This window comes from Aedes albopictus, chromosome 3, assembly GCF_035046485.1.
Source record: "Aedes albopictus strain Foshan chromosome 3, AalbF5, whole genome shotgun sequence".
Classification (NCBI taxonomy): Eukaryota; Metazoa; Arthropoda; class Insecta; order Diptera; family Culicidae; genus Aedes; species Aedes albopictus.
Genome location: NC_085138.1, coordinates 121,921,182 through 121,993,270, shown reverse-complemented (window position 1 = coordinate 121,993,270; position 72,089 = coordinate 121,921,182).

Here is a 72,089-nt window from a genome sequence, read left to right as displayed (position 1 = left end):
ATAGCGGTCCAAAGTCCAAGATAATGGCCCAGTATTCAAGTTAGTGCCTATTTTATAAGATTTTTAATTCTTGCATTATGGGCATATTTTGTATGAAAATATGTCCAGAATTCAAAATTTGTAATCAGAAAACCCAAGCTGTGTGCTGTTTCACAAGGTCTGAAATATGACTATAGTTTGAATGGGGAAGAATGCCGGTCTTCGTCCAAAGCTGGTAACCAGAAAATCATAAACGACATGCCAAAATTCAATACGGCGACCATTTTATGTAATTTTAGGTGCAGAGTCCAAAAATGAATACCAGAACATCCAAGATGGTGTCTCAATGTTCAAGATGGCGCTTAGTTTAGTTGGGGTAGATATCCGGAGTCATAAAATGATGACCGGAAAATCTAAAATGACGTTTCAAAATTTTGCGGCTTCATGACACTTGTTTGGTTTGAGTTTTTGATCGTTGTCTTATATTTTCTGAATATTTGATGTTATGCTAATATAAAATGTATCCATATTGAGTAGATTTAGCAAGCACTTTTCATTTTGTATTTATGTCAATGTCATCAACATGTCGCTCGAGTTTTGTTGAAAGGATATTTTAAAGCACGAGAAAGGCACCATCACCGCTAGGTGGATTAATTAGGGTTTTTTTTTCAATAAGTAAAAAAAAACAATTTAAAAATTCTTTCTCAACGTTTATTTGGCATGTCATATGTAGGCAAGTTACAGTAAAAAATTCAGCTCAATCGGATCATTGATAACGGAGAATGAGATATGTGAAGTGAGCGACTTTGCTTAAAAATAGAACAAAAATCGATTTCAAATCATCAACCTTGTATGGAAAGTCGAAAAAATTTTCGCTCTACTGTATTTTTTTTCCTTCGCGTTTTTGAACTCAGGGCATGATTCTACATCAAAAATGATCATCAGCTTACCGAGTTCAAAAATGCTGTAAACTAGTGTTATCACCGCCAGCAACCTCGCTCTCAGTAATAAATTTGATTGCTCATGCTACTACTTGCTTCTGAAGCATGTTAGCCGATGAAGGCTTATAGTTACCGCTCTGAGTTGAAAAGCGCCGGTCAAAGAGGAACAAATGTTGCTTCGTTTTGGGGAAAACGCTTCATTTTTCAAGCACTGCAACACACATAACCAACAGATTGTTTCAAAGCACCAATTGGTCGACAGATTTGTAACCCACCACAAGAACCATCCAGGTTCTGCAAAATAGTTGCATAAAGCTGTACTGGGATCGAGAGATCATTACGGATGTCCTCATTCGCGCCAACAGGCCCGATATTGAGGTTTACGACAAAAGGATGAAGCGGGTAGCCCTAATCGAAATTGCTGTACCATTGGACCATAATGTCCAGTAGAACGTTTACTCCTGCAAGATAACAAAGTGGCAAGCTTCAGATCTGTGCGGTCTATCTAATGCTATCCCAGATTATCTTCCGTCATCTTGCTCTCAAAATGGAAGAGTACACTCATTGCACAATTATGGGTCACTCAAGGAACAACCATTTCATAATAAGAATCGTTTTTCATGCAAAAATAACACTTTCATTATTTTTATTTTATATTCTCTTCATTGAAACCCCTTTTTATTGTTTTAAATAAAAATCTGCTTGTAAAATTCACTTTAAGCGGTGAAAATTACTAAAATGTTGGTGAATAATGAAAACCACAATAATGGGTCAAAATTGGCTGTGTAACAATTATGGGTCAATTTGTTGCGGGTCACCTAAGAGAAATCGGCTCAAAAATAATGTTTTGTCTATTTTTTTTCAATGAATGATCACTTATTCTCGATAGATCAACTATAGTAGAATCCAAAACTGGTCTCAAACCTCTTAACGAAGCGTGTTTTCACGATTTGGAATCAATTTTTCAAAATTGGGACAAAATCTTCAAAACAACTACCGATAAACGCCTAAAAGTATGCAATGCCCATGTACGCAGAACTGTCAAAATTATGCTGCACAAAAAGTGACCCATAATTGTGTGATTTTCGGTGTTCCTTGGCACAATAATGAGTCACTTAAATTTTGCCTGAAATAAGCTTTAATTAGCTGCAGTCACATGAATTTCTACATTTAGAACGTAAATTATACCTTTGTTCTGGTGACAATACCATTTCGCACTTGAAAATCACTAAATCTCGCTTTTACAGAGCTTACGAAAGAATCGCACGCACTGTCCGATATTCACAATCGAAGCGTTACTTTGACAGCTAGTTTTGCGCCGAACAAAAAATATTGAAAATATGCATGTTTTGATGAATAAACCCGTGTGCGATACGTATAGTAACACAAAACAAATCAACTTATGTGCGAAAAATAATAATAGCTTACAAAAACTTGCAATTAATTAGTATTTATCTATTAAAGTGGAAAGTGACTAATAATTGTGTGTGACCCATAATTGTGCAATGAGTGTACGTGGGAAGTTATCAAGCCGGTTTCATCGACAGTCAGTCGTCAGCGGACCAGATCTTCACTGTACGGCGAATTCTCGAGAAATGCAGCAAATATCAGGCCCCAGCGAATCACTTATTAACCGACTTCAGAGTGGCATATGACCGCACAGGAAGATCAAGGATGAAATTTGTGTTCCTGAGAAGCCGACAGGATTGATCAAGGCAACGACGGACGGTGTGCCAAATTTCGTAAGGGTTTCATGTGAACTATCTAGTTTATTCAAACCTCGCCGTGCCTACACTGTTTTTCGTATGTACTCTGTTTCTGCTTTTATGTTGCTGTTCTTCATCTTTACTACTCCGCTTCTGTTATTCTTTTCAAACATTTCTGCCTCCACTTTTCTACTTTGTCTGTTTTTCTTCCAATGTTCTGCTTTTGTTCTTCTGATTTCATATGCCTCAAATATTGAGAGTACAAATCGACACTGATTATTCATTTGGGCCTAACTGACATTTTCGAGTTCTCTTCATCGATCCTCTCTTTATGTTATCACAGAATGAGTATAGAATTTTCCAAAGATTTTTTGGTTGAAATGCAAAGAAGACGACTACTGCATAGACCTAAATATCCCACACACTCCGATATTAAAATTTAATTCAAATGATAAAAGTGCATTTCACCCCACACTCCCATAAGAACGGCTGCCCGGGTGGTTGAATTTTAATTTACGCCAATATCAATGCCCATCGCAACTAACGCGCAAAATTTCGGCAGCTAGAAAAATCGCACCATACATTACTGACCTGGTTTTATGAATCATCGCTCATGTGACGACGGACGGATGGTCGGCCGGGGCAACGATCGCGCAACGATACGTTGTTCATGATCGTACACGTTGGGTCCGGTCGGTGTGATGCAATTTCAATTACGCTTGGGACAACGATGGGTAATGAACCCGAAAGAATGATTGGCGGCATACGGCGCCGGACTTGTTTTGCACTCGATTTGTTTTGACTTCGAGTAAACTGAAAGAAAAGAATGTGGGGGTATAATTTCAACCAACATCCGCGGCCGGGACTCGGCTAGGGTTCACTGTGCCCAAGTAAGGTACACTTCAATAACAAAGTGGGTGCTTTGTTTTGGAGAATTTGGTGCCAAATTCCAAAGACGATGAGGATGATGATGGTGACGATGATGATGATGGGGAGAATGATAATGACGTCGATGGTGGGGTTCAATTCTTTCACACACCCAAGCCTTGTATACGCTCAAGTGAGGCGGGGCTAGAAGATGTAGGCCTTGGTGTAAAGATTCTCAGTAGGTTTTGTGCGAACACGCCCAAGTCAGGCGTGGTTAGGAGATTTAAGTTTTTCGTTGGCATTAATATTCTTGGTAGGGCTTGGGATACGCCCAAGATAGAAGAGTCGTGATGTTTTCAAGAAGAGAAGGATTTTAATCACGATGAGGACAAGTAGGATAGGTAGAGGTCTAGGTTTTGGACTTATTAGTATTTTCATTTGGTAGGGTTTTGGATACGCCCAAGTTGGTTCGGGCATTGTTAGGAATTATCATGACATCTTCGGCAAGACGAGAATGATCGTAGGAATTTTAGACACGCCCAAGCTGGTTCGGGTATTGCTAGGAAATTTAGGCTATAAATACGGAGGCTTTGGCTTCAGTCGGGGCCAGTAGTCGGGGAGTTCGGTGACAACGTTAACGCAGGCAGCACATCGGATAAGTCTTGAGCTCCCATGTGGGACACCTCTAGATACTGTCCTAAGGCTGTAGGTAGGACTTAGTAGTGGTCAAGAAGAAGCTAGAAGTGTCTAGATTGTTAAGCTTAAGTAGTTCGGTGAAGAAATACAGAAAATGTTAAGGTGATATAAGAAAAAAGTGAATCGTTGTAATATAAGATAAGTGATGTTTTGTGATACTTCAATATAGTTAATTAAAAGATTTTGTCGGACTGTAATGAAATGAAAGATATCACATTCCGTGTAGTGTTAAATGCAGCCCCTGGACGGTACAGGGCGCTTCACTACATCTTGCTATAGAAACAAAAAGAATAATGATTTTGTTTGTTTTGATCAAATTATTAGCGAAAGAAAGAGTCGACGAAGAGAAATTGATCAAGTCAGTTAGGCCCTTATGAAAAACCATTGTCGAAATTTACTTTTTCATTCAAGCTTTTTTTTGAAAATTGCAAAAATGTTCCTTCACATCCAGAAAACATTCTCACACAAGAATCAACCTGCCAAAGCCTCCATTCTTATCATCGAAAAGCGGCACAAGTGGTAATAAATCATCGAAGCCACACGCGGCCAACCAAGCCATTCCCTACATGTGAGCGCGCGTGGGTGTCGTCGATGATAGGCTCGAATGCATGTTGTTCTTGGCTGGTGGTACACCCCGCATGGGTCCAGATGTAAACAGGTCATTATTGCATTTTCTCCGACTTTTTCCACCGAACGTAGGTATCACCGAGCAGTTCCGACTCCGAGTGGCCTTGCCTGTAGGAAGATAGCTCTTTTACACGCGTCATTACTTTTATGAGTGCAGGTATTTACTGTATGTCTTCCGAGCCGGGCGCGACCGGCATAACGATCATGGCAACATGCCATGCGCTCCACGCAGCAGTGTGCAACACTTAAAGGACGTGAGCGTTGTAAGCTTAACTCGCTTGGGCCCACCTGTGTATCGCCATCCATGGTGTGGATGCGCGTCATATTGGTCTCCTAGGACGAACCGTGATAGTATGATATATGGCATGTGAGGTAAAACGAACATGTAACGCACCAGTAGCCTCATCTAAAGGTTGGGGACATTGCGAGCCATTCACAAGGCGCTTTTGGTGGTATTGTACCGTGAACTCCAGACATATTTTTCATTTTTTTTCTGCCTGCTTTCTAACTGAGTTTTCTATGATGATTCTTATAGACCGAGAATTTCTTTGCAATAATTATCATTTCGCTTCTCATAGTACTAAACAAGTTAGGATAATCTTGCAATCGATTTTGACTTGCAACGATAAATCATCTAGGAAAATGTGATCAAAAGAATCCTTGTTTTACCTTCCTTTGAATCATTCCGGACGAAAAAGTCAACTATTTATCAAAGTCGACGCCGATCACCATCGTTCATTTAGTTGGACACCCCTTAAATCACAATGTCATCAACTTCAGCCCTTTCCTGGAATCTCGCAACACGTGCTGATCCGACGAAATGCCCCGAGTTGAGACCCACGTTCAAGACGTCAACCGCTGCGCTGCCTCTGTCTGGTCGTCCGTCCATGTCCACGCGGTTGATTCGTTCCATTGCACGACACATTTCGCAACAAAATGCATGGACCGCTGCTGAAACCAACTCGATCGGCGACTGGGACGAGATTTCCTCGGTAAGACAAAAGGAATTCAGTCAGCAATTTTACAGTCAATTTACATTGCGTACATACCCTGGTTGATGCGGCGTGGTTGCCAGCCGGCTAACCGACGACGACGACGACGACGACGATACGGTGAAGAGCCTAGCTAGATAAAATACATGTTCAGATCATTAGAAACAGATACCTCTAGCACAGTTGATCCGAGAGCTTTTGCCACATTCGGAGGTTAACCTCGCCACAGCCTCATCAAACTGGTGACTGGATGGAAGACACAGTGGTTGAAAGTTGGGAAAACAATATAAGGTGAACCTCAAAACTTCAGTTTTAGAGTAGTCATGCTATTACAGCTATGGAACACCTTGTCTAACTCATCGTTGGTTTATTATCGACTAATTTCCCTCCTATCTAAACCACTGCGACTGAGTGGAAAACTGTTGCCATCACTCTGGTTGGTTGGCTGGCGGTTGTTGGCTGCTGCAGTTCCGTTTGATAGACGGCCAAGCACCACCACACCGTGCTCCATCGGTTATAATTTATTGCTATTTATTTCAACTAATGACATAATATAGAAAATGAAATATGGCAAACGTCTGCGTACAAAAGCTCGCATCGCATCGCACGTATGTTCAGTGTAAAGGTACGTCTAGGTACACTGACTGGGGCAGCCGAAGCGAATGCGTTTACCTGTGTGCTCCAGACCAGCAGCAGCCAGCAGCAGAGGTGAGCAAAAGCGACAAATGTGGTTATCCAAGCCGCACCAAATGTAGGCTTTCGGAGACAAATCTACGGACGGACGACGGACGACCCACCACCCGACCCAACCCAGGGGGAAACCGAAAGAGCAGCCAGCTTTGCAGTATTCGGGTTTTCGGTATCGCACCGATGCCGATGGTTAACCAGCGACAGTGCTGTGTGTGGTTGCTGCAGAGCTTCCAGTTGGTTAGATTTTTGGTATTTTAGTGGGGAATTCTTGATGCCGTGCTGCACAATGTTGATGTTGGACTGCAGTACTATTTTTTGCTAGTGTATACTTGAACACATTCGTCAATTTTGGACGTATCATTTTTTCGAACTACAGGCTTTTAGATTTTTTTTTTTTTCATATTTCAAATGCCTTTTTACCATTCTTAGGCTGTAGGGGGAACTACATATTGTAACATTTTTACGTCCTTGTACACAACAGAAACACGTTCATTGAGTAACATAACAATGTGGACCCTTAAAAGGAATTCCAAAAGAAACCTTTGCATGAATTCCTGAAGCAGCCATTGAACTAACTCCGGTTCAATCTTTGGAGACATTCTCGGAGGAACCTTCAAGGAATCCTGATTGGAGAAATTCCTGATTTTTTTTTCAAATATTTCTTAAAAAAGATTTTTGGAAATAAGAGACGAACCAGCAGGCTGAAAGTCTCTATAATAAAGACAAAAAATAATTGGAAATATATTTGATAAAAAACTTTAATAATCCTTGAAAGTAATTTCGTAATCAATTTTTGGAGAAATTCCAGAATTATAAGTATTCTGCAACATTAACGGAGCAATTCCAGAAAAACAACAATCCCTGGGAAAATGCTTAAAGGGACCTTAAAGGGAAGAGTTTCCTAAGAAATTATTGGCAAAGTTTCTGAAAAAAAACTTTGAATAAACTAGTATAGAGAGAGATTCGAAAATGGCCTACGCCTCATCGATTTCGCCGCCTCCAAGAACATGGCCATTCGTAGCACCTTCTTCCAGCACAGCCTCCCGTATCGTTACACCTGGAGATCACCACAACAAACGGAATCGCAAATCGACCACGTTCTGATTGATGGACGGCACTTCTCCGACATTATCGACGTCAGGACCTATCGTGGCGCTAATATCGACTCCGATCACTACCTGGTGATGGTTAAACTGCGCCCAAAACTCTCCGTTATTAACAACGTACATTACCGGCGGCCGCCCCGGTACGATCTAGAGCGACTGAAGCAACCGAATGTCGCCACCGCATACGCGCAGAATCTCGAGGCAGCGTTGCCGGACGAGGGTGTGCTCGATGTGGCCCCTCTAGAGGACTGCTGGAGTACAATCAAAGCAGCCATCAACAACGCAGCTGAGAGCACTATCGGGTACGTAGAACGGAGTCGACGAAACGATTGGTTCGACGAGGAGTGCAGAGCGGTTCTGGAGGAGAAGGATGCAGCGCGGGCGGTAATGCTGCAGCATGGAACCCGACAGAATGTGGAGCGATACAGACAGAAGCGGAAGCAGCAGACCCGTCTCTTCCGGGAGAAAAAGCGCCGCCTGGAAGAAGCGGAGTGCGAGGAAATGGAACTGCTGTGCCGTTCACAGGAAACACGCAAGTTCTACCAGAAGCTCAACGCATCCCGCAAAGGCTACGTGCCGCAAGCCGAAATCTGCAGGGATAAGGACGGGAGCCTCCTGACGGACAAACGTGAGGTGATCGAAAGGTGGAAGCAGCACTTCGACGAGCACCTGAATGGCGAAGAGAATGTAGGCACTGAGGACCAAGGCAGCGGAGGAAATGACTATGTTGGTGCAGCAGAGGACGGGAACGAACCAACTCCCACGCTGAAGGAAGTTAAGGATGCCATCCACCAGCTCAAAAACAACAAAGCGGCTGGTAAGGACGGTATCGCAGCGGAACTCATCAAGATGGGCCCGGAAAAGTTGGCCACCTGTCTGCACCAGTTAGTAGTCAAGATCTGGGAAACCGAACAGCTACCGGAGGAGTGGAAGGAAGGGATAATCTGTCCCATCCACAAGAAAGGCGACAAGTTAATGTGTGAGAACTTTCGAGCGATCACCATTTTGAATGCCGCCTACAAAGTGCTATCCCAGATCATCTTCCGTCGTCTTTCACCTAAAGTAAATGAGTTCGTGGGAAGTTACCAAGCCGGTTTCATCGACGGCCGGTCGACAACGGACCAGATCTTCACCGTACGGCAAATCCTCCAGAAATGCCGTGAATACCAGGTCCCAACGCATCACCTGTTCATCGACTTCAAAGCGGCATACGACAGTATCGACCGCACAGAGCTATGGAAAATTATGGACGAGAACAGCTTTCCCGGGAAGCTGACTAGACTGATAAGAGCAACGATGGACGGTGTGCAGAACAGCGTAAGGATTTCGGGTGAACTATCCAGTTCATTTGAATCTCGACGGGGACTACGACAAGGTGATGGACTTTCCTGCCTACTATTCAACATCGCCCTGGAAGGTGTTATGCGACGAGCCGGGCTCAACAGCCGGGGTACGATCTTCACGAAATCCAGCCAATTTGTATGTTTTGCGGATGACATGGATATTATTGCTAGGACATTTGGAACGGTGGCAGAACAGTACACCCGCCTGAAACGTGAAGCAGCAAAGGTCGGACTGGTGGTGAATGCGGCTAAGACAAAGTACATGCTGGTAGGTGGGACTGAGCGAGACAGGACAAGCCTTGGCAGCAATGTTACGATAGACGGGGATACTTTCGAGGTGGTAGAAGAATTCGTCTACCTCGGTTCCTTGCTAACGGCTGACAATAACGTGAGCCGTGAAATACGAAGGCGCATCATCAGTGGAAGTCGTGCCTATTATGGGCTCCAGAAGAAACTGCGGTCAGGCTTGTAAACATTCGACACTTTTCACTACCTTCGTTTCGTTGCTGCGGTCGGGTGTCAGCTTGCTTTGTTTCATTCGAGCGCGACCGCTACCTCTTACACACAACACGAGCGGCAGAACGAAGATCAATAAACAAAAAAGTGGATCAAATCAACGTCGTCTGACACGATGACATTTGTCTAGTGCCAGCTTTTCGCAAGATTTCAGCCAATTTTGATTAAGATTGGTATAATATTAGTTTATTCGTGTGTGATAAATCGATTACGACACATACATTCATCCAAAACAGCTCTCTTTATGGGAAAGACAGGAATAAGAAAAACCGAACTATCTCCCGAAGACGCAATCGTGGTTAAGCGCATTCATTCGACATTTTTGTTCCGTACAGTAGTTTGATCGCTTGTGTTGTGAATGTTGGAGACAAAGGCAGCCGAATATCGACGAAAAGGTGTCAAAGACTATGATCGCTAACAAGACTGACTGCGGTCAAAAAAGATTCACCCCCGCACCAAATGTACCATGTACAAGACGTTAATAAGACCGGTGGTTCTCTACGGACACGAGACATGGACGATGCTCGAGGAGGACCTGCAAGCACTCGGAGTTTTCGAGCGACGGGTGCTAAGGACGATCTTTGGCGGCGTGCAGAAGAACGGTGTGTGGCGGAGAAGGATGAACCACGAGCTCGCTGCACTCTACGGCGAACCCAGCATCCAGAAAGTGGCTAAAGCTGGACGGATACGGTGGGCAGGGCATGTTGCAAGAATGCCGGACAACAACCCTGCAAAGTTGGTGTTTGCTAACCATCCGGTTGGTACAAGAAGGCGTGGAGCGCAGAGAGCACGATGGGCGGACCAGGTGGAGCGTGATCTGGCGAGCGTTGGGCGTGACCGACGTTGGAGAGCTGCAGCTGCAAATCGAGTATTATGGCGGCAAATTGTTGATTCAGTATTATCATGAATTTGATGTTAACTAAATAAATGAATGAGAGAGAGATTCATGGAAGTATTTCTGAAGCAAGAATTTGGAAAATTTTAGAAACAACCTTTTAAAGATTCTCTTTTAATGAAGCCCCATGAGTTATTACAATATTTACTGAACGAATCATTCATGAAGTTTCTGAGTTAATTATTGAAGCACTTTCTGAACGAATTGGATAAATTTTAGGATAAATCTTTGGAGAAATTCATTAAGTATTCTTTGAAGAAATTCTTGAAGAAATTCTCATAAGTTTCCGAAAAAATGATAGATGGGATTGCGGAATGAATATTTGGGGTAATTCTCGATAGAACACGGGTTGAAGGAATTTTTGAAGGAATCATTGGAGAAATTCCTGAAATAATCCTTGGAGAAATTTCGGAAGGAATTGTTGCAGAAACTCCTGCTGCAATCCTACTGAATGATTTTTAGAAGAAATACTTGGAAACACGGTAAAGGCTGGGTATGCTGCGCAATTCAGATCCCATTATGATCCACTAGCCTCGGCCCAGAAACTCCTATCCCTACCTCCTCGCGGTACCGGCCGGAAACTATGAGCAACCTTAGGGAAGATCGGGTAACCAACCCCGGTGTGAACTTTGGTCGTATGCTGACAGGGAAGGGGGCGTTTGCTTCAGCAAACCTGAGCGTCTGTTCTCCAGGAGGAGCGGCTCACAACAGCGTCTGATTCTCATGTTAGGGGCGGCTGATCTACGTCCGAGTGCCAGGGAAGGACTCTAAGCTCAACTGTGCACTACGGTCCTCCGGAAAGTAGGGTGTTGGTGTCAGGCCCTACGAGCCAGCCGTAAAAAAAACCATTGTAACGGAAAATCAGCAACAGATTAATAAGAACCGAGACCAACGGCAACGACCCCAGCGAACAAAAAGAACTTGCGATTGGAAACTTGGTACGTGGAACTGCCGATCTCTCAACTTCATTGGGAGCACCCGCATACTCGCCGATCTACTGAAAGACCGCGGGTCCGGCATCCCATCGTAGCGCTGCAGGAGGTGTGTTGCACTGGATCCATGGTGCGAACGTTAAGAGGTAATCATATCATCTACCAGAGCTGCGGTAACAAACGCGAGCTGGGAACAGATTTCATCGTGATGAGTGATATGCAGAGGCGCGTGATCGGTTGATGGCCGATTGACGAAAGAATGTACAGGTTGAGGATCAAGGACATATTCTTCATAGGAGATTTGAACGCTCAGGTAGGCCAGGAGGAGGAATTCAGACCGACGATTCAGCGGCCATCAGCAGACGAACGAAAACGGCCTATGACTCATTGATATCGCCGCCTCCAAAAATATGGCCTTACGTAGCACCTTTTTCCAACACAGCCTCCCTTATCGTTACACCTAGAGAGCAGACGGAATCTCAAATCGACGTTCTGATTGACGGACGGCACTTCTCCGACATTATCGACGTCAGGACCTACCGTGGCGCCAACATCGACTCCGACCACTATCTGGTGATGGTCAAACTGCGCCCAAAACTCTCCGCCATCAACAATGTACGGTACCGGCGGCTGCCACGGTACAACCTTGAGTGACTGAAACAATCGGATGTCGCCTTAGCATACGCGCAGAATTTCGAGGCTGCGTTGCCAGACGAGGGCGAGTTCGATAAGGCCTCTCTAGAGGACTGCTGGAGAACAGTGAAAGCAGCCATCAACGACGCAGCCGAGAGCACCATCGGGTACGTGGAACAGAATCGTGAGTTCGTGGGAAGTTATCAAGCCGGCTTCATCGACGGCCGGTCGACAATGGACCAGATCTTTACCGTACGGCAAATCCTTCAGAAATGCCGCGAATACCAGGTCCCAACGCATCACCTGTTCATCGCCGTCAAAGCGGCATACGACAGTATCGACCTCGCAGAGCTATGGAGAATCATGGACGAAAACGGCTTTCCTGGGAAGCTGACTAGACTGATTAAAGCAACGATGGACGGTGTGCAAAACTGCGTAAGGGTTTCGGGTGAACTATCCAGTTCATTCGAATCTCGCCGGGGACTGCGACAAGGTGACGGTCGGGCCTACTACGGGCTCCAGAAGAAACTGCGGTCGAGAAAGATTCACCCACGCACCAAATGCACCATGTACAAAACGCTAATAAGACCGGTGGTCCTCTACGGACACGAGACATGGACCATGGACAATCTTCGGCGGTGTGCTGGAGAACGGTGTGTGGCGGAGAAAGATGAACCACGAGCTCGCTGCACTTTACGGTGAACCCAGCATCCAGGACAGGGCAGGGCATGTTGCAAGAATGCCGGTCAACAACCCTGCAAAGCTGGTGTTTGCAACTGATCCGGTTGGCACAAGAAGGCGTGGAGCGCAGAGAGCACGATGGGTGGACCAGGTGGAGCGTGACCTTGCGAGCATTGGGCGCGACCGAGGATGGAGAGCGGCAGCCACAAACCGAGTATTGTGGCGTACTATTGTTGATTATAAAAAAATCCATAAAGCTACTGTTGAAGAAATTCTGGGAGAAAATCCTGAAGGATTTAAGAGTTAAGCGGTTCCCAGACGTATTTCGGGGCATTCCAGGGGGTTTCAGGAGCGGTCCAGAGGTTTTCAAAAGCTTTTAGATGTTCCAGAGGGTAATATAGTCCATTGGGTGTTTCAGAGGTTTCCAATAGTGTTCCAGAATCTTCCCAAGGCATTTCAGGGTGTTTCAGACCGTATCAGGAACGTTGTAGGGGTTTTCAAGGAGCTGCAGGGGCTCTCATGGGTGTTTCATGGTGCCCAAGAGCATTCCAGGGGGGCATCCATAAATCACGTGGTCATGTTAGGTGGGGGGGGGGGTTCGGGCATCGACCATGGTCCATACAAATGTAAATTTTTGTACATTTTTGTAAATGAAGCACTTTGGAGCTTCAGGGTGTTTCAGACGCAATCCAGGGGATTTTAGAAGCCTTCTAGACGTTGTCCAGGGAATCTCAGAGGGTTTCATGGGCGGTCCAGGGGGTCTTCTCTTCCAATGATAAGCGATTCCATGTAATTTGAATAAATTGTCATTCAAAAGACTCGCTGGGCACAAAACACGAAAATTTCGGGAAAAAAAATCCACCAGACTGACGGTCCTATAAATAAGATACTTGGCGGGTATGGGTTAAGCATCTTTGCCCGTTTGAGCGTCACATCGCTTAGCCTATACATATAAGAGAATTTTCCTGTATGTCTTCCAATATACTTGCAAAAAGATGACGGTTTCAATACACATCACATGAGCTCCGACATTCCAAAAATTTGCTCGACGCTCATAAGAGCTCTCATCGAAGTCTCGCGGTAAGCATAGCAGTAGTACTTCATGACTGGATGTGGATCATCTTCCCAAAACAGCTTCCGTCTAATCCATGGCAATAAAGTTACAACAATTTGTTCGATGTAACAAACATGTTCCTATATTTAAAAACCACATCTTCAATCGCTAGCTAATCTGGAAATTGTTGCCGCTTGTAAAACAACTCCCATTTTATGGACCCAATAAACACACAATTTATGCTTACTATACATAGATCGCGTGAATTTGCGGTCCCCAGCCAGAGCCGGCAGTCAAGCGCGCACACGCTACGGCGCGGTGTGACAGATAGAAATCACATCTAGATTTATTTTAGCGTTATTATTACTGCGTATCACCCACAGAGCGCCATTAAACGGCGACATTTGGTGGACTATCACCGCAAGTCGTGAGACTGCCCACGCTGCTGGCGGCGGCGATGGTGTCCGTATCGAGCGCGTCCGCGCCGCGTCAATCTGTGAAACAGCAGCGGGTGGACTTTTGCGATCTACAAAAGGCAGCCAGCATGTCTCGGCGGTTTGTGATCCCGAGTTGGAAAGAAGTGCAAAAAGTCAACGAAATTTCCAATAATACAACAAACTTGAAGTGAGCGAGAATTGAACCCAAGCCACAATCTACCTCAATACTTGCGCGTATACCGTTTCAGTTGCAGGTGCTCTTGAAAAGAGGAGTGATGAAAACGCATTCCCAAACACGATTCGACTTTTTATATCACTTACTCGAATATGTTAAGCTGAAAGTATGATTATATGATTCTATATTAAATGCAAGAGAAAATGAATTGTCAGTTTTTTTTAGTTTAAGTTTTAGTAAAGTATTTCTAACGCATCTTTTCGTTTGAACAATGTGATATTTTGAGCTTAAAAACTAAATCTGCATCAGATGTGGAGGAAAAACATATATTTTATACCTGAGATGTTTTCTGTTAGTGTAATTTGATACGATTAAGACACATTCTTCCAGTCGAGTTAAATTGGCGAAAGTTTCCAAGATCTGGGAGTCTTACAATACAAAAAAGAAACACCCAAACATAAACAAAAAATACGACCATCCATTGCGAAATTTATTGTACATTAAACGGGCGTTCGCCTTGTTTATATGGCCTCCTGATTAGTATTACAGAGTTGGTTTGTTTGACCGTTTATTTGCGCTATTAAATGCGCTGTTCATGAAACACTGACGACTGTTTGTCATTTGCATTGCCTCAGTTTTGTTTTATTTTTATTTCGATTTACTACTCTCCCACAAATGGTTTATTTTTGGATTACGATCGACCAGGCCGAGGCGAGGCGAGGGTGAGGGCGTTGATGGGAGATGTCCAAAAGCGTTGTTGGCGCACGGTGCGATGGCACACCATACTAATGCAATTAAATTCCATCATCGGTTGCGAAACATTTTTCAGGCGTTTAGTTCGAACCCTACAAGAGATGAAGATTTGTAGTTAAATATGTTCGCCCGTTGCTGTTTACCTAACGATGAGCCAAATGTGTATGTAAATCAATCAATCAATCCATTCAATCGCTGGTGAAGAAATCATTCACATTTAGTTTTGCGATCCATTCGTTTTCCCATGCAACAACGTTTGATCACAACGTTGCGTTGCAAAACACGACAGATGATCTCCCAAGCCGTTTAATGCAGCTGAATGGACTTCGGCCTTGAATAAAATTGGATTTGCAATTGAACATACAGGCAAACTCTAAGTAGCTGGTTGTTCGCCTAATCTTCCAAAACGAGATTCATGCGTTATTCGCATCGATATAAATCTTAAATCCGTTGGGATGCATTGGCGATTTCTTGCTTATTTCAACTTAAATAAGGTATAGCTGTTTGTGGTTGAGTTGCACTGCTATGCACGAAACGAACGAAACGATACAAGCCTAGATCACGGACTGTCCATCAGTCACTGTCAATGAGAGGCTTTCAAGGTTTGCATAACTTTTTCGCTAATAGTTCACAACATAACGTCGGTGAACCGCGGTGATTATGAACATAGTAATGCAAAAAAAGATAGGGTGCTTTTTTAAATATGCTTGCCACTCAAAGCCGTAAGGTTGAGGATGTTGAAATGCTATTTTGTATTCTAATGGATCTAAACGATAAAATAAATAGCAGAACTGACATGGTAAAATCAGAGCTGGATACTCAAGGTTTCTAATTTTCGGCGTCCCTATACTGAAACGCCCCTCCAGGAAATGTCTCCAATAATGAATTATTCTTGCAAAACTCCGAGCATTTTTATTGAAGATTCGGTAACCGGAGCTTTTCCCGAAACAAGAACAGCTAGCTGAATACGGTATTTCATTTTAAGTGATTCTTGCTTGAATTCCTCTTGTAAGTTTTGCAAGTATCATTCTTAAAATTTCTAGAAAATTTCCCAGAACTACCTCCAGGACACCACCGGAAACTCCTTTGCGAATTTTTCGAGGATTTATCAAAAAATAAAATTCTCGCAACGATTTTACTAAGAATTCCTCTGAAGATTCCTCTCAGTATCCCTTCAAAATGCATCCCTGTCATAATCCATGGATTTCTCTCCAAATGTCCCTAAAGGTTGCTCCAGAGATTTTTTCAGGAATTCCCCCTGAAATTTTTCTTAGCACTTCTTCACAAAAGATTCATCTGAAACTTGAAACAGTGGATCACAGCTTTCCTCAGAAATGTCTTCCGAAATTTCTCCTGGGATTTTTCGGGGGATTTTAAAGAAAAATCCTTCAAGGATTTCTACATAAGATCATGCTTGCACAAGGGGTCGCATTATTTAATGTATTTCATCAAACACTTTGGAAGGACTCCAGAAATATTGTTAGAATTTTTCCACGAATTTGTGTCAAGCAATTTCTCACGGGGTTTCTCCAGGAATTCCTGCAAAAGATTCTTCAAAAGATGCAAATCCAGGAGACATGGAATTTTCACAAAGATTCGGAGATTTTTTTTGAAATTCCCTTAAAGTTTTCATTTTTTACGGAGAAAACTAAAAAAAAATCCGGAGAAAGTTAACTGCCAAAAGCAACTCAGTTTTTTTCCAGTAACTTTTTCAGAAATTATTGCTTGAATTTCTAAAGGTTCCTATATAAAGTTATAAAGACATTTGAGCCATTGATTGATGAACAGCTACTCGACCAACTTACAATAAAAGTTTGAGCTTTTTTGATACTTGTTCGAAAAGTTATAGGTAGTTGATCATTTTTTGAATAATGAACATTTTGCCATTTTTTTGAACAATGAACATTTTTGTCTCGATTATTTTGTCTATCTCCTATATATTCACATGTTCATAGTCATCGCTAGAACAGAAACGGATAGAAATAGCAGTTTCTTTTCCTTCCAACTTTCACATCGCAGTGTCAGTCTAACAGATAACGCCTATAAGTTATGCTAGCGGACTATCACCTTATGCCTGGCATCCATGCACCAATGTCTGAACCCTCTGCCAAGTATATCATACCAACACTCCAACATCCGCATGAACTTGTGCAGACGCAGAGGTATATTTGGTCTGCTGTGGATACAAACGATTACAGTCATCCCTTCCTTTCCATTCCCCACAGTGACCTGCAACCTGACGTGACAGACGCAAATATTGCAAAAAAATACACACTTAATTTATTATGCTGAATCTCGGTTTACGTATGCCGAGATTTGCACAGCTGAGTCAGCTAAATGTTTTAATGAGATCTCAGTTAATAAATGCCGAGAATCAGTATAACATGTCTCATTTCCAAGCAACCTATCAGTTTGTTAGCTGAGCTTCGGTTAAAATTCAGAAACCGAGATCCGCACAGCAGAGCTCGGTGAATAAAACTAAGCGTGTAGAAGATCACCAAACTCCCACACAAACTGGAGATACCTGCTAGTCCCGGTCTCATTAGTTCCTTGTGTGAGTGTAGCATCCACAGGCGGTCATTCAAGCTCAAGCTTAAGCTCAGTGGTTTTCTTGAGCATTTATTTGGAAATAACTCTAGAAAAAATTCAAGAAAATTTACCAGATTATTCTGGAAGTTACTCCAATAGTTTCTGCATTATTGCTTTGGATTTATTCAGAACTTCTTTCGGGGATTATTCAGATTTTTTCTAAATAATCTCTCAACAAACCCTTCTGCAAATACTCCAGAATCTATTCCTTAGCATTTTTGAGGAATTTTAAGAGAAATTTTTAAATGAATACCTGCACAGAGTTCTCCAGCTTCTACCGGTGTTATTTCAAAGATTCTGTAAAAATATATATTTATTTGTTCAGTAGTTCTCTAACGAATTCCTCCAGGATTTTTTTTATTGTTTCTGAAGGATTTCCATCATAAATTTCTCCAGATAGTTTAGGGATTTTTGTGTGCGAATCTATTCATAAATAACAGGAGTTCTTTCACGGGTTCTTTCAGATAATCCTTCCGGGATCCCTCAGACATTGTTTAATGATTTTGAATTACACTTGTACCCTTGTCTAAAAATTTCGAATTCATTCAATAGATTTCTTCAGAATTTCCTCTTCAGATTTTTCCAGGAATCCCCGCAGAGGTTTCTCAAACTTCTTTTTGCCTTTCTCGTACACCAAGGTGTACCGAAAGGCTATATGTTCACTCCAAAAACGAAAATTTGATAGAGCCCCCGGAGGGGTCAAGTGTTATATACCAATCGACTCAGCTCGACGAGTTGAGATGATGTCTGTGTGTATGTATGTGTGTGTGTATGTGTGTATGTATGTGTGTGTGTGTGTATGTGTACAAAAAAGGTCACCTATTTTTTAGATAGTAAACATCAACCGATTTTAACGACCGACGGTTCATTCGACGCGGAATCTGGTCCCATTGTTTCCTATTGAAAATGGTTCGGATCGGTCCAGCCGTTCCGGAGTTATGGCCATTTAGGTGTTCCGGATCGGTACCCCAGGAAGGGGCCAGATATGAAAATGCAACAAACCCATGCATGCGACCCATCAAACCACGGCATTTTCGATAACCTGATGAGTGGTAAGAAGAAAAATAGTCTAAGACCATATCTGAACCGGTATTGTTCCGGAACCGGTTCCGGGTGTCCCGCCGGAAGTGGCAAATATCAAAGTGAACCAAACCCATGCATGAGACACATCAAACCACGGCATTTTCGATAACCTGATGAGCGGTAATAAGAAAAATAGTCTAAGAACATATCTGAACCGGTAGTGTTCCCGAACCGGTTCTGGGCGTCCCGCTGGAAGTGGCCAAATAAACAATTGTACCAAATCCATGCAAGCGACACATCAAACCACGGCATTTTAGATGACCTGATGGACAATGAGCAGGAAAATCATCTCAGACCATATCTGAACCGGTAGTGTTCCGGAACCGGTTCTAGGCGTCCTGCTGGAAGTGGCCAAATATACAATTGAACCAAACCCATGCATGCGGCACATCAAACCACGGCATTTTCGATGACATGATGGATAATGAGCAGGGAAATCATCTCAGACCATATCTGAACCGGTAGTGTTCCGGAACCGGTTCTAGTCGTCCCGCTGGAAGTGGGCAAATATACAATTGAACCAAACCAATGCATGCGGCACATCTAACCACGGCATTTTCGATGACCTGATGGATAATGAGCAGGAAAATCACCTCAGACCATATCTGAACCGGTAGTGTTCCGGAACCGGTTCTAGGCGTCCCGCTGGAAGATGCCAAATATACAATTGAAGCAAACCCATGCATGCGGCACATCAAGCCACGGCATTTTCGATGACCTGATGGACAATGAACAGGAAAACCACCTCAGACCATATCTGAACCGCTAGTGTTCCGAAACCGGTTCTAGTCGTCCAGCTGGAAGTGGGCAAATATACAATTGAACCAAACCCATGCATGCGGCACATCAAACCACGGCATTTTCGATGACCTGATGGATAATGAGTAGGAAAATCATCTCAGACCATATCTGAACCGGTAGTGTTCCGGAACCGGTTCTAGGCGTCCTGCTGGAAGTGGCAAAATATACAATTGAACCAAACCCATGCATGCGACACATCAAACCACGGCATTTTCGATGACCTGATGGACAATGAGCAGGAAAACCATCTCAGACCATATCTGAACCAGTAGTGTTCCGGAACCCCTTCCGGGGTTCCCGCCGAAGTGGTTAAATCTGAAAGAGAAACAAACCCGTACATGCGTCACATCAAATAGCGGCTTTTTAGATTACGGTTTTGAGTGGCCGGAAGGGGCCAAATGAAAAAGTAAACCAAATACAGACATGTGACACATCAAATCGTGTCTTTTGCGATAGCCTGATGAACAGTTAGCTATAAAATAGCCTTACGTCACATTAAAGACAACTGGTAGTGTTCCGAAATTGGTTCCGAGAGTCCCGTCGAAATTGTCAAACTCTGCATGTGACACCTTTAATTTGCAGCGTTTTTGGTTAACCGATGAGCAGTTAACAAGACAATAATGTTAGACCATATTTGGTTCAGCCGGTAGTTACCCGGAATCAGATCCGGGTAGTAAAATGTAAAATTTAACCAAACCCATGGATGCGGTACATCAAATCACGACCAGTCTTGTAAACATTCGACACTTTTTACTACCTTCATTTTGTTGCCGCAGTCGGGTGTCAGTCGGCTTTGTTACATTCGTGCGCTATCGTTACCTCTTACCTACACACAACACGAGCAGTAGAACGAAGATCAATAAACATAAGAAAAGGTCAAATCAATGTTATTTGACACGATGACACGTGTCTAATTCTAGCTTTACGCATAGATTTTCAGCCAATTCCGCTTATGAATGTAAATAATTATTATAATTATAATTATAATAGTTTATTATTGCATGTTGCATTGAATACGACACACACACACACAGCTAATCGCGTTCGGTAATTTTTACCGAAATCTCAACCGCTGAGCGTTCGGTAATGGATTTTTAACGAAATTCTGTAAAAAATAACAAATTTCGGTAAAATGTTATCGTTTATGTGTCAAACTCTAGCGAACTTCGGTAGAAGTTGCTACCTTTACCGAATTTTTCCTGTAAAACAAACTTAACGGTTGAGATTTCGGTAAAACATTACCGAAGTCGGTGATTTTTTCTAACTATGCAGATGGGCAACATAGCTCTTAATATGGAAGAAGACAGGAATAACAAAAGCCGAACCGTCTCCCGAAGCCGCTATCGTGGTGAAGTGCATTCGTTTGGCATTTTTTGTTTCGAACAGTAGTTTGATTGCTTGTGTTGCGAATGTCGGAGACAAAGGAGGCCGAATATCGACGAAAAGGTCCAAATGACTGTGATCTCTAACAAGACTGATCACGACTTATTGACAACCTGATGGAAAAATAGGGTCAAACCACATTAGATTCCCGGTAGTGTTGCGGTGTGGCTTCGAAAGTGGTTAGAAGTAAAAGTGAAGCAAACCCATTCATGCGATATATCAAATCGCGGTGATTAGGTAAAGGTGAATAAATAGCAATAAAATATTCTCAGACCATAATTGGGACAACCGGGAGTGTCATGGTCCATGACTCATGGAATCAGATCCGGCTATCCCATCGGAAATTACCAAATATAAAAATGAACCAAACCCATACATACGACACATCAGATCGCAGATTTTTTGATAATCTAATGAACGATTAGCAAGAAAATAGCCTTAGATAACATTAGAGACTAGCTGTTGTGTAGCAGAACCAACGTTCATGTGAAAAATTAAATCGTGGATTTGTTTAATGGCCTGATAAACATTAGGTCTGAACAACAGTGACGAATAGGTCTAAGTTCTCATATATGAGAACAAAATATAGACAAAACTAAAGCGATCCCATCAAATCGTACTATTTCAGATTCCTAAGGTGTAAATTTATAGCAGGATGGGTCAACGTTGAATGGAAATATAAGAATTTGATCGCGTCAACAGAAGATGGTGGCTGTTTAAAGGAATTTTGAGCTCTAAAACTATGTAAAATAAGTGTATTTGGTATGGGAAATATGTTCGGAGTCCACCAGAGTATCCAAGATAGCGGTCCAAAGTCTAATATAATGGCCCAGTATTCAAGTTAGTTCCTATTTTATAGGATTATTAATTCTTGCATTATGGGCATATTTTGTATGGAAATATGTTCAGAATTCAAATTTTGAAATCAGAAAACCCAAGCTGTCCGCTGTTTCACAAGGTCTGCAATATGACTATAGTTTGAATGGGGAAGAATACCGGTCTTCGTCCAAAACTGGTAACCAGAAAATCATAAACGACATGCCAAAATTCGATACGGCGACTATTTTATGTAATTTTAAGTGCAGAGTCCAAAAATGAATACCAGAACATCCAAGATGGTGTCTCAATGTTCAAGATGGCGGTTAGTTTAGTTGGGATAGATATCCGAAGTCATGAAATGATGACCGGAAAATCTAAAATGACGTTTCAAAATTTTGCTGCTTCATGACACTTGTTTGGTTTGAGTTTTGGATCGTTGTCTTATATTTTCTGAATATTGGATGTTATGCTAATATAAAATGTATCCATATTGAGTAGATTTAGCAAGCAGTTTTCATTTTGTATTTATGTCAATGTCATCAACATGTCGCTCGAGTTTTGTTGAAAGGATATTTTAAAGCACGAGAAAGGCACCATCACCGCTAGGTGGATTAATTAGGGTTTTTTTTTCTTGTAATTGCTTGCAAAGTTGCACCATAAGTCTCTCTTAATTTTCTTCTGAGAAATTAAAGGGTATCTTAAAATGTTCCTTCGGGTATTCTCCTAGGAATTCATCCAGGAATTTCTCACAAGGTAAATTCAGAAATTGCTTAAGTAATTTTCTGTTCTGCAATTTCTTCTGAAAATTTTTCAAGAATTTCTTCTTGAAATTTCTAAAGATATCCCCAGGAGGTTGTTAAGGGATTTAATTTCTAAAAAAAACAACCTCGTAGGAATGTTTGCTGAAATCACGAAAGAAATTTCTCAAAGAATTCTTAAGGAAACTCATTCTTTTTTGGAATCCCAGCTGATATCTAAGAAAATACTTTTCAATGAGTTTCTGAAGGAATGTCCGAAGAGATCGCAAGAAAATTCTTGTAGGAATGCCAGGAGTTCCCTGAAGTACTTCTTCTGAAATCCTTAATGAAATTCCCAGATAATTTTTTTGAGAATTTTACATAAAAATTCTTGAAGAGTAAAGTATTCGAAATTAAAATAAACAAGCTTGAAATATTTCTGTGGAGCCTCGTGGCCGTGCGGTTAGCGTCACCAAGCGTATAAACGTACCATGCTATGGGGTGAGCGTTCGATTCCCGCTCCGTGTGATGAAACTTTTCGCAAGAAATTTTTCTTCCTCGTATCCACTGGTGTTCGTAATATGTGTTGTGTCCGTTGTCTAGTGTTAAGCTTCGTTCAGTCTGTGCAGCCTCTGGCTGAAGACGGTGTCCGTGTCTTATTTTTTTTTTAATATCCTTAAATCTTGGGAATACTTCCAAATATATGTATTTCTTAAAGAATTGGTGGAAAAATTATTTGAATTGCCTTAAAATTCTATAGGGTAATACATCGAGAAATATCTGGAGGAAATACAGGAGGTATTTCTGTATGAACTCCTGCAGGAACTCTCTTCCTGTCTGAATCACCGGAAATAGTAATGCAAGAATCTGAAGGTAATCTCTGAAATTTCCGATATTTTTTTAAACAAATCCCTAGAAACATTTCTAAAGTAATTCCTGGTGCATAGGGTGACGGAGTTTCAGAAGGAACCCATAGAAAACCTACTTAGAATATTTTTGAAGAAGGAATATCTGAAGGAAACCCTGAAGAAATTTCTTGAAGAATGCTTGGAAAAATTTCTGAAAACAATAATAGCCGCATAAGTTTCTGAAATACATGGAACAATGGTAGATTTTAATACCAAATTGGTGGTGTCATTTCTGAAGGAATCCATCGATTAGTTTTGGAAGAAATCCATAGAAGATTTCCTTGGACGAATTTATGGTGGAATCCCATAAAGGAATATTTGAAGGAATCTCCAGGGAAATTTCTAAAATAATCCCTGAAAGAATTCCCGAAGAAATATTTGTAAGAATTTCTGATGTGGTTTGTGGAAGATTTTTAAAAGAACTCCGTGGAGAGATATCTGTGGCAACCTTTTATTTTCTTAAAAATCTTGGAGGATTTTCTCTAAGAAGGAATCCGTGGATGATTTCCTGAACATAAAAAACTCTCGTACGCATTAATGAATCAATCAATGGAGAACCGGAAAAACTTTTCTAAAGGAATTTTTGGAAAATTTCGTGGAAGATCTTCTTTCAAAAATTTCGAAGGAAATTTTAGAGGAAATTCTGAAGCAATACATGGAAGATGTTACAAAGAACCTGCAGAAGAAATGAATGGTAGACTTTCAAAAATGAATTCCTTGAGGTTTTTCTAATGGAACCCATGCAGGAATCCATGGAACATATATTTGATGATATTGTAGAGAAAATCCAAATTTTTGTTTTATCAGATGCGAAATTTAGCGACCTGTGCGATTTTCTGCGGTTTGAAAATTCTGGTTGTCTTCATCTTCAGGCGCCGCCCTGTAAAGGTTAGTGACCAAAATGGGAAATGTTTTAATTAACTTTTCAGAAAACTAGCCTATTATAGATCATGGAACGTTGAAACATACACTCCCGTTCAAAAGTTTGGGGTCACCCCCTCAAAAACATGTCATTTATTTAGGCCCATATCTCCGCCAATTTGCGTCCGATTTCAAAACCCTAGGTTTCATTCAAAAGATAATAAGTCAAAGAAACTTTGAACATGATTTAAAAGAAACTTTTCCAAAAAATTTTGTATGTAAACTTAACCCAAAGTTGCCAAATTTTCTAAAAAATGGATATAAACTTACGGCAGTGTCGCTGGAAGTTGGGTCGACCAAATTTTAAGATGAGAGCGGTAATATGACCCATTTTCTATTAGCTTTCAACTGCTTTTTACAGAACTTAGCCAAAAAATCTAGAAAAAAGTAATTAAGTAAATTAATCCTTGATGTCATCGACCAAAAGTTTGGGGTCACCCCTCAATATGATGTATCGGTCAAAAGTTTGGGGTCACTATCGTAAAACATGGAAAAGTGATTTGTTGATATCTTTGTCATCTTTCATTCAATTTTAATTCTTCTTGGCTTATTTGAAACAAAATGAATGATACTTACTGAATAGACATTGAACCACACATATTTGTTGAAATTTACATACTAAAACTTAACGCAAAGTTGCCTCATTTTTTGAAGCGTGGTAAAATGTGCTAACTTTACATAACATTTTTATATACAAAAATCGTTAAATACGTTAAGTTAAAGACATCAAACGTAAATTTAGTTAATTATCTTTGAAATGTGCTAAAAATAATTAAAATTGAACTATAGATGACGAAGATATCACCAAATCACTTTTCCATGTTTTACGAAAGTGACCCCAAACTTTTGACCGATACATCATATTGAGGGGTGACCCCAAACTTTTGGTCGATGACATCAAGGCTTAATTTACTTAATAACTTTTTTTCTAGATTTTTTAGCTAAGTTCTGTAAAAAGCAGTTGAAAGCTAATAGAAAATGGGTCATATTACCGCTCTCATCTTAAAATTTGGTCGACCCAACTTCCAGCGACACTGCCGTAAGTTTATATTAATTTTTTAGAAAATTTGGCAACTTTGGGTTAAGTTTACATACAAAATTTTTTGAAAAAGTTTCTTTTTAATCATGTTCATAGTTTCTTTGACTTATTATCTTTTGAATGGAACCTAGGGTTTTGAAATCAAACGCAAATTGGCGGAGATATGGGCCTAAAAAAATGACATGTTTTTGAGGGGGTGACCCCAAACTTTTGAACGGGAGTGTAGATTGATTAATGTCAAATGGACGAAAATGAGGTTTGAATTTGAAAAACACTTTCACATTTTTTCCTGCCGCATACTGTATTTATATGCACGGAATTCCTCGAAAATTCTCCTGGGAATTCTCTCATGAGTTTTGCAGGATTTTTTCCAAGAATCCCCCAAGAATTTCTGTATTATTTTCCTGGGAATTCATCGAAGATTCCCCAAAGATTTATCCACATTTGTTGTGAAATTTATATAACATTTTTATTAGACCGAGATATCACTTGGCACTTCTCCCGAGTATCCCAGGGAATTATTTAAGGATTTCCTTTGCAATTCCTTCATGAGTTTTCTGCGAAATCCTTCCGGAAGTTTCCCGGACAATTATCCAAAAGTTCCCACATTTTTCTATTTTTTTTCAAAATTCATCAGGTAATCACTAGCGTGGTTCAAAAAATCGTTTTTGCTCCACACCGCTTTTTCGATTCATAACCAGATTCTATGTCTTCTCCCAAAATTTGAGCTAAATTGGTTGAAAATTGAGAGTGCACAAGCCCTTCAAAGTTTGTATGGGAATTACTATGGGAAAACGACGTTTTTCATTCAATTGACCGTAACATTTCCCAAAGTGGCCAAGAGTGTTAGTTGATCCTTGATACTCCTAGATTACTCTATCAGCTTCAACTTTGCCGAAGACCACATTCAAATCGGACGTCTCATTTATTAGATATCATTTTTTATCCAACTGGTGAAACTTTAACAGTGATCGTTCAGCTTCCCAGCAGGCAACATTGCTGCACATGGCGCCAAAGATAGCACACTGAAATCATGGCTACTATGTTTCAAGGCAAATTGCAGTGATGCCCATCGAATAGTGCAACCTTCATGATCAAAGATTTTCATTCTGGATAAAAATCAATAACTAAATTATGAAGCGTCCGATTTGAATGTGGTCTTCGAAGAAGTTGTAGCTGATAGAGAAGCCTAGGAGTATCAAGGGTCACCTAACACTTTAGGGTACTTGGGAAAATGCTACGGTCAATTGAATGAAAAATTTCGTTTTCCCATAGTTATTCCCATACAAACTTTGAAGGGCTTGTGCACTCTCAGTTTTCAACCAAATCAGCTCAATTTTTTGGAGAAGGCTTAGAATCTGATTACGAATTGAATAAGCGGTGTAGAGCAAAAACGATTTTTTGAACCACGCTAGTAATCACTCTAGGGGTTCCCAAAGAATAGGAATTCGCCAAGAACTCCTCCAGCAGGTCCTCAGGACTTTCTCGTCAGGGTTTTCTCGGGAATTGTTGCAGAAGTTCCTCGGGAAACTCTCCAGGAGTTCCTCAAGAAATCATCAAGAAGCAATCAGCAATCATCCTCAGAAGCTCAAATGGATGTTCTTTGGAAATTTCTCCAGAATTTCCATGAAAATTTCTTCAGGAGTTCCCTTAAAATTAATGTTGGACTGTCTCCAGAATATCTGCATGAGTTCCTCGGAAATTCCTCCAGAAGTACTTTGGGGATTCCACCAAAAGTTACCTGAGATTTCCTCAAGTAATTCTGAAAAAAAAACTTAAATAAACTTCTGGAGGAATTCTCAGGACCTCGTGCTGGTATTCCCAAGATTTCCTTAAGGTATCTCCAAAGAACTTCTGTGGAAGCCCAGCATCAATTTTAAGAGAAAACTCCTATATAATTCCCAAGGAACTCCTGCAGAAATTTCCGATGAATGTCTATATGAATTTCTCATCAGGAAACGATCTTAACACTTTTTTGTGTTTTTTTTTTTATCTGTATTAACGAGATGTTCAGCCCTAGGCTAGTACATCTCGGGTCGCACCCTTTACTTCCCTTCCGAAGGAAGAACTCACATTTTGTGAGTTTTTCGGGAGTGGGATTCGATCCCAGGTCCTCGGCGTGATAGTCAGAACCTAAAAATAAGCAAATATACCGAAAGCATTGGAAAATTGAGAAAACCCTCAATTATATGAAAACAAAACGCACTAAGTATCATTAAATTTGCGGCGACAAATGTTTTATATCATATATCCTTCAGCAATTCAAAAACATTTACGAATTAAGAGTTATTCAAGTTGCATCTTGCAAAAAAACAACAAAATTGCGGAGCATCTTCGATGATGTGAACTCTTCTGCAAGTTTGGTTCGTTTAGGTTGCTTCCCCGCTTTTAGACACTGGCAGAAGCGTGTCTAATCGTAGATTCAACGGAATCGAATCTTGCCTTTGAACACCCCCACTTCACCCCACCATTAGCTCGTTTCCCACTTAACCGATCGCATTTTAGCCACGCTAGGTACTCACCAGAACTGCATTGGCTTAGAGCTCCACCACGAGTCGATGCCCGCTGATGTGCGCTACCTACCCAGCCACCTACCATGAACGAAGGTCGCCTGGCCCCACTTTATTGGAAGATAAATATTTTATATTATAAATTCCTGATAATTGAATTGAATTGAATGGGATTGGAGGACAAGCAGCGCGCCACAGAAGAACGGTGGAATCTATATCTAATTTTCACCCAACGAGCTTGATCATCATGATGATTGGGTGAGCACTGTGCGTGCACCCAGCAAGTAAACCAAGTAAAGCGAAGTGCTCGCGCCGCTCCGCGCCGTTGGGGCGTTGTTCGTCGCCCGATGGCCTATTCTGGCGTGAGCGCGCGGTTGAATGTGCGTTTTCAATGGGTACTTTGTGCCGACGAAGCTTTTCATGTGCACGTGTGCACTTTACTGAATGCGTTAACCAACCAGTCAGAGTCGAGTGCACCAAAGGATGGTTTAATGAGCACTAATTCACATCGCATCATCGGGCTCTGCGAATGTTGATTAAACATGGTGGATGGAAAATAGCATCCTTTATTATGATGATGGTGGGATCTTGTGCCAATAATTCAGAGCGACCGTTATTTGTGCGCGGTACTCGTAGGAAGGTGCTTTTGTGTATTCGCCGTGTGCTGCAAACAGGTTGATTGGTTCTTCTACGTTGGTGAAGAGCTTTTGTATTGAATTTGTCTACCGGAGAGCAGCCGATTCTGATTCGATGAAGCTGTATGTGCATGTTTCAACTGAAGATAAATCCATAAATCAGTAAGTTAATGGGTTCTGGTTGATGAATCGTAGCCTATGATGTTTATTAAGTATTTTTACTCTCTGGGACGAACCAAAACCTTTGGTGTTGGCTCCCGTCGCGACAAAATCAAGCATAGTTGTGGAGTGAATCTGGTGTAATGGTTGAAGCACGTGACAATCACGTCTAGAACCTGGAGTCAAATCCCACTCCCGAAATACTCGCAAAATGTGAGTTTTTCCTTCCTGAGCACCTACGGTGGTGCAGTGGGATGAATTGAAAGATCCCCATCCTGAGTGATTGCCCGTCATCGCCTTGACCTGTAACCAGGTCAAATTTCTGTAAACTAGCTTGGTTCTTTTGTTGAGGCTGCGATGCCATGTGCCTCTGGGTCTTTCTCTGCTGCGATGTTCTGCTGAATTCCAATCTAACGCTTATTTGAAGAATTCGTTCCCGCCCCTGCGTAGAGTGTGGCCGACCCACCTCCACTTTGGCTCCCGAATTTCTGTCGCTATCGGCTTTTTATGACATCTACGATGCAGCTCCACGTTGGAGATCCAAGAGTGAGACCACCATCCACGAATTCACGGTATATAACGTAACATCTATTGATGAGGACCTGTAGCCGTTGCGTGTTCTCCATTGATACAGACCAGGTTTCACTGATGTACAGCAGCACAGATTTCACGTTCATGTATGTATATGTATTATACAGATGTTATCTGTATTATAAAGATTTAAGAGCTTCACAGACACAGACAGGATACAGAGTACAGAAAAATACAGATTTTCAAAATGTGATACAGATTTCTCCAGAAAGCATTAAATTTGAAGTTTTTTCTAAATAAATTTAATGAATACTTTATAAATTGCTGCTTAAACTTTGAAGAATTTAGGAAAATTTGTACATTCTTAAACATGTTTTAGAAAAACAAATACCAGTAAAAATTAAAAATCGTCCAAAAGTAGTACAATTTTATTAGCTTCTATACAAATACAGGTATGTTCCGTTTTTATCAACACGGTCAGCGGTTTTCAGTTGACAAAAACGGAATAGTGATAAAAACGGAATAATTTTCTTTGACAGAATATTTTGCAACATTTTTGTATAAACTGGAAGATTTACTGTAGAACACATTCCAAAAGTAAAAATATGAAGTTTATTATAAAATTTAATTGTTTTTGATGTCTTTTAGCACATCTTGGTTGCACAGTTCAAATTACAGTTTTTCTGACTGTGACGTCGACGAAAGGTTTTCACCACATTTGTGACCCCAGTTTTGAAAATGTATTTTTATTGAACGCAAGAATGGCACATATTACAGTTCCAGTAACCGGATCGACGTTTTAAAATATGACATACTTCCAGGAATGATTAATCTCCAGGAACGTAATTCCGGTATCCTAACAAAAAAGGATATGTTTACTTTCTTCCGGAATGCAATTCTCCACGATTATCATCTTAACAGATTCCTATGAAAGTTTCAACTAGGATACCACTTGATACTTGATGGGCTACAACTCGTAGCGGTGAGTCTACGCCGAATGAAGCATTCGCCTCCACTTGTCTCGGTCCTGGACCAATCGCTTCCAGTCACCCTCAACGTTTAGAGCCCTTAGGTCCTCCTCAACTGCAAAAAGCCACCGTGTGCGCGGCCTACCACTATGCCGACGGCCCCTACCTGGTTCTCTGCTGAATATGGTTTTGGCTTGTCGCTCCTCCGGCATACGAGCTACGTGCCCAGCCCACCGCAGCCTGCCGTGTGTAATTCGCTTCACTAAAATACTTTTAGGATTCACTAGGATACACACTTTTAAAAAATCTTCAGGAATTTTTCTAAGCAATCACTTGTGTTCTCTCCAGAATATTGGATTCTCCAAGAAGTTCCTCCAGAATTCTTGTAGGTTACCTTATACAATGCCGTAAAGTATGTACCCTTATACCCCGTGTTCCCAAAACTACTTCTCCAACGGCTTTAAATCCACAGTGAGATGTACACGGGATTAGACAAAATTTATTAATTTCGAGTAAGAAGATCCCAACATCTGGATCGAAACGTTGGCGATGAGATAAGAAAATCAACGCTTTTCTTTGACTGAAAGCCGAAATCCCTGAGAAATAACGTAGCATTTTTATACGATTTTTTACACCACCTCCTTCCTTGTAGCCTATTTTCCCATACATGGCTCGTACCATAATCAGAGACTCCCCCTCCCTCTCTTGAAATGCAACGTTATTTATGGACGGCTTCTAAGAATTTTTAGAGAAAAGAGTTTCTGCCGCTTATAATTTGTTCAGAAATTTCTTCTCGGATCAACCTAGATGTTTTTTTTTAAATTTCTCCTGGAGTTTCTTTGGGGATCCCTTCAAGTACTAATACCTACAAATCAGGAATTGGGTTTTTAAATTAAGAAAAATCAATGATTTTATATTTTTAAATGAAAGAGCATATTTTTCTGAGCCACTATGATTTTTTTTCAGATTTTTAGAATTTTATTTTGATACCTAAAATCAATTTCAAAGAGATTTTTTCAAATCACCTGCTGGGTAACTGTTTGACAGCTCCGCCCAGTACAAAATCCGACGAGGGGTGATTCATTAAATCGCTCCCATACAAAATTCAAATTCATTTAAAATAAATTTTTAAATAGGTTCCCGGGCACCAAAATTGATGAAAATTTGGATTTCGGCTCAGTTTGGCATGCAGATTCAGAATATGGAATTATCTCAACACCGCTAAAGAAGCCAATTGGAATTTATTAACCATACTTATGCATTATGTTGGGAACAGCTCAGATGACGTTGTGTACGGGTTGGGTCTGGAATGGCGCTAATGCACAAGGTGGGCCAAGAAAATCATTCTGGGATTTAACCTGGGTCCTGGTTCATCAATTCATCCAAAAGTTGCTTTGGAGATTCACAAGATTTTACTTATGAAATATAGGAGTTTATCCGTATCTTAAAAATTTCCCACGGGAATTCTCCCAAGACTGCTTTCTGAAATCCCCCCAGGAAGTTTTTCTGATATTTCTCCAGATGTTCTTTCTGGGATTCCTTCAACAGTTTTTCTATAATTTCATCGGAAGTTCTTTCATGGATTCTTTAAAGATTTTCTTATGATATTTTTTTACTTGGTATTTATGCGCAGTAGAAACATCTACACCTACTGGAACTTTTAGAGATTTTCCAACACGGTTCCATCTTTCATCTTTGTTATATCCTCATGATTACTAGATCAATCAGTCATGGGCTGAACATCTCGTAAATAAAGATAATATTACAATTATAATTATCCCCGATTTCTTATTGCGCTTCCTGGGAATCCCCCAGAAGTTTAGTCTAGTAATCTTCCAAGAATTCTTTCCTACAATTCTCCAGAAGATTCTTCAGGGATGATGTTCTGTATAGAAATTTCTGGGGAGTTATTCTTGAGGATCGTCCAGAAGTTCCTTGTGGGAATCCTTGAGAAATTCCTTCTAGGAATCCTGCATAAGTTCTTTCAAGAAATCATTCAATTGTTCCTCGAGGGATACTTTCAGAGTTAATGGGATTTCTGTAGGATTTTTGGGAATCTTTTATTTCTTCTTGGAACCCTTGAGGAGTTTCTGGAGAAATCCCCAGATCGTTTTCCAAGATCCTAGATGAAGTGAAGAATTAGCTCAATGTTAAAATACATGTTAATAAGAACAATAAAAAAGATCCTAGACTCCTCCTTCTTTGAGAAACTAATTTCTGATATATTTAACTCTTAATTCACCTAAAGGAACTTCTGAATTATTTCCTGATGATTTCTCAGAAGAAATCCATTAAGAAATCTGGAGGAATACAAGAATCGCTAGTAGGAATTACCGAAGAAAATCAAGATTGCATTTTTGGAGCAAACGAAAGATGAAATCTCGGATAAAATTCTATAGGAAACTCCTGTTAGGCTAGTGAATGTAGCTGTTTCGGTCTGGAAAATTTGGACAGGGTATCAAGGATGACAAGAGAGATCTCTGGTAGAAGTTTGAGCCCCGTCGGAAAGAAATAGCGACCAGGAGAGAAGAATTCAGCACATCGCATAATTTCAAGAAAACGTGTATAAAATCACGTGAAATGTATTTCACTTAAAAAGGATTGTAAAAAAGATTGTAGTGTAAAAATTCATGCAAGTACAGGCAAAGAAAGCCCTAAACAGTTTAAGTTCTCGAAGAACACTAGAAGTGGCAGGCCAAGTTCCAGTTGGTACGTAGAGCAGTAAAGAAGAATAATAAAAATAAAAAGAAGAAGAAGGAAGGAGAAGAAGGATATTAAGAAGGAAGTTCTTGGAGGAATACCCAGATGGACATCCTGGAGCAATCCATGGAAAAGACATCAATTGTGCAGCTAATGAAATAAAAAAAAAGTTTGATTATCCATGGTCAGTGAAGAGAATTGTCAGACAAAAGAGGCACAGAACAAGCAACAAAGACGGTGCGACGATTACTCTTTATCCCTACTGGTAACAGATAATGACATGATCTCGAAATTTTTTGTTGCAGACAAAACGGAAGCTGAATTTGTTGCGTACTTTCCAACTCGTGAATAATCAATTATTGCTAACCCAAAGTCGAAACTGTTTGATGATAGAGCTTAACCAGAGTTGCAGTGTTTACCGACTCGAAGTTACCGTTCGAAAATCGCAATACAAGGCTTAAAAATCTCTAAACTCGTGGTGTAGGATGTTAATCCCATTATTTTCAAGTTGGGACAAACTTATGTCGCATGGGTTCGTTTGTCGCAACAAATACAGCTTGCGACATTGTCATTATTGTTGCGCGATGGTTGAATTTTGATTCACTGTCCATGGTTGTTTTTCCTATTGCCGGATAATCAAATCCGTCCTTTGATGGTTTTATATGCACATCCCATCTATTATTGATCTGTCATGATTAGCAACTTTTGTTACACTTGAAAAATGATTGAGCCATTTTACAAAACGACAAAATTGTTGATGATGATATTGATATTCACGTGTTAAGTCCTGCCACCTCCTGTTAGATTTTCATTAATTAACTTGGCTTGGTTTAATTTTTCTATTGGATTATTGGTTTAATTTTATCATTTTCAAATAAGAAGTAATATTATGCTTGAAAGAAAGCATGAATAAACATTATTTATAGCTGAACTTGAAATGTGTTGAAAGCTACTGTGGCGTATACGTCTTCTATGTCATCATTGGTAGAAGTATCAAATTCATTCATGGATGCATTGCCTCAAGATTAATGTTAAGCTATACATAACTCGTGTTCGAGGTAGCAAATTTGACAAAAATTTTAGTGTTGACAAAAACGGAATGAAATGTTGACGAAATCGGATAGTGACAAAAATGGATAGTGATAAAAACGGATAGTGACAAAAACGGAACATACCTGTATAGGACTCTCGGTGTCTGCTATACCCTCAAATACAGCGATACAGAAAAATCTGTATTGAAACAGAATATTTTAAAAAATAATCCGGCATCTCTGCCGTGCACCTATGTCGAAATGTCGATCTTGGTGCCGCCATTTAACTACCAATATATTGGAAGCACTGCTGGAATGGGTTGACCGTATCTAACGAGCTACTAAGTTCGGCACTGCAGTCTTGGGGAATTAAAACGATAATTTTAGATTTTTCCCAACGTTTCGACTCGTATTTTAGACTTCTTCAGGGATACTGTAATTATGGGAAGCATTATTGTGTGGATTACATGTTCCGATAGTTCACTTACATCAGTGGTGCTCGGGCTGGAGGACATCGCGGGCCAAATTTGCAATTCGGGATCGACCTGCGGGTCGCATAAAACATCGATGCACAAAAACAGCAAAAATAACAAGTCTAAAGCATATTTATTAAAAATCTGAACTGTTCAATTAAGATTCAAAAGTTTGGTTGAGAAAAACGTTTAAGCTTCAAATTGAAATTCAAACAAATAATTTAGAAGTTGTCCCTAGAATTGCCTTGAAGCCACTTCAAGAACTTGTTAAGCAGCAGAATTTCTTTTGAATCGCTCTAAAAAGGTTTGCTGGATTTTCTCCTGAAATTTCTTGTGGAGTTACTCCAGAAGGTTTTCGAGAAATTTCTTGAAATTTCTTTTAGTTTTTCAAGAATTCTCTTGGAGCACCTTCAAAAACTCCTCTTAGATTTGCCTTCGGAACTGCCCTGAAGTTACTTCAGGAATTCGTCATAAATAGTTTCCAAGAATTTCTCCTAGAATAGCTTACGGATTTTTCTAAAAAATGTCCACGAGTTTCTTGAAGATTTTAGTAAATTCTTTCCACAAGTCATTTCTTAAGTTGATGAAATACTTCATCATTAAAATCCTTCAACGATTAGATTTTCAACAATTGTTCCCGGAAGTTTCTTCAACATTATTTTCTAAAGTTGCTGCATAAGTTGCTTCAAACTTATTGTTCAAATTTTCCTCAGGCGTTCTAGGCATCTTTTGTGTCTTGATGCAGTTGGTTCTAGAATCTTGTTTGTAGTTACTCCTGAAAATTCTCTCGTTTTTGCTCGAGGAATTTATTGTAAATTTGTTTTCTCCAGGATGATTTGAGTTTCTCCATGTTTTTCATTTAGAGTTGCTTAAAAAATTTTTCCAATAATGTTTCCTGGAGTTTCTCCAAAAATGTTTCCAAAAGTTTCTCCAAAAGGGCACAGAAACGCTTTATGAATCTCGCCTGAGATTTTTTTCTTTAAGTTCATTCAGGAGTTTCGCTTGGACAATTCAAATTGGATTCGTAAGTTTTGTTTCGAAAAATGTGTGAGTCTTTTAATGGAAAATTAAACAATACTGGCAACCAAGTTGAGATTTGTTGAGAATTTTGTCAAAAACTTCGTGCTTTGTGTTTTTATGTTTTTCGGAAAGGCGAAATGTAAAATATTTGCTCAGCGTTGCAATGACTGCGCCTAAAAACTGCAACTAATTTTTGAATGATTCAAGATTACTTTTTTAACAAACTTTCATTTGATTCGTATCACTTATAAATAACTATAAGCTGGCTTCGTGATTTAGCTGAAATGCCGAAATAGGAGTTGCGATTTCGAATCTAACTAGAACGGATTGTTCTTTTTGTTTATTCATCATTTAATTTGTGTTCAACACTTTGAAAATTGATCAACATTTTTTTTTTTCAAATAATCGTTCAAAAATTTCGATTCGTCTTAAAGTACTCCGCGGGCCGCATCTTAAGGCTTGGAGGGCCGCATGCGGCCCGCAAGCCGCAGGATGAGCACCACTGACTTACATTCTGATTATTCGTTTTTCGTTTAGGTTGACATTGAACTGTCGGTGTCTAAACTATTGAACATTGGCTGTAAACAGGCATAAACAATGTTTAGTTACACATATTATTCTAAAAGTGGCATGAATTAGACCTACATGTAGGATATTAAGTGAAACGTAGCGAGTTTTGTTATTTTTGTCAATTTACATCTAACGATTTGGTCCTGTTGACGTTGATGGTGAGACCTGCCTCCGTGGAGCGATTGGCAAGATCATCGAGCTTACTCTGCATATCAGAGAACCGTTGAGCTACGAGGGCAACGCCATCAACCAGTTCGATGTCATTTACAGGGGATACTCAAAATAACTGGGACAAGTAAAATTTTCACTTTTCAAAAAATGTTCAACTAGCTGTAACTTTTCGAAAAGGGCATCAAATTTTTTCAAATTTTTACTGTACGTTCATCAATAAGATGTGTATCAGTGGTCCAATTTTGGAAAAGATTGGGCTATTCTTCACGAAGTTAGGAAGATTATAGAAAAAGGTATAATTATCCGATAGCCAACTTTGAGCTGTTATATCTCCGGATTCAATGAACCGAATGCAATGAAATTTCGATCATTTATGACTCATATAATGAACTTTGAAAAACATTCGACTTAATTTGAAATTATTATAAGAAAAAAAGTTATAGCTATTTCATCTATTCTATGTGTTTTTAGTAAATTTATCTACTTTTCATATGCATCCCATTACTTTTTCAATTTGATGCCGGCCATTTAGTTGCTTTTCTTCGAAACATACATATATTCAAGTCAATTAGAGGAAATTTAAATCAACTATAAAACCACGATAAAGTTTTGGGTAAATTGGTGTTATATTGGAAAAATATTCTAATCGTTATAACTTTCTTTCGTGTTAAGAATTTTTATTTTGTCAAAAGTTTTCAATAGCTCATTATATGAGTAATTAATGATCAAAATTTCATTGCATTCGGATCATTGAATCCGGAGATATAGCAGCTCAAAGTTGGCTATCGGATAACTATACCTTTTTCTGGAATCTTCCTAACATCGTGAAGAATAGCCCGATCTTTTCCAAAATTGAACCACTGATACACACCTAATTGAAGAACTTACAGTAAAAATATGAGAAAATTTGGTGCCCTTTTCAAAAAGTTACAGCTAGTTGAATATTTTTTGAAAAGTTAAAATTTTAACTGTCCCAGTTATATTGAGTATCCCCTGTAGGTGTTCCACAGCAGCCCACGTGTTTCAGTAAAATTGGATATTCAGTTGTTTTACCTTAACAGCACTTGTGCTTGTGCACCACTTCTCGTCGTATTCAAAGTCATCAACAGGCACAGAAAAAAATGTGCAACGGCGCAACATTTCCGATAGCAACATTTTCTCCTCGCTTCTGATCCTATGTTCAAACACTGAATGTTTATCTCCACTCCAGTCATGGTGGCGTTGCCGTCGTTGCATTTTGCGCTATCCCCGTCCCCACTGCCACCGACCGCCATCACCGACGACGACAAGCCAGCCAGTGGCATCCAATCTAGCTCCAATCTTGCTCCCAGTTGATAATGATGAAAGCGCACTCACACCGAACCGAGAGCCTGGAGGAACCTTCCTACCCGGTCACCAACCCCCACCCCGAAAGTGTGGGAGTTTTATCGATTCCCATTTTCAGACCCCACCAGCCCGATGCTAACGATGAATTTAAATTGCATAGTTTGTTTTATATTTCCGTCTATTTCCTACCGATTCCGAGCCCGATGTGGACTTTGGGCCTGGTTCGGCCGGAGTCTCAGCGAGGAGAGCTACGAAGGTATGTGCACCTACACGATAAACGGGTGCTCATGGGCATCTTACGATCATTGGCGTAGTCGAACTGAGGGTGTCATATTGACCCCTGTGACTGAGTAACAGTCTTAATACCATTTTTGTTTTCACCCTGGACTCCTGCAGATGCATATTTTACATATTTCTTGTACGTACATTATCTTTTTGCCTGCCATACGATATGCACATGCAAAATGCTCATTGGCAGAGAAAGCCCTAAGTTGATAACAGTGAAAGCGCTTATAGATCACTAAGCTGAAAAGCAGGTCCTGTCCCAGTTAGGATGCCAAGAAGAAGAAGAAGACTACTCAAAATATCCTAGCTCAAAATAAGGTAGTCGTCAACCGGAATAAAATGTGGATTGCTGGCACCCCTTAGAAAACAGTACTAGCTACGCCACTGCTCACGACGACGGTTTCTTCCCAGTCCCTGTCCCGGTTGCGAAGCGTTGACGGGATAAGGAGCTGATCACCGCTGAATGTTTACTTGTTTCGCTTATCCGATATTCTATTTATTGCGCTTCGATGTAGCTCTATGGTAGCGAAGCGAACGGAGCCACCACAACACAGTCAGCCAGCTCAGCCGGGCCGGGGCGAAGGAGCCACTTGGACGAGATTGTTTTCTGCCATCAGCAGTAATTGCATGTTACTCCGAATGTTTGTACAATTTTCACTTCAATTTACCGGAATGCAATATTGATCAGCTACTTGTCCGGATGAGACAAATGGATTGGAACGGACCCCTTTGCAACGGTTGGGTTAATGTGAAACTATTTGGAAAGAGATGCTATTTTTCCTTGTCACTTGGCTACGATCCCCGGGTAAATAGGAACGCAAAATTTTGCGAAACCGTAAACTCATCGTCGCCACATCAAAAGCATCCAACCCGGTAACCGTCGTCGTCGTCGTACCTACTGGCATTTGATCACCTCGTTAATAACCCTGGGAGCATGTTTCTTTCATCAGATCATCATTTCTGCACATGTGGCTCTGATTAACCCGTTTTCCCATGCATGCACCTGATGCTAGAACGCCGAAGAAGCGATGACGGAATTATCCCAACAACTTCCAATCCGAACTAAAAGAGTAGATCTGCTGCTGTTGCTGCATTTTGTGCGATGATGACTGGCAGCTCGGCGCCGGCATCATATCGTCATCGAAGAATATCATAATACATGATGATGATGCGATGCTCCCTGGGACGGAAACAGGCAGAACTTGTGTTCCTTTGCCAGACAGTCTAATGAGAAAAGTGTGCCAAAGAGATGCCACACCAGTACACACTGAACTGAGCTGGTTGTCTGTCTACGTTCCACATGAGAAGGATGCACGTTTCGTTGGTTTGCTGTCCGGATCGGTTCCATCTGAAATGCGGTGAATGATTGCACATGCATCATCGCCAAATTTTGGCTACATGTGATTCATATTTATCCAGACTGAGTGCAAGAGATAAAGTTATCGGTGAACTACAAAATGAACAACAAACTCCATTCAAATGATTGCATCTTCTCGAGAGATTTGACCTGTATATTTGAGATCCAAATCCAATCCTTTTCATATGTATCTTTTGATTCATTTATGTACTTCATCACCACAAGAAAGATAGGACTGAATCAACAATTTTTCGCCACAAAGATCATCACATTTTACTAACTTAATCTTGACAGGGTTGTATTCCGTCAACTGCATCATTCCAGCTTCAGTAACCTACAGAAAATTTCCGAGGGATTCTATTGAAAAATCTTACCGATTCCTCCAGATAATCTTCTAGGTATTCAAATTTCTGTAAGAACTTCACAAGATTTTTTTCTCATTGTTTGCTTTGCAAAATTGTTCATAGATATCACTAGAAGTTTCTCCAAAGTTTTTATTTTAGAAATTATTTCAGGAATTCGTCACGAAAATCCTTATGAATTTCGCGAGAAATTCCTACAGGGATTTATTTACAAATTCTTCTATTTGTTTCAGGAATTTCCCGAAAATATCCTTCACAATTTAATCCAAGAACTCTTTTAGAAAATCTTACAGAGATTCTTTCTAAAATTTCTTCAGCGCTTCTATCAGAAATTTGTCCAAAGATTCCTCCTATGACTTTCATAAGAAATGCCTTCATGGATTCGTTCATTCAGAAATTATTTCAAACATGTTCCAAGCATTCCATCAGAAAATCATTCAGCGATTCCTTCATCGAATCTGAAATTAAATTTTTTTTCAGAAATGTATCCAAGGATGCATTTGAAAAATCTTTCAAAAATTTCTCGAAAAATCTTGCAAAGTTTCCGACAGTTTTTTTTTCAGAGTTTCTTGAGCAAATCCTAAAAGGTGTCTTTCCAGTACACCTTTGCGAATTGCTCCAAGAATTCGTTGGATTTCTTCTTTAAAAAATGCTATGAATTTTCTTAGAAATTCTTCCATTGCAAGGAATTATTGAAGAAAATACACTGGGATTCATTCAGGAATGTCTCTTCTCTGGGGTCCCCATATTTTTCCAAAGATTCCTCCCATATTTCTCCGGGGTTTACAAATGAAAGATTTCGATGGATGAATTTTTCCAGAGGTTTATCCTGGATTTTTACAAGGATTTCTACCGAAATTATTCCTGACATCCCTCGGGAATTATTACAGGAGCATCTTCCGGAATATTTCTAGTGTTTTCTTTCAGAATTCTTACAAATACCCACCATAGGATTCTTCCAGAAATTCCTTTCGGAATTCTACCATAGATTCCTTCTCAATTTTTTCCGGAGAATCCTCTCGGAATTCATCCAGAAGATTACAACGGGGCTTTTAAAGAGTTACATCCTAGAACGCTTCTGGATATGCCTTCATCTCGGAAATTTTTCAGGGACGTCTCCCCACAATCTTTTACATATTTCTGCCGATTTTTTTACAGAAATTTCTATTTCTACTTGACTTTTCTCAGAATTTTAACCAAGAGTTCCATTGAAAAAATCCTTTTGATTCTTCTCGAAAATTTTCCTAGAACTTCTAGTCTAGTCTAATCTACACATACACTGTTATTCATTGGAAGAATCCTGGAAAATGATGGAATAGACTACTTCTATTTTTTTACTTGTAATTATCAATGCATACAGCACATCGGAGATGCAATACAAGAATTGAAGCGGCCAGGCTTACTGTATAGCGTCTTGCAGTGTACATTGATGCTACATTAAAGTCATAGTACGGGGCAATGTCGCGTACAAACCGCTCAGTATACTGCCCCCATTTGCATAACAGTCCCATGTGAATAGGAAACCCAGCAAACATGGGACTGTTATGCGAATAGGGGCAGTATAGACCTAGTACATTTCATTTATTTAGTTAACATCAAATTCATGATAATACTGAATCAACAATTTGCCGCCATAATACTCGATTTGCAGCTGCAGCTCTCCAACGTCGGTCACGCCCAACACTCGCCAGATCACGCTCCACCTGGTCCGTCCATCGTGCTCTCTGCGCTCCTAGTCCTAGTACAAATGTGGAGTAAAAACGTTGGGAGTGACTTTGCTAAGAGAGTTAATGTCACTCCGTCGATGATCTTCTTACTGGGATGGAACACAGGAATTTACTCTCTAAGTCCAGGTTAAAAAGTTTAGGCTTAAGCGCCATTACTCACTCTGTGAAACAAGAAAAAGTGATGATCCCTGCCCCAAATATATATTATAATACATGTATATAATTTTATGAATATCTCAAAATAAAATGCATAAAACTACAGCATGGCTACACAAATCAATTCAGAACGAATTTTCCTAATTCATTTCATCGAGTGCGCCATTCGTATCCCTGAAAGTCTTAAAAATAAATCTCCAGGATTCTATTTAAAATTCTTTTTGTGGCTTCTCCAAAGATTTCCCCTGGAATATTTTCCACGATTTGCTTTCCTCTTCCACACAATCTTTCCCGAGTAATTTCAGATATTCCTCCCGTAACTCCTCCGAGATTGTTCATTACCTTACCTTACCGGTCAGGCTAAGGCCGGGGTGGCCTCTGCTGTACATAGTAGCCGCCTCCATTCCACTCGGTCCATGGCTGTTTGTCTCCAGTTCCGCACTCTGCGTAGGGTCCGCAGATCGTCCTCTACTTGGTCGACCCACCTAGCTCGCTGCGCTCCACGTCTTCTTGTACCGGTCGGATGACTCTCGAGAACCATTTTAGTCGGGTTGCTATCCGACATCCTGATGACGTGACCCGCCCACCGTAGCCTCCCGATTTTCGCGGTATGGACGATGGTTGGTTCTCCCAGCAGCTTATGCAGCTCGTGGTTCATTCGCCTTCTCCACGTCCCGTCTTCCATCTGCACTCCGCCGTAGATGGTACGCAACACCTTCCGTTCGAAAACTCCAAGGGCGCGTTGGTCCTCTGCACGTAGGGTCCATGTTTCGTGCCCATAGAGGACGACCGGTCTAATCAACGTTTTGTAGATGGTTAACTTCGTATTACGGCAAACTTTATTCGATCGTAGAGTTCTGCGGAGTCCAAAGTAGGCACGATTTCCTGCCACAATGCGCCTCTGAATTTCTCTGCTGGTGTCGTTGTCGTCGGTCACCAGTGAGCCCAAGTACACGAATTCTTCAACCGCCTCGATTTCATCACCGTCGATATGAATTCGGGGTGGCGGGCGCGGTGATTCCTCCCTGGAGCCCTTTGCCATCATGTACTTTGTCTTCGACACATTAATGACTAATCCGATTCGCCTGGCTTCACTCTTTAGTCGGATGTACGTTTCCGCCATCGTCTCAAATTTACGAGCAATAATATCAATATCATCGGCGAAACCAAGCAGCTGAACGGACTTCGTGAAAATCGTCCCACTCGTGTTTATCCCCGCTCTTCGTATTACACCCTCCAAAGCAATGTTGAATAGCAAGCACGAAAGACCATCACCTTGCCGTAACCCTCTGCGAGATTCGAAGGGACTCGAGAGTGTCCCTGATACTCGAACTACGCACATCACTCGATCCATCGTCGCCTTGATCAACCGTATTAGTTTATCCGGGAATCCGTATTCGTGCATAATCTGCCATAGCTGTTCTCGATCGATTGTATCATACGCCGATTTGAAATCGATGAACAAGTGATGTGTGGGCACGTTGTATTCGCGGCATTTCTGCAACACCTGGCGGATGGCGAACATCTGGTCCGTTGTAGCGCGTTCACCCATGAATCCAGCCTGATATTGCCCCACGAACTCTCTTGCAATCGGTGATAGACGGCGGCATAAAATTTGAGAGAGTATCTTGTAGGCAGCGCTCAGTAGTGTGATCGCGCGGTAGTTTCCGCAATCCAACTTGTCGCCCTTTTTGTAGATGGGACAAACGATACCTTCCATCCATTCCTCCGGTAATACTTCCTCCTCCCAAATCTTGGTAATGACCCAGTGTAGTGCTCTCACCAGTGCTTCTCCACCGTATTTTAGAAGCTCGCTTGGTAGTTGATCTACTCCAGCGGCTTTGTTGTTTTTCAACCGGCCAACCTCCTCCTCAATCTCTTGAAGGTCAGGGGCCGGAAGTCTTTCGTCCTGTGCACATACTCCTAGATCTGTTACCACGCCACCTTCGGTACTTGCAACGTCGCCATTGAGGTGCTCATCGTAATGCTGCCGCCACCTCTCGACCACCTCACGCTCGCTCGTGAGAATATTCCCGTGATTATCTCGGCACATGTCGGCTTGTGGCACAAAGCCTCTGCGCGAGCGGTTCAGCTTCTCGTAGAACTTTCGTGTGTCCTTAGCGCGGTACAGCTCTTCCATCGCTTCGCGATCTCGTTCTTCCTGCTGGCGCTTCTTCATCCGGAAGACTGAGTTCTGCCTGTTCCGCGCCTGTTTGTAACGTGCCTCATTCGCTCTCGTACGGTGTTGCAGCATTCTCGCCCATGCTGCATTCTTCTCGTTTTTCAACTGTTCACATTCGCCGTCGTACCAGTCGTTTCTGTGATTCGGAGCCGCGAAACCTAGTGCTGTAGCGAGATTGTTCATGCAATTCCCAAAATTTCTCCCGGAATCCTTCCAATTCTCCGAAATTTTCAAGATTTTCTGCTCGTAATTTATAAACGCTTCCATCCCGGAACTGTTTCAGGTGTTACTCCTGGAAATCATTGGATCGTTCCAAAATATTTCCAACAATTTTTCCCGAAATGTTTTTGAAGATTCCTCTTGGAACCCTTCCAAGGTTTTCTCCTCGAATACTTGAAAGGATTATTTCAGATTGTTTTGTATCTCTTCCACATGTTTTTCCCAGAAACCATTCAAATATGTCTTCCTAAATTATTCAAGAGTTCCATTCCGATTTTTATTGCAAATATTCTTTTCTGACTTTATTTTATTTTATTTTTTTTTTCAAAGAATCTTACTGGCATTGTTTACAGATTTTTTTTCAGAATTTTCCTAAGATTTCTTCTATGATTCCTTTTGATTTTTTTTTCTCTTAGGATCTTTTCCAATTCATTTCTGAAAATAATTCCGAAGTAATCTGACAAACATGCGAGAGGAATTCTCATGGCTGTCCATAAATCACGTGGTTATTTCTTGGGAGATTCCGAACTCTCCTCTTCCTGCGTGGTCTTTTGTTCATACAAAAATACATTCTTCCACTGTTTCTTGCAGGAGCTATTTGCGGTTTTCCTTCCAGAATTGTCTTATGGCCTTTTTCCGGAATACTAACCACAATTTTTTTCCAATTCTTCCAGAGATTTTTCCTGATTTTAACAGGAATTATTCTAGAGGATTCTCACGAAATCTTCCAAGAATTTCTTCCAAAAATCTTCCAAAAACTATTCCTGATTATTCATGATTATCAATTTTCCAGGCTTTTCTCCGGGAAATATTCCAAATTATTTCTGAGATCGATCTCAGAAACAGAGTTCTTCGAAAGAATCCTCTCGGAGCTTTCCCAGGAATTCCTTCCAGAATCCTTCCATGTGGAAATCCAGGAATTTTTTTGATTGCAGCAGCAATTCCTGCAGAAATTTATTCAGAGACTATCTCAGGAACTTCTCTTTGTATTTTCTCAGAAATACCTCCAGGATATTTTCCAATGGTACCAAGGGAATTTCTCTACGAATTCATTCAGAAATCCTCAATCTCTTAAGAGATTTTTCATGATTTTTGGAGATGTATCCAGGTTGGTTCTACCCCGTTAGGCCGAAAGCCGTTAGGCCGAATGCCGAAAGGCCGAATATACCATTAAGCCGGATGGGTCGGGTCGTTAGGCCGAACTGGTCACTAGGCCAAATGGGTTGTAAGGTTAAACGGTTTGCTTAGGCAACTGGATGGTAAAAAACTGTTTAATGTTTGAGGAAAACGGTCTTCGACCTTGAAATTTTGGTTGGCTTTGAATGGTTAATTGAATAAACACACTAATAGTTTTTCGCGTTTTAAAGTCTAGATTATAGTTACACCGGGATCAAATTCAGAGTACCAGTACAAACATGATTAACAAGATTAAGTGCAACTGAATCGAGTTCTCTAAAACTTAGAAAGACCAGCCTATGTTTGAAAGAAGGAAAAATCTTCGATGAAAAAGTTGTTAGCCGTTATGCCTATAGTGAGTATAAAAGTAATATTACGAAAAAACACCCTATGTTCAGAAGAAGGAAAAACTCTGTTGAGGGCAGTAATCCTCATAAAACATTAAACTAGAAAGAGCAGCAGTAGACTATCGCCGTGAAACAGAACAATTAAACTAGAAAGAATTTAGAAGAAGTTCAGATGAAAAAGCTGATAGCTATATACGAATATGAGTAAAACAACCTATGTTCCGAAGAAGAAGGAACTCTGATGAAAAAGTTAATAGCTGTAATCTTTGTAATGAAAATAGAATAGCCCATTTACCAAAAAAGGAAAAATCTCTGATAAAAATATTAATTGATGTGATGCTCATTGTGAGTAGAACACTAAAACTATAGAGAACAGCCTATGTTTAGAAGAAGGAAGAATTTCCGATTAAAGATTTAAAAGCTGTAATGCTTATAGTGAGTATAACTGTTAGACTAGAAGAAAAGCCTATGTACAGAAGAAGGAAATACTCTTATGAAAAAGTTTATGGCTGAAATATTTATAATGAGTAGAATAGTTAAACTAGAAAGAACAGCCTATTTTCAAAAGAAGGAAAAATCTCCGATGAAAGATTTAATTGCTATAATGCCCATTATGAGTAGAACATTAAAACTACAAAGAACAGCCTATGTTTAAAAGAAGGACAAATCCTCGATGATAAATTTAATAGCTGAAATGCTATATTTGTTCTTCACCACTTATGCTTACAGCTTTTTTGTCCACTAGAGCACTATGTAAGCGATTCCAATTGGCAGCTGAACTTACACTTTGTACAGCGTCTAAATGCATTCTGTTTTACTATATTGTACTCATTGCCTTTGCGCTGTTTTCTTTTTTGTATCCTTCTCATGGTAGAATGATAAGCACAATGATGTTGATGCTTTCAGGTTAGGTATAATAGCCATTTTGATTTATATTACATTCATATGCAAGTAGTATAATTATGTTGACAATGTTACTGTATTGAATATCTTTATCCTGTCGATAGCTTTAGTTGTGCCATTTCACCATAACTTTTTGTTTCTGACTAAAAATAAGCTTTTTCGAGATGCTGTATTATAAATCTTTTCTACTTCGCCTCCCAAATTGATTTCCCCCACAGTTCCCCAATGATGTCGACTTTTCTCATGTTTATTTCGTTTTGTGCAATTTAAAACGATAAAATCAATAGGCACATATTATGACAACCTATTCGGCCTAACGACCCTTTCAGCCTAATGACCCATTCGGCCTAACGACTCTTTCGGCCTAACGACCCTTTCGGCCTAACGGCATTCGGCCTAATGGCCTTCGGCCTAACGGCATTCGGCCTAACGGCATTCGGCCTAGGGGCTGTCCATAAACCACGTGGTCATTTTTTTAGGACTTCACCCCCCCCCCCGCGTGGTCATTAGTCCATACAATTTTTTTTTTCGTCCATACAAAATGGTCATTGGCCGAACCCCCCCCCCCCCCCCCCTCATGACCACGTGGTTTATGGACAGCCCCCTAACGGCCTGCTCCCCATGTCAATGGATCACTAAATTAACTAAAACGGCCGCTATGAAATGAACAGATAGTGTCACTGTAGCCTTGTGTGTTTGACATAACTCGACTGCTGTCACAATGTTAATGTATATATATATATATATACCATATATGGTGGCGCCTTTGTTTACATGCGGTGAACGAAAGAAAAGTTTGCTTCTTTGATCCATTCGAAAGCGTTCTGTGCAATCGCACGTTGGACACATCAATTGATTTGAAATTGCGAAGAATTTGACCGACTTTTCGAACACCTACGGTTTGTCCACCTAGTTTTGACCATCCTATGTACCATAGTGCCACGTAAGGCTTGCCGAGAATTGAATTCAGGTTGTGCCAAAAATAGACGTGGACTAGACAGAAACATAATTCGAGGGACAATTATTCAATCTTATTATTTCAAGGAAATTGTAGTTCTTTTACAATAAGTTTTTACAAGATATGGAAGCCAATTTATAAATAAGAAAATTTGCCATAAGGCGTTAGCGTGCAAGAATATACTCGATGAATATTGATCGGTGCTTAGCTAGACTGGAATTAGATAAAAAAAACGTTGAAAACAGGGTCGTGCGCAGAAAGCCAGGGTAAGGGAGGGGTTATGGGTAGTTTTGATATAAGGCAGAGGGGCACCTAGTATACAAAGCTGCGACAATGGAATGGGTTTAAAATAAATGGGTTTAGGAAATTTCCTTGACTGCGTTGGGCAAAGAGTATCTTCGTGCCTGCCACACAATATACACATGCAAAATGGTCATTGACAAAGAAAGCTCTCACTTAATAACTGTGGAAATGCTTATATAGAACACTAAACTGAGAAGCATGCTTTGGACGTATGAACGTTACGCCAAGAGAAGAGAAGATCTGATTATCAAAAAGTTTAGCACTATGAAATCACCAATTGAAACCTGAATCTTCTATATTCTCATTATAACTATAGGCTATTTTTGCTCCTGACATTGATTTCAAAAGGGATAATTGATAAATATTACGTAAGTAAGTATAGAAGCATGTTAAGAGTATGTAGTTGAGAAGTTAGCTCTAGCCCATAGTCCATCGAGCATGGAATACCAAAAAGAAGAGTATTTCATTAAAAAACGATTTTTCTGTCGGCCTGCTCAGATGGTTTCTAATATTACAACCTAATCGCTAAAATAATTCTTCTTCAAACAACAGAGCAGTTGAAACAAAATACTTATTTTAAAACCCCTTTCTTTCCTCTATTAATTCCCATCATTCGACAAGGTGCACCGAATACAGGAGGACCGTTCACAAGACGATTACGTCTCCGGAGCTTAAAATGTTAATAGCAAAACAAGAGCTTAAGATCTTTAGAGATCCTCATCGGCCCGTGGGGGCCCTTATAGTCATCGCCGTCGTCGTTTTTCTCGCCCATGTCGCAGAATGGCGTGGGAGTGGTAGACCAGCGGCGTGGCGGTGGTGGCTTGTTTCTTAATTAGCATAGGGATTTGCTCCTTTTATTTCTCTCGCATTCGTTCCACATTGATTTACTTCGGGTCGGTCCGATGGTGAAGTGGTCGGGCTGGGTTAGGTACCTCTATGGGATTGCACCGAATGCTCCGCTAAGAGCCTGCACAGAATCCGAGCGGGAAACTAATAATGATATTTATTTCAGCTGACAGATTGAACGAGCATAAAGCGCTTTCCAATGCACGGCGGCATTGAACTTGGCAGCAGCAGTGGGTACGGTCGAAGAGGTTTAATGAATGGAAACTCGGGGAATCGGTGGGGTCAGATATATATACCGTTTCGACGTTGATTGGCTCGTGATGCGGGGGTACTTGGAGAATGGGGAAACTCTTCAATGCCACCCTGCGCACTCCGGGAGCTTAATTCAATTCCATTGATTGTAAAACGAGGTGGCTTTGAACGGCTTGACCCTATTCATTATGTCTTGGATGAAAAAAAATCTGATTCATTATCTGCTAACTAATGCTGTTTTGTAATCTGCTTTAAATTGGCAACGCAAAGGCAAGCAGTTCGTGAAAATTTCATGCAAAGAAGAAGTTACCCCACTTCACGGTAGGTGGTTTTCCCATCTCTTCTATTAAGAGACCCAAGCCCACGAGGAGTGAAGCCACGAGGGAGGCAGAATTGTTTAAGTTCATTTGCTACACACGCTGCAAATTTACTGTTTTACGGTCTTTGATCATTACACTACAAGCGAATGAGTTCCTGAGGGCACAATTGGCAATAATACTGCCGGCGGGGCTACGATGGTGTGGCCCCAGTCGATACAACCGGCGGTGATCCATTACCAAAGTACCATTGCAAGCCGGAGGAGCAGACCCATCCATAACGAATGGAACTGCTGCAAGCAGAGACTGACATATCGAATCAAAATCGCATCTCTTCACAGACATTCCCCACGTCTGGCTCGCTCCACCTCTCTTTGATGAGCATCTAGTCTGGCTAGAACAAAGCGCATAATGAAGTGGGTTCCGATTCCTAGGGATCGGCGGGAGGGATGAACGGAATTAAAAGAACATTACTACCAGACCTGGGAGGACAAAATGTGACTCGCTGAATTGGATTGGGAGTGCGACTGAAGATGGCGAATTGTCTTTGTTCGTGTTGTGTTGGCTTCCATGGAATGACAACGAGCGAAATAAATTGAGCACTGATTTTCCAGAGGAGTCAATTGAATACGACATAAAACCCTTTGAATACCACGGTGCATGGCAAACGACCTCGCCAATGAAAAATTAAATGGGATTGCTTGGTACGAGGAACTTTCGATCTCACAACTCCATAGCAACCTCATACTCTCTGATGTGCTGAAGAAGCGCGGTAAAATGGACGAAAGAATGTGCTAATTCAGAATCAAGACCCGACTCTTCAACGATTCAGTGAAATCAACGTGCATGCTGTATTTCGGAAATACTGATGATAAATTATGATGAATTATTCATTGCATTTTTGACGTTTTTAATTGCTCAAGAATCAATTATTTATGGAAACTTTTGATTTATTTATGCATTTTTTTATTTGTTTATGGAACTTTTGTTATTTATTACTGCCTACACCCCTGTTTTTTCACTGGGACTTTTTGAATTTTTTTATAGAGAATGACCATTTTCTCATGAGTCGTTTATGTTTTAGCCAACCTGGAAGTAACTTTCAAGAATCTAGTACAGATACCCGGGTATCCCCAGACGCAGCAGCGCATCGGCAATAGTCGGTCAACAGGCGCTAATGAACGTGTTCCTTACATCCAGAGTCGCTATTGCAGCAAATCCCCCTTCTCTTACGCTGCAGCGCTATCCCGGCGGTTTTTGTAACCGACAGGATAGCGTCCACAGTCGACTTCCTCATCCGGAAGCTGTACCGGCTACTCGACAGACCATTTGCACCCTCGGTATGCCGCAACATTCTATTGAGGATGATCTTTTCGAGCACCTTCTCCGCCGTGTCGATCAAGCATATTGGTCTATATACCGACGGATTTCATGGTGGTTTTCCCGCCTTTGTCAGTAGAACCGTGCTCTGTTTCTTCCTTGCATTTCTGCTTAGCAGAGACCTGAACATCTCGGGAGCCTCTGCAATAGCTACTTTCAAGACCAGGTTCAGAACTCCGTCCGGACTTGGAGCCTTACCTACGCTATGGGACTTTGCTATACCAGCAAGCTCCACATCGGTGACCCTCTCCTCATCGCCAGACTCAGTCCCAGTTCTCCTACGAAAGGAAGCCAAGGACTATGATCATGACGCTGAAGAACCCCCTGGATGATCCACTCCAACATCTCTGGAGATTACTCTGTAGGAGACATTACACCTCTCATCTTGGCCATCACGATCTTGTAGGCATCACCGCACGGATTCGCATTGGCACTCTGAGAGAGACCCTCGAAGCAGACCGTTTTGCTTGCCCTTATCTCGGTCTTCAGCGCGGCTATTGCAGCGGCGAACACCACCCGCGCCGTTCGGTTTGCTTTTCCTCAGATCGTGCTCGCTACATCCGCCGCTTAACCCGTAGGCAGGCGCAGCGTAGGTCCTTCAAACTCTCAGCTATGGGACACTAACGGTTTTGGGTAGTTGCCGGACCCGCGATAAGTCTGGTAGATTGGCTCTGGCGGTGTCCGACACACTCTTTAGACCACGTGGTTGACACTTTTAAGGCACATAAAAATCAACTTTTGCCTTACCTTTACTTATTGTAGCTAGTTTCATGGCTCAAACACAAGAGACCTTCTGTTCATGGTTTTCGTCGACTCGGAGCGGCTCGGGCGGCTCGGAGACAATCAATTTCCTGACCTGTTCCTTGCCCAGGACATCTGCCAACTATTGGGAATTTTCGTGTACTCACTTTGCTAGCGCGTTGGAGTAATAGGCTTCTAAAACATCACCCTGGAACCTCTGCTTATGTGGAATCCATTTAGGTAAAATCTATTTAGGTATCTCTATTCGTATGTTTGAATGAAATTGTCGCTTGCACAGTCTCATCACTCCAAGAACCCCCAGAAGCCTCCTTGGGAACCCTGTGACGCACCTGATACCCTCCGATACCCCCGAAAACACCTCGTTATGCCTCTGGAACCCCCTGAAAATCCCATCATTCTGAAATGTCACTGAAACCCCTTCGGATCCCATGTAACGCACCTAAGACCCTTTGAACGTTCCAAAAACGTCCCTGTAACGCTACCGGAACCCTCTGAAAATACATTGAAACATCTTGAAATGCCACTGTAGTGTCCGAGCCGCTTCCGATTTTATTTTCCGGCCGATCCGCTGTCGGCCGAAACTTTTTCAATCGGCTGATTTACTTTACAGCCAAAGCTTTTTGGACGTGTCACTAGAACTGTCACCAAACTGAAAACAGCTCGAACATTTACTCGAAGTGTCATGCACGTTAAGCACAAAGTAGGCAGCTTACACACTCATAACCTACACGGAGAGATGAAACTACCCAAAAGTGAGTTCTTTCCACTCAACTTCGGGGTTGCGTGCGTCAAGCCAATTTTGAGTTTATGGAATCGATGTTTTTGTTGGGTTGTTCCCGCTTGCTTCCATGTGAAAAAAAAAAGCTAATTTTAAGTTTTATTCACTCAACTGAAATTTTGACTAGGTTGTATTCACTCAAATTTGAGTACTGTGCTAGAAACTCAGTGTTGGCTTGACGCACGGAACTGCAAAAGTTGGGCTGTTTCTCTCTTCACTCTCTGACAACAATAGAAAGAGCGCATGAAAAGGGAGATGAAAAAGAACTCAAAATTGAGTTTAAAAGTACCTAATTTTGAGTTTTTCAGTTTCTCCGTGTAGGATCTCATAACGATTATGTCAATGAGCCATTTTACGAAGTGACAACAATGTTGATGATGATATTGGTTTTCACGGGTTATTGGACACTACCTCCTGTCAAAATTCATTCATAAAATCGGCTCGTAAAATAGACTATTCTTATAAATTTACCAACTCTAGATACTACAGCCAGGCTTGACAGAAACTCCCTCGCGAGAAAATGAGGAAGTGATTTCGGTGATTTTCTGAGGAGTGAAAATAAAACTCAGAAATCACAACGCAAATTCTCAACAGCACCGAGCGCGAGCTTGCCGCGCAGCTAGGAGTTCGTCCAACACTCATAATTGCTTGTTGTGTTTCTCACGTCCACTCACACTCAAAAAGCTCTCGCGAGTTCCTCTCCCATACAAAGCAAGACTCTCGAGGCGAAAATCGCACTCAAAAACCCGAAATAATCATCGGCTCTTTTTTCGTTCCCCTCTTCCTCGCTCAGTTTTAATTGCCTCTCTGTTTGGGGTTCGTTCGCACCCTCGCGACGAGGCAAAAGCAAAACACCGCTCTAGAGCGTGTTGCAAAACTCTTTCGAGGAGGATTATCAAGCCTGACTACAGCCACCTAAAACAGTCAGAAGCTCCCTTGGACCGAAACCTCCGAAACCCCTGAAAATACCTCTGTAACACCTCTGGGATCCTCCTGAAAAGCTTCTGAAACATCTTGAAATGCCACCGTAAACCCCCTGAAACAACGACAGATACTCTGCAATTCACAAGAAACCTTCCAAAATCCCCGAATACGCTTGTGTAACGCCTCCGAAACCCGTTGAAAATCTTCTGAAGCTTCCTGAAATGAATCCAAAAAACTCCTGATACCCTCTCGGACCCCTGTAGCGCAGTCCCTCAGAAACCTCCCTAAGTTGCCCCTGAATCCCCTGTAACGGCTCTGATCTCCCCATCCCCTTTCTGAAACTCCCTTGAAAGCCCTCTGAAAGCCCTGCTTTTAATCCTCCTAGCCACTCGCCTTTCTTTAAGTTCTTTGCAGCCTTGAAATCCTTGAAATCATTACCTAAATGAGGGTTCCGATGTATAGAAGGGTGGTCTAGCAAAAGCCAGCCTGTTGCAAATTCAAAGGAGCAAGGAGCTGTGTTCTTGTGAAAATCCTCAGCGGCCACAGGTAAGGGCGTCCTAGGGGAGGACCCTCCCTGGACCCTAGCGGATAGGCGGAAGAATAAGATGTCGAAAAGAAGACAGGATGAGTAGTGTCCATTATCAAGACCGACAAGTCCAACTACTCGGAGATCCTGAAGGCGATGAAGAGCGATACTAAGCTAACCTTTCAGGGAGCCAAAGTACGCAGTATCAGACCTACGCGAGTTTCTTGAAACCCTAGGGGCACTGTGATTCTGTGTTCCGTTTCACCCCGTTCCATGAGCAGAATGACGCCTGAACTATTTTTAGTTTGAATGCTGTGCAGATTAGTGGGGCCAAATTAAAAAAGTATCCAGATTAGATGCAGTCAAACCAAGGGGGGTAGACGGTACTGGTTACCGGGTACCGGTACCGATAATGACAGCGACATGAACCCATCTCCCATATCCCTCGTCTGCGCCAGTTCACACACAATTCTGATCTGCATGATCGGCTTACATCCCTGACATACAGAGCATCGACGGTTTATATAGTCGTTTCTTGTGGCTGGCCTTTTTCTATGTCCATCCCTGGTCAAAGTGTCGTCATCGTCCGTTCGCCTCCTATTCATGGCTATCGCCGTTTCAGGGCAACCTCACACCTGTCAGCAAGCCAGTATAACCAAGTGAACGCTGGTATGGTGTCAGGCAAAACTAACGTCAGTCATTACATTTTCTGAAACTTACTCCAAATACATGAGATAATTTGAACTTCCCCACGCCCTATTTGACCCTGGGACTCGAGAACCAAAAGGAGTCTTTCCAGCCCGCCCCGCCTGGCCATTGGTCTAACCAGCAGCTTGGGGTTTTGGCCAGAGCCCCTTCTGGGTTCCGGTGTCCCTCCTCGAGGGTATAAAGAGCCGAACCAGATATGGTAACACTTCCTGCCTCCTGGGACGCCTGGTTGGGGCCCAACTCACAAGTTTAGATGCCCTTTTGTTTCTGGGTTACCATTTTTCTGGCCGTGCGAATGCCACTGGGTAGCTTCTCTCCCGATGACAGATTCAGGTGCTTTAGGTTCAGATTCAGGTGCTCTTTAACGGAGCCTGTGGGGTACCAGGGCAACCCCCCCCCCCCACAGTAAGCTGTCCCTTACCGCGTTAATGCAGGGTTCTGGCGTGGTAAACATTCTTTCCCGTGCAACTCGTGGGATTTAACAATGAAATCAACTAAAACAAACAATCAGAATCAAGTTGGAAGTAGTGGTGGGATCAACCCCACAGCAAGAAGCGGGTTGATGAGGTCTCCGTCAAGGAGAAGTGAGGAGATAGGCGCTGGGAGGTGCGTACGCAGCTCAAGCGTGGGAGCTCCAGTCCACTTCCCGGAAAGCCAGTCGGTAGAGGTTATGGACGGAGCGTGGTTGTTGAGGGCCGTCAACCGAGAATCCAAAGGACGGTCCGCAATAGAGGTGGCTGAGCAGCTGCTTGGCAAAATCATCGACTTTGCGTCCACTAAGTCGAACATAAGCAAGGACCTGAAAACTAGGAGTGGGTAATGTCTGAGACATAACCGCAATGTTGACGTAGGACAAAGGCTGGAACGAAATTCCGACTTTTATATTTCCATAATACAATGTTTGTTGTTATGATAATACAAATGGTGGACTGATATGTTGAGTAAAGTTGTTGTGTGATCGCTTTCGCTGAACGCATTCATAACCCAACAAACATTTTTGCTGTGAGTAAAACAAATCACTCTTAAGCTAACTTTAGCTCAAGAAGCTGTTATTCAGCTGGTTCGGTTACTTGGAAAGATGTTGACTAGTTCAAGAGTTATTTCGTTTTGAAGAGACATGTTGAAATTACTGTTCTACGAGAGAATTTTCATCGAGCGGATAAAATTAATAGATAATTGAACGGCGTTAGATAGATCTTTTCAACTAAAGTTTAATGTGAAACTCTTTCTCGACAATAATGTTGTTTTCATCCAGAAAGAACATATTAGTGGCCGACTTCACTATTGCTGAACTACCAAGCTTTCAGTCTTTCGCTTTTGATTATCCGAATCATAACTCTTGAGGAATCATTTTCGCTGATCCTGGAAAAGACCGTATATAAAACGGAAGATTTTGGCAAGCCAATTGCATGAATTCATCACGCAATGCGATTTTACCCATACTGAATGCGGTCGTTTGCTGTCGTGGATGAGATTCCTGGTGCTGCCACCACGATAGCCGCGAGTCATCGCTGAGTTTACTTGCAGCTGCCTAGCTGGGAGGTGACATCTCCACTCTCCTTGACTGCTCCATGGAAAATGATGAAAGATAACAGAGGAAACAGCTTTTATGTTCCTAGATTAGCAGATGAAGCTCCTCCCATTCGGCGTGCTTTCCAGTTTATTCCGTTTGCATGACCCGCCCACATTGTGTCAGACGCTTCAAACGACTAATCAACCGTTCTTTGAGACAATTTCTAATCTAATTATGCGTTATTTTGACTTATATTATCAATATGGACTATTCACAAGTTACAAAACGCTACCCTTAGGTGACGTTTATAAATTACGCCATGATTCGAAAAATTGTCGTTTTTGAAAACTTAGTGATTTTTTTTAATAGAGGTAAAGCTAAAAACATGTATTTTAGATGATTTTGCGATAAAAAAAAATGTCAAAAATGTGTGTAGCTAAAATCGATAAGAAATTGTTGCTAAAACGGGTGTTGCCAAAATCGGGAAAAAAAGTTGCCAAAATCGGGTGTAGACAAAAACAAGTGCTGCCAAAATCGGTAAGAAACTGTATAGGGTAGAAGCTTCAGTTTTGGCCAGCCCGGAGTTTTGGCCATAGTGCGGTATTCAGCCTGTAACGATCTAAATTGGCATAAACTTATTTTTTACTAGTAGATTCCAATATAATAACACGAATGCAGCTGTTAAAACCATACATTTTGATTGAAAACTGGAACAAAAAAATATATTTCCTTAAAAAATCAGCTCCCATATATCTATTTTGGCCAGGGTGCTTCTAATTTGGCCACTCCCATAAGAAATACACGTGATTGGCCAAAATAGAAACCAAAGCTGAGAATATGGCCAAAACTGCGGCAAGGCTTCTATTTTGGCCAGTGCCACTTTTAATACAAAAATCAAGTATTAGCTTGATTTCTGCATTTTTCTAATAGAGTATAGATCGAAACCTTTCATTTAACACATTGGTAGTTTTCATTGGATTATTGGTTATTTTTATAAAAATGATCTCCCTTAGACTGGCCAAAACCGGTGCTCGCACCCTAGCACTTTCAAAATGATGAAAGATAACAGAGGAAACAGCTTTTATGTTCCTAGATTAGCAGATGAAGCTCCTCCCATTCGGCGTGCTTTCCAGTTTATTCCGTTTGCATGACCCGCCCACATTGTGTCAGACGCTTCAAACGACTAATCAACCGTTCTTTGAGACAATTTCTAATCGAACGGATAAACTAATTGAAGTTTTGAATAGTTAAGATTATTTTAATTCGATAAATATTAGAATGAAACAATGTTCCAGGAACAATTGTCCGAATAAGATAATGCGTTGCTAAATTTCGTGTAGAAAGATTAGTGATCGATTTTGCTGTTGCTGAGCCACCAAGCATTCAACCATTCACTTTTGGAATGCACTAAACTTTTAACGATCGATGGAATATATCCGAAAATTATCCGATTTATGACTCTTAAGGAATAACTTTCTCTGGTCCTGAAAGGTTTGTTCAAATAACAGGTGATTTAAGAAAGACAATTGAAAATTATCCGCACTGAATGCGGGAAGCCGTCGAAAACTGCCGCCGCCTGCTGCCGAGAATGAGATTCCTGGTTCTACCAGATAGATAGTCGAGAGTCGTCGCTGGGTTGGTGCGCAGCTACCCAGCTGCGGAGGTAACTTCCATTGCCGGGCCCACCGCAGCCGTGATCAGAGAATGAGATTCCTGGTGCTATCACTCGTCGCAGCTGACGTGCTGCTGCGCAGCCGTGGACGTGATATCCACCTCCACCCTCCCTGACTGATCCAATGAAAATGACGAAAGAAATCAGAGGGAACAGCTTTTATGCCCCTTGATTAGCAGATGAAGCTCCTCCCATTCGGCTGGCTTTCGAGTTTATTTCGATTGTATGACCCGCCCCGCATGCTTCGAACGCTTCAAACGATTTTCAACCAAGAAATGAGAGAAAGTTTCATTTAACAAATAATGTAACCAAAATATAAAAAGATTTAGATCATTTTAATTCGAAAAATGCTAGAATTAAACAAGAGTTCGTCCTTAAATTACGGCATACAAAAATTAGTCATTTTCAACTCCTCCCATGTCACACTTTTTGTATGGGACCTCTGAAATTTTTGTATGGGTCGTCACACTTTGCTGACCTCTTCCCTTTAAATGTGACGTAATTTCTGGACGCTCCCTAATATTTCACGAAACATGTTTCTGATAGGACAATGCGTTGCTAAATTCTGGGTGGAACGATTAGTGGCCGGAATTCAATCTTTCATTTTTCGATTGAACCACACTTTTCTCGATTGATGGAATGAAATTATCTGATTTACAACTCTTGAGGAATTATTTTCGGTGGTCCTGTAAAGGACCGTTTGATTATTTGACGATTTTAGGAACGAAATGGCATGAAAACATCATAGAGACGAACCAGCCAAGGGCTGAAAGTCTCTCAAATAAAGATAAATCAATCAATCAATCATGAAAACATCATGTCACGCAATGCGTGTTGGTTTTCTCTTTGCTAAATACAGGATGCCACCGAAAACTGGTACGCCGCTTTCTGCCATGGATGAGATTCCTGGTGCTATCCGCACGATAGCCGAGAGTTGCGGCTGGGTTGAAGTGCCACTGCTCAGCTGTGGAGGTGACATCCACCCTGCCTGACTGATCCAACGAAAATGACGAAAGAAATCAGAGGGAACAGCTTTTATGCCCCTAGATTAGCAGATGAAGCTCCTCCCATTCGGCTGGCTTTCCAGTTTATTTCGTTTGCATGTCCCGCCCCGCATGCACCAGACGCTTGAAACGGTTAATCAACCGAGAAATGAGAAAATTTTCATTTAACGAATAAAGTAATCAAAATATTGAAAGGTTTAGATTATTTTAATTTGAAAAATGGTTAAATTAAGCAATGTTTCACGAAAAATTGTCTGGACAGGATAAAGCGTTGCTAAATTCCTGGTGGAATCATTAGTGGCCGGCACCATTATTGTTGCGGGGCCACCAAGCATACAATTTTTACTTTTCGGTTGCACCACACTTTCACCGAGCGATGGAATGAAATAATTATCTGATTCACAACTCTTGAGGAATAATTTTCTATGGTCCTGAAAAGAACCGTTTGAATATTGGACGATTTCAGACAGAAAATTGACATGAATTTATCATGCCACGCAATGCGTGTTAGATTTCCCCGTGCTGAATGCTGAACGCCGTCGAAAATTGGCCCACCGCTTGCTGCCGTGGATGCGATTAGTGATCGCCTTCACTGTTGCTGAACCACCACCAAGAATTCAATCTTTCACTATTTGTTTTCACTACACTTTCTCGGTCGATGGAGGAAATTTATCCAATTTACTCTCTAGGAAGCATTTTCGATGGTCCTGAAGAGAACCGTTTGAATTATGGACGGTTTTAGGAACAAATTGAAATCAATTCATCATGCCACGCAATGCGTGTTGGATTTCTCCGTGCTGTTTGCTGGAAGCCGTCGAAAATTGGCCCACCGCTTGCTGCCGTGGGTGCGATTCCGGATTTTGCTGCTGCCTCTGCCACCACCGTCGATCAATTCGATGTTCAAACACTTCCTTGGTCTGCCGCGTTAGACGGTTAGAAGGTGAATGTGCAACAGCACCCTTGCCGACAACCACGGCCACCGAGCCGACACGGCCGTCAAAGAAGAATGACGAAAACGCAAATGAAGAAAGTGGGCAGCTCTCGTTCGATGCGTTCACCTCGAGACGACAAAGACAAATGAGGGAAGATGCGAAGAAGCAGTAGCTTTTATATTCAACGGGAGCATCCAAAATGTGCTCGATCGTGATTGGCTGGAATAAACATGGGTTTACTTTTCCCAATTTTTCAATAGTTTGCTATTGAAAATCAGCAAATGTTAATATTGGACATAATTGGTGTAAAGATTTCCAATCGATTGGAGCCAAAATTTTGAAAATTCAACAAGAAATGGCTGAGTTATTAACGCTCAAAATCTCCACTTCAAACGTAACGCGGCCGATTTCTGAAAATTTAGAATGACACCCGGTATAGAAAAGAGAGACGTAGTCCTACGTCAAAACGGCGTTGCTTCGACTTAGGGCGTCGATCGGCGATGCCAAGCAGGAGCACGCGGCATTCGCGTTGCTGCAGCAGCGGAGCCTGCAACTGAGAAAGTGCCGAAGTTCACCCAAACGGAGGCCTTCTCCTTCGCAGGAAGTCCGAATAAGGCGGAAGCGACTGCTCGCGACAAACGGGGCAAGCAATCGTAGAAGCGGGCGAGGCAACCGTCAGGCGATGAGCTGTCTGGTGGTGCCCGCAAGGCCACCAACAGCCACAGAGCAGGGTGATCCAAGGGGAGGACCCCCCTTGGACGAAGGTAGAGCGGAAGAGGAAGAAGAAGGCGAATCCGCAGGTAGTAGTGCAGGACGCCATGCCAAGGCGTAGGAGGGCAGGTGCCAGGCGCGAGAAAGGCGACGCTATCGCCATCAAGACAGAACAGTCCAAGTACTCAGACGTCTTGAAGACTATGCGAAGCGACGCCAAGCTTGAGGGTCTTGGAGCCGACGTACCAGGCCCGTGCACAGAAGTGGCGCCAAGGGAGGGGTTTTTCCCAATTTTGGCAAAAGGCGGAGGGGCGCCTAGTGTATGAAGCGTCGATAATGGGGAGGGTTTAACCCCCAAAACCCCTCCCTTGTGCACGGGCTTGCGACGTACACAGTATTAGACGTACTCGTACGGGCGAGATGATCCTGGAGTAGAAGCGCCAGAAGGAGCACAAGGGCGCCGCCTATAAGAGGCTGGCAGAAGAGGTTCTTGGTGAGGGTGTGCAGGTGTGGGCTCTGACACATGAGGCGACTCTGAAGGTCAAGGACATTGACAAGATTACCGAAGTGGAAGAGCTCGTCACGGCACTGCGGCAACAGTGCGATGTGCAGGTGGCCGCCGCAGCCGTTAAGCTACGGAGAGGGCCTGCAGGGACACAGATAGCATTGGTTCAGCTACCTGTGGCGGATGTTAAAAAGTCCGTTAAAATAGGGAGTATACAGGTGGGTTGGTGTGTATGTCACCTGACATTCCACGAGCCAGTAGAGGTTTGCTTCAGGTGTCTGGAACCAGGACACAAGTCGTGGGACTTCAAAGGCCCCGACAGGCGCAAACTGTGTAGGCGATGCGGCGCTGAAGGTCATAAGGCCCAGAGCTGCACGAGTCCGCCCATCTGCATGATCTGTACCGGGAAATCCTCGAAAAACAGACATCCGATGGGTGGTCCAGGGTGCCCGGCCTTCAAGAAAGCCGCAGTGAACAACAAATCACAGTGCAGGTAACGCATCTGAACCTGAACCACTGTGATGCGGCTCAGCAACTGCTTTGTCAGGCGGTTTCTGAGTGGGAGACGGATATCGCCATCATATCGCACCCATACCGAGTACCCGCTGGAACGGCAACTGGGTCTCGGATGGAACCAGGAAAATGGCGGCGATATGGACGACGGGTAAATACCCCGTGCATGAGTTGGTGTCTACTACCTATGAGGGCTTCGTGCTCGCCAAAGTTAACGGGGTCTTCTTCTGTAGCTGTTATGCGCCGCCGCGGTGGCCGATCGAGAGGTTCACGCAAATGCTGGACCGCTTAACGACCGTGCTAACAGGGCGAAGGCCGGTGGTAATAGCGGGTGACTTTAATGCCTGGGCTGTGGAATGGGGAAGCCGTTTCACGAACGGCTAATGTCGGTACCAAGAGTACCTTTAGTCGAAAAGGAGCGGAGTCAATTATTGACGTGACCTTTTGTAGTCCTGGCCTACCAAGTACAGGGGATAGACAAAATGATCGGGACAGGCAAAATTTCCACTTTTCAAAAAATGTCCAATTAGCTGTAACTTTTCGATAAGTGCATCAAATATTCTAAAATTTTTTCTGTAAGTTGATCAACTATGTAACTATGTGTGTATTGGTGTACAAAATTTGGAAAAGATCGAGCTATTCTGCACGAAGTTATGAGCATTTTAGAAAAATGTAGAATTATCCGATAGCCAACTTTGAGTTGTTATATCTCCGGATTCAATGAACCGAATGCAATGCAATTTTGTCCATTTATGACTCATATAATGAGCTCTGAAAAACGTTTGACACAACTTGAAGTTATTAACGAGAGAAAAAGTTATAGCGATTTCATTAATTTTATGATTTTTTAGTAAATTGGTTTATTTTAAATATGCATCCCATTACTTTTTCAATGAATTGCCGCATACGTTGTTGCTTTCTTTCAAAACATATCTCTATTCAAGAGAATCAGAGGGAATTTAAATGAGCTATAATTAGCATCTTGAATTTTTAAACGATGTTGAAATTTAAGAAAATTTGGTCTTTTATTAGAAAAAAAATCTAATCGTTATAATTTTCTTCCGTGTTAATAATTTTTAGTTATGTCAAAAGTTTTTCGAAGCTCATTATATAAGTCATAAATGGTCAAAATTTCATTGCATTCGGTTCATTAAATCCGGAGATATAACAGCTCAAAGTTGGCTATCGGATAATTTTACCTTTTTTTAGAATCTTTATAACTTCGTGCAGAATCGTTCGACCTTTTCCTAATTTTGTTCACTGATACACACATAGTTGATCAACTTACAGTGAAAATTTGAGAATATTTGATGCACTTATCGAAAAGTTACAGCTATTTGAAATTTTTTTGAGAAGGGAAAATTTTGCTTGTCCCGATCATTTTGTCTATCCCCTGTAGTTCGAACTGGAGAGTAGATGATGGCTACACTCACAGCGACCACCTGGAGGTTCGCTACAGTATCGACAATAACAACAGCAGACAGCGGATAGAAGAAGAGGCGGCTAGGCCAAGGCCAAACCCTCGCAGGTGGAAGAGATCATACTTCGACGAAGAGGTATTTAGGGAGGCGCTCCGCCGTGAGCGAAACTTAATCGGTTTAGACGGCGACGAGCTGGTAGCGGTGCTCTCACGTGCGTGTGATGCGACCATGCCTAGGCGAGTCCACCCTAGAAATTGGAGGCCACCGGCTTACTGGTGGACCGACGCGAATGCGGACCTGCGCCGCGCCTGCCTACGGGCTAGGCGGCGGATGCAGCGAGCACGATCAGAGGAAGAGCAAAACGAACGGCGGGTGGTGTTCGCCGCTGCAAAAGCCACCGTCAAGACCAAGATAAGAGTAAGCAAAAAGGCCTGCTTTGAGGGTCTCTGTCAGAGTGCCAATACGAACCCGTGAGGCGACGCCTACAGGATCGTTATGGCCAAGACGAGAAGTGTGATGGCTCCTACAGAGCAATCTCCAGAGATGTTGGATCCGTCATGATCCTAGTCCTTGGCCTCCTTTCGTAGGACAGCCGGGGACTGGGGCTGGCGATGAGGAGAGGGTCACCGATGTGGAACTTGCGGGGATAGCTAAGTCCCTTAGCGTAGGTAAGGCCCCAGGTCCGGACGGAGTTCCGAACCTGGCCTTAAAAGTAGCTATTGCAGAAGCTCCCGAGATGTTCAGGTCTGCTATGCAGAATTGCCTGGACGAGGGAGTTTTCCCAGAAGCTTGGAAGAGGCAGAGCCTGGTACTATTGCCAAAGGCGGGGAAACCACCCGGAGACCCGTCGGCATATAGACCAATATGCTTGATTGACACGGCGGGGAAGATCATCCTCAATAGAATGTTGTGGTTCACCGAGGGCGAAAATGGTCTTTCGAGTAACCAGTACGGCTTCCGGAAGGGGAAGTCCACCGTAGACGCTTTCTTGTCGATTACAAAAACCGCCGAGAAAGCACTCGAGCGAGCCTAAGAGGAGGGGAATTCGCTTTTGCGCAGTAGTGACTCTGGATGTTAGGAATGCGTTTAATAGCGCCAGCTGGTCTGCTATTGCCGATGCGCTCTTGCGTCTGGAGATACCGCAGTACCTGTACAAGATTCTCGGAAGTTATTTTCAGAATCGTGTACTAGTCTACGACACGGAGGTGGGTCGGAAGTGCTTTCACATAACCTCAGGAGTCCCGCAAGGTTCCATCCTGGGTCCGGTGTTATGGAATGTCATGTATGACGAGGTGTTGAGGGTAGAGTACCCAGTGGGAGTGGTAATTGTCGGATTTGCCGACGACATTACGCTCGAAGCCTACGGTGAAACGATCGAGGAGGTAAAGTTGACTACCAACCACTCGATCAAGGTTGTGGAGGCGTGGATGCGGCCCAGGAAACTGGAGCTGGCTCACCACAAGACAGAGGTGATGGTTGTTAACAACCTGAAGTCGGAGCAGCAGACGGAGATCAGTGTAGGAGATGGTACTATCCTGTCAAATCGCTCCGTCAAACACTTGGGCGTGATGATCGACGATAAGCTTACCTTCGGTAGCCACGTCGATTATGCCTGTAAAAGAGCCTCCACAGCTATTGCGGCACTGTCCCGGATGATGTCCAATAGCTCTGCGGTGTACGCCAGTAAGCGCAAGCTTCTGGCTAGTGTTGCTACGTCCATACTTAGGTATGGCGGCCCGGCGTGGGGTACCGCGCTAAGTACTGAATGCTACCGACGGAAGCTGGAAAGTACTTACAGGCTTATGTGCCTGAGGGTTGCGAGCGCGTACCGTACCGTGTCACACGACGCTCTCTGCGTCATTACTGGTATGGTGCCTATCGGCATCCTTATCAGTGAGGATATGGAGTGCTTCGAAATGCGCGGCACAAGAGGCATACGCAGGACTGTCAGGATGGCCTCTATGGTCAAATGGCAGCGCGCGTGGGACAGTTCCACCAAAGGAAGGTGGACCCATAGGTTGATAACGAGGGTAGATAGTTGGATTAATAGGCGCCATGGGGAAGTTACATTCCACATGACACAGGTCCTTACAGGTCATGGTTGCTTCTGACAGTATCTACACCGTTTCGGGTATGCGGATTCTCCCGAATGCCCAGTGTGCAATGGTTTAGAGGAAACGGTGGAACACGTTTTGTTCGTGTGCCCGCGTTTTCGCACAATGCGTGACCGCATGCTTGCCACATGCGGGGAGGTCACAACTACGGACAATTTGGTCCAGAGGATGTGTAGGGATGAGGTTAGCTGGAACGCCGTTTCAACGTCTATTGCCCATATCGTCTGGGAGCTACAGAGGAGGTGGCGCGTGGACTCGGATAATGGCTAGTCCAGATGCAGAACAAGAGGTGTTCCAGGGGTTCGAAGTCGGCTTCGTAGGTCATACCGGTGTTCTAGTCGGAAACAATATAATGTATAATTGAACGAAATAATTCTTCGTCTCGCTCGGCGGATTCGGCAACTGCGACGGTATCGGCCTATAATAACACTTTAGCAGTTAAACAACAATCATTTCGAACATCGTGTTCGCTGGTGTTCTGGTCGGAAGAAACTCAGAGAGGATTGGCGGTGAACGTCACAACTTGAGGAATAAAACAACGGACAGCGTATCCGCTCAGTTAAACTTGAACTTCACGAATCGTGTGTCTTTAATGTTCACTATATCTTATATACTATGTTTACACATTTCTCTTAGCCTAGGTAGCTGTTTGTACAACAGTCTGGTGATGTTTTTACAGGTAAGTGATGTTTATCTAAAAGGTAAGTTTATTGTTCATTGCCTTGGCATTGCAGTGCCGTTACGTATGGGTTTTTTTGTTGACGGTTGAAAGAAAGGTTAAAAGCGATGGGTTTTTTGTTTGTTGGTAAAAAGGTTGTTTGGGTTTTTACAACTCGAAGAGGTAAGAAAGTAAGTCGGTATTTCCTGTCGTTGACCATTTGGGAAACCCTAATCAGTGTAATTTTATGATTGTTAATTTGGAATAATTAGTATGCTACACCTCCCTCCTTAAGAAAAAAATTGTAAATTTTTGACAAAAAAAAAGGGACAATTTTATTGATTATGCTTTAATTATTCTATTCTTATGAACTGTTGACACTTTGTTTGTGTTTGGATGTGATATGGTGCAATTTGTATCTTCTACTTTATCTACTATGTAAGGACCTATATAAAATGAGTCTAACTTCTTTCTGTTTTCGTTTTTAATGTATACTCTATCTCCTACGTTTAATGAAATTGGATGTATATTTTTGTTGGCTATGCTTTGACGTTTTTGTTTATTATCGATTAGGTTTTGTTTCGCTATTGCATTGGAATTTTGAATTTTAAACTTTAATTCGTTAAAATATTGGTCGATATCATAGATAGGTTCGATTACAGAGCTATTATATATATTTTGTGGAAGAGTAGCTTTATGTCCAAAAACGAGCTCAAACGGAGTTAGGCCATGTTCTGTATGCTGAGTGGTGTTGAAACAAAATTCATAATATTTTACCCAATCATCCCAGTCCGATTGGTGAGCATTAACAAAACATCGCAGATACTCATTGAGACATCTGTGATTTCGCTCAAGCGCACCAATGGTCTGTGGGTGATAGGCTGTACTAAAGGTTTGTTTAATTTCAAGAATCTTACAAATTTGTTCTAATACCTGATTATCATATTCTGTTCCTTGATCCGTTCTTAATTCAAGGAAGTGTCCATATTTGAGGATAAAATTTTCTACGAGTGCCTTGGCAATCGTATTGGCTTCTTTATTAGCTAGTGGTATGAGAACTATGTACTTGCTCAAATTGCATTGAATGGTTAAAATATATCTATTATCGCTGTGAGTTCTTGTAAAGGGTCCAGCTGTATCCGCTGAAAGGACTTCAAATGCCTTGGAAGGAGTAGTGGTTACGACTTCTGCTTCCTTAGTATGTCTAGTGATTTTATTTAATTTACATGTTTCGCAATTCCTGACATAGGTTGTGATGTCATTTTTCATATTTTTCCATTTGTAAAACTCTCTAATTTTTAGATATAAACGATGTTGTCCAACATGTCCACCTACCGGAGTAGCGTGGTGTTGATGTAATATATGGTTTATATCTTCCTGCTTCGTCAATATTGTTGGAGGTTTGTATATGATTAGCTGATAACTGGAAATGGTTGTGTTAACGATTTCCTTTATAGTATGCAGGGATGCGTTTCTCAACAAAATGTCCTCTGTTGATAATGCGATAATATTTCTTCCGTATTTCTCGAGTATTTTTCCAATTTCTAGAAACGCGAACTCTAGTGTTCGGCTTCCATTAGCGCGCGTTAGCGGAACGTTGACTGCTCCTAAAATGTTCTTATAATTATGGTTAAAAATGAACATTCTTAACTGGTTGTGGTGCACTTCAGAACCAAGTTTAAGTAGTTTTGTGGTGTATGACGGGTTCTCGGTTTGCCAAGCTGTAAGATGATCAGTCTTACTGCAGTTTTTCTTTGAATCCGTGGACGTAGTTAATGTTGCTTTTTTTCTTGCCATGGCTCTTGTGTTAACCATGAGAACACTTAGCGTTTTGAGTTGTTCTGAGGTAGTAGGAATTGCAATACGTGAGAGCGCGTCCGCACAAACGTTTGCTTTTCCCGCTACGAATTCAATGTCAAAATTAAATTCTTCTAAATCGACTCTCATTCTAGTGAGTTTCGATGTAGGGTTCTTCATATTGAATAAGTATACTAGAGGTCTATGGTCTGTCCTGACCAAAAACCTATTTCCGTACAAGTATGGTGTGAAATAGTTAACGGCCCAATGAATTGCTGTTAACTCCTTTTCAATTATTGGTTTATTACGCTCTCCTGGTGTGAAACTTTTGCTTGCAAACGCAACTGGGAAGTCTCCATTTTCGTACATTTGGGAAAGTACAGCACCACATGCTATATCCGATGCATCTGTGGTCAGTATAAATTTTTTAGAGAAATCTGGATAGCGCAAAATCTGAGGTGACATCAAATATTGTTTGAGTGTCTGAAAACTTTTTTCATGAGCTTTGGTCCATTGAAACGTTGAACCTTTTTTCTGTAAATCATTTAATGGTTTGGCAATATGCGCAAAGTTTGGGACAAATTTCCTATAGTAATTGCAGAAAGCTACAAATCTACGAGCTTCTTCTGCGTTTGTGGGTGTAGGGAAGTTTTTCAATAAATCGAATTTTGAGTCATCCGGCAGAATTCCTTGATCTGTAATTTTATGACCAAGATAAGTAACCTCGGCTCTGAAAAATTTACATTTACTGGCATTAAGTTTCAAATTGTAATGCCTTAGTCGTTCAAATATTTTTCGTAAGTTATCAAGATGATGGTCAGAAGAACATCCTGTAACTACAATATCATCGATGTAGATGAAAGCACATTCTGGAGTAAGTCCAGCCATTGCTATATTCATCATTCTTTGAAAGCTGTTTGGGCTGATATTCAACCCAAATGGTAATCTTTTGAAGTGAAAGTGTCCAGAAGGAGTGGAGAAAGCAGTATACTTCCTGGACTCTTGATCTAGGGGGATTTGGTGGAATCCCGACATAAGATCAAGCGTACTGAAATATTTAGCTCGACCTAATTGGTCCAAAATAGTGTCTATGCGAGGCAATGGAAATTTATCTGCCAGCACCTTTTTGTTTAATTGTCTGAAATCCACGACGAGCCTCCATTTCTTTGAAGCATCGTCTGATTTCTTTGGTACTAATAGGATAGGTGAATTGTACGAAGACACCGATGGTTCAATAATGTCTTCATCAATTAACTTTTGTACCTGATCCTGAATTTCTTTTTGTTGGGAGTGAATACTTTTATAATTGGGTATATACACCGGTGCAGTATCCTGTAATGGGATATGCTGTGAATAAAAATTGTTAGTGGTCAGGTTTTCTCCAGGTAAACAGAATATGTCCGGAAAATCTTTGACTAACTTTTTCAGTTTCGGTCGTACATGGGATGAAACTTGATCCAGTTTAATTTCTGAAAATATTTTGTTTAACCGAACGTTTCGATTTATTTGAGCATCACTGCCTTTGGGCTCAGGCTTAGTGTAATCATTTAATGGGTCAATTTTCGGTTCAAAACGTGCAATAGCAACCTGTTTGGAGGTCGTATTTATTAGTTTTACATACGGAGCATTTGGCGAAACTATAGTATTCGCGCAGAATACGCCTGGAATGATTTCTTGTGACAAAACCACTGAATCGGTGGTTACTTCAAAGTTCGGTATTTTCCTAATAACTTCGCATCTTGCTGGAATCAAGATACTGTCATTAATCTTATCTTCTATGGGTACTGATACCAAACTATTATTAAAGTTAAAGTTGAGCAACCAACTCTCGTAATCTAATGTGCATTTGTATTTAATGAAGAAATCTCGACCTAAAATACCGTCGGTCAAGATGGGGAAATCATCTCCAACTAGTTGGAACGAATGATTTACCGTTAAATTGTTTGAAAAAGTGATGTTCGTATTGGTTTCACCAATTGTGGTGGTGACGCCTTCTGTAATACCGGTTACCCTAAAGACTACATTAGTGTTAATCATTTGCATAGGATTTAATAATCCTATCTTACTAAGCGAAATTTCGGCTCCTGTGTCGACGATAAACGTGCATTTGCGATTGGCCATTTGTACGTATAACGTCACAAAATTGGCTGCACTAGTATTTATTGTATATAGTGATTTGGTGGGCCCGTGTACTGGCCCTGGTGCCCTAAAAAAGTATTGTTTTGCGTCGAGCTACCTGGTTGCATAACTGGGCCACCCGGTGGCATCATCAGCCTTTGATGATGGTTTTGTACTACTGCCATTGAAGTTGGGGTGTCGAATGACATTGACGCCTGCAATGGTTGAGCCTGTTCGGCGCTCGTGGTATAAATGGTTCTTGATGGGAAGTTGGACCTTCCACGCTGGAAGCGATTACTATTATAACCGTTATAGAATCTTTGCGGTGGGTTGTTATATTGCGGTTGATTGGACTGAGGTCGGGGTTGTTGGGATCCCTTTCTAGTATAATTTCGGTTGAAAATATTTCTGTGTTGTGGTTGTGATTGCCGTTGATCTTGACTTCTGTAATTGTCGCGATGTCCGTAGTGGTTTTGATACCCACGATTTTGACTAAACGAGGGACTAAACGAGTTCCTCTCGTTGTGCCTAGGGTTTGAATTGAACGCTAGGACTTGGGTGTCGATATTGTTGGTTGTCGCGTTTTCCGTTACCTTTTGAATTGCCTGATTAATGTCCGTGAAAGTAGATGCTTTCAGTATTAACCTGGCTTCATTATTGGTAACGCCGGAGGTGAGGGCGTCAACTCCTGCTTTGGTTGCCATTTGTTTCGCTACGGCAGTTGGCACTCCGGCCTCCACGTATGTTGCTTGTAGCTGATGGCATAGGGACTCGACGGTGTTGCAAAACTTCTCCGTGTCTCCCCTTTGTTTGGTGGTCTTTAATTTGGCCACGATGGTCTCGGATGTTACAGTGCCTTTGCATCTGTTTTTAACATCGTTGACCAACTCATCGATAGTGGCTAAAGCATCTGGTAGGCCCAACCGAGCCTTTCCGGTCAGCCTGGTTTTTAAAAACCGTATTGCAATCGGTACGTGTTCCGCGGTGGTCAGTTCTTTCAGCAAATTAGCTGAGTCGACAAAAGTGTTCAGGGCATCGTGTGAGCCGTCGTATGGCTGTACGATCGCCGTCGCTGACTTGACGTCAAAAGGTGCCGGGTCTGGCATTGTAATAATTTGTGTGTTTTGTGTAGACGTGATGGAAACGGTGGGTGTATTTTGCCACGGTTTAACGCTTCCACTTAATTTTTGGCAAAATATTATGGCGTTGACAACGGACTTGAACAAACGTGTATTAGAAGGATTTGGATTTGACGTGATGGAAACAGTGGGTGAATAATCCCACGAATATTTGTCGCCACTTAAGCGTTTGCATATGATAATTGTTTTTGCCACAGATTTTAATGAATACTTTCGAGAGGTAGTAGCTATCTGCGTATTTTCCAGAATATTCATACATTCATTATATTTTGTTTTAAGTGCCTGGTACGCTTCTATCTCTCTATTCCATTCTAATGGTGGTATTCTATTGGCGTATTTATTTAAAATGAGTTTGTATTCGATAAATAAATCTTTCAAGATTTCGGTTTTTTCTGTTACCCCTTGTAATGAGCGTGGACGATTTATGCTTTTTAATAAATTTAGATGTTCTCTGCTTATGTATTGGTTGATTTCCTTCAATCTGGTCATCTGATTTATTGCATCGTATAGGAAAAAGGATTAATTTAATTTAAGATCATACCAACCAGTCCGAAGAATTTGTTTTAATGCTCGTTCTCGTGCCCTAAGGGTGGTCTGGTTCTGACCGTTCGCCCCTTTCGTTGCTCAGGGTGGTCTGGTTCTGACCGTTCGCCCCTGAAATTATGGATCTCTGCGCTCCGTTCGTTGCATTGTCCCACAGGGTGATCTGGCCTCGACCGTTCGCCCCTGGACTTGTTATATTTTGATGATGCTGACCACGGAATTGTGCTACTGCATTTCACCTTTTTCCACTGCGGCGGACTGCGCTGCCGCGATGATCACTTGTATTAATTTCGTTTGCGCGTTCGTCTTCTTGCGCTGCATGTAAACGTACGAAACAGTGATAATTAGCACTGTCAACACAAACACTAATATTGTGATGGATACTAGGCACACCATATGTTCTGTTTCATTGTCTTTTTCACTCACGGTGTTGGTTATCGTCGTTGTTGTAGGTTCCGTCGTGCTTCGTTCTTCTGGAAGGCGTGCCCAAATCGGCCGACAGCCGGGTGTTCCACATGGGACTCTAAACATTAGTCTGTTATAACGCGCGAACGTTATTTAACACAGCCTCTCTTGTTGCCGCGTGCTTCACATGGGCCTTCATATGGCTATTGTAAGCCTTAAACATTCCGAAAGCAACTAATATCACTGTGAGTACCACGAGTACGATTGCGATTATCCTCGTTTCCTCGACCGCCATGTTGTTGTTTGTAATAAAATTTTCTGTAGAAAACCAGCCCATCTTTAATGTTTGTCACTACCAAAGCACTTGTTTCACTTTTGTATCGCACACTTCTAATTCGATGATTGCAGATTTAAATCACCGGTCGCCATGTTCTAGTCGGAAACAATATAATGTATAATTGAACGAAATAATTCTTCGTCTCGCTCGGCGGATTCGGCAACTGCGACGGTATCGGCCTATAATAACACTTTAGCAGTTAAACAACAATCATTTCGAACATCGTGTTCGCTGGTGTTCTGGTCGGAAGAAACTCAGAGAGGATTGGCGGTGAACGTCACAACTTGAGGAATAAAACAACGGACAGCGTATCCGCTCAGTTAAACTTGAACTTCACGAATCGTGTGTCTTTAATGTTCACTATATCTTATATACTATGTTTACACATTTCTCTTAGCCTAGGTAGCTGTTTGTACAACAGTCTGGTGATGTTTTTACAGGTAAGTGATGTTTATCTAAAAGGTAAGTTTATTGTTCATTGCCTTGGCATTGCAGTGCCGTTACGTATGGGTTTTTTTGTTGACGGTTGAAAGAAAGGTTAAAAGCGATGGGTTTTTTGTTTGTTGGTAAAAAGGTTGTTTGGGTTTTTACAACTCGAAGAGGTAAGAAAGTAAGTCGGTATTTCCTGTCGTTGACCATTTGGGAAACCCTAATCAGTGTAATTTTATGATTGTTAATTTGGAATAATTAGTATGCTACACCGGTGCCCTGCGGTCGAGATCGACCCTTACAGCGATTAAGTGGCCGCGGAGAGGAAGTCCCGGTAGCGGTGCTGTCGTGGCGTCGGTCTACTGGGTTGGATCCGAGCCCGCGGTTGGAAAGGGGTCCCCGGGAAGGGTCGG